General features: G+C 44.2%; 1 protein-coding gene and 1 long non-coding RNA gene across 2 annotated transcripts; both read left to right on the top strand.

The window, feature by feature from the left end:
• The first annotated feature begins 29,841 nt into the window (after positions 1-29,841).
• On the top strand, positions 29,842-54,385 carry LOC123374052. The gene is made up of 3 exons (XM_045023473.1): positions 29,842-29,850; positions 33,771-34,424; positions 53,927-54,385. The coding sequence occupies exons 1-3, from the start codon at positions 29,842-29,844 to the stop codon at positions 53,975-53,977; spliced, it is 714 nt and encodes a 237-aa protein (XP_044879408.1). The 3' UTR covers positions 53,978-54,385.
• LOC123374973 lies at positions 46,164-52,299 on the top strand. Its single transcript, XR_006581273.1, has 3 exons — positions 46,164-46,961; positions 48,037-48,152; positions 51,459-52,299. It is a non-coding gene; the product is annotated as an uncharacterized LOC123374973 (long non-coding RNA).
• Positions 54,386-72,089: the final 17,704 nt, after the last annotated feature.

The following is a 72,089-nucleotide window of genomic DNA, read 5'->3' as shown; positions in this document are numbered from 1 at the left end:
AATGAAAAACACACTGCTTTACCTAAAAAGAAGAGACTAGGTGCTTTTATCCCCATTCTATCCCTGGGGCAGGGTTGTTCAGTAACTTTGGCAAGTCACAGACAACCAGGAGCATAACTACAATGGGAAACCAGCTCTCCTGATTCTCAAGCTCCTCTTCTAAACTCCGCTAGAATTAACTATTGTCCCAGATGTTACTAAATCGGAGGCTGAATGCAGACAGACACAACAGAAGCCAGGTACTTTAGGCTCCCTGTGCTAAGCTCTCAGGATCATAAATTGAAAGAAAGGGCCTCAGTCACTTGAACTAAAGAAGAATCACTCTCCGATCTCCTTAACATTTGGGCTTTTATCCTCTTTCTGGGCTAGAGAGGCCAAGATAATCACAAAAACTTGGGCAGACCAAGCAGGGATGCAAACATACATAAGACCCAATATATTCCCTTGGTAGGAGTTAGCACCTAGTTGTCATGGCGATTGTGGTACAGCTTTCATTATGGCATCACCGGGCTCACACATAGCTATTGGGGCACTGAGCTCAAGTCAGTGCTCAACTTGGCCTCTGGGAGAACTGGTTGGCGCTGAGTGATATTTCAATCACTGTGAGACTTGGCAGACAGGCCTGTGATAGAAGTAAGTGAATTTTTTCAGATGGCCAATGTAACACAGCAGTGTAAGCTATATACTAATTGAGTTGTGGTTTCACAGGGGTCTCAGACTAGTTAGTGAGTTCTTAAAACATTTCTTCTGTCCTTGTCAAGCTACACTATGCCCATGTAACACACAAGGAATAAATACAAGGTTGTAACTCAGCATGTGAGCAATTTTAGCAGAATGTCCACTGGCATGGTGAGTCCAACTATAGTATAGTCAGTCAGAGTTCTCTGCTCACTGATACATTTGGACAATAAAATCCAAAATCCCATTGACTTTAATCAGATTGTGGCTTTCAGAAAATGTCCACATGGTGGGTGTGTGTGGTGGGGCTGTACTACATCTGGAGATTCAGCAGGAATTCTCACTCATTTGGGCTCTGGTGGGTAGATTAGGGATTAAGCAAAACTCCTCACTCACTTCAGGCATTGATTAACTTTAATTTTGGCAATCCTCGACCTTTGAGGTGTCTCACTTTATTCATCCTGAAAACGGGGATAATGGTAAGTATTTAAAAAGTTATGAATTAATTATTCTTTGGCATTTTGAGGTCCTTGAAAGCACAATGTTTTGTTATCTAAGGGCTAATTCCAAACCATTCATTCATTCAAACCATGCATTCATTCAATGGTGACCCTATGGACTCCAGTGAACTTTCAATCACACCCTTACTGTAGAAAATGTTATTAATATCATCTATATTTATTCATATAAACAGAAAGTGATTTCTTTCATAGCTGATAAATATCCTAATATCATCACTGAGTCTCTGTTTAGTCATCTTTAAAACAGAGATAATAGTTACCTACTCCACAGTGTACATTCTGGCTTAATAATTGTTGCCACTTTTAAGAATCTTGGAAGCAAGTTAGTTGCTAGCTGAGTGCAGGCACTCTGACTAGTATCAAAAAAGTCATTCTTGAAAAGTTCGGTCTTTAAGGACATTTATCAATATTTCCTTAAAGACACCAACCCTTTTGTAAGTTCCTGTTGGGCTTTGACTGGACTAGTCTCTAGAGAGGGCCCTATGATCACAAAGGCTTGTGTAGGCAGGGCAAGGCTGTATGTCCATTGCCCTTTTATGGAGATCAGACCTGGTTGGCATGGCACACCCCTCATTATGAAGTCCCCTGGCCCAAGACCAGCCATCAGTGCATTCAGCTCAGGTCAGTGCTCAGCTTTGTATCAGGAAGAGCTGATTAGTGGGTTGCTGAATTGTAACTATTTTAGAAGTTCTGCCCGCTTCCTGGGTTAGGGATTTCAAACATACTCATGAGACACCTAAAGCAGCTCCTAGATGATCCGAGGGCAGCACCCTGTGTATTATCCAGTTCTGTGGTGCATGATGGGTACATCTGGGAAAGGACTGGTCAAAGAGCACATGCTGGAATGCAGCACCTAGGGCTGCATATTATGACGTTTCTTTTCATAAGGGCTCTGGGAGAGTTAACGGCCACAGCGAGGCAGAGGAGTTATTTCACTCTTGGTTGAAAATGCTGGTTTGTCATTTATTTTGTGGGACATTAACTGAATTGAAAAAGCAGCTGGTGTGTGGGGTAAAGAAGCTACATGCCTTTCCAAGGGCTACCAGCCTAATTTTGGACTTCTCCTGAAGGAACTAGCAGAGCAGTCCATTGTCACACTTGCTCACTGGGGCCTTCTGAAGAGAACGATTTCCATATTTCTGTTGTATGAGAGATATGGAAACAGTTTGACTACCAGGCCCAGCTGCACAAATCACATCATTGCTGGATAAATTCCTGTCCTGTGTCATTTATGAGGTGATAATCACCTGGGGGAAAGTCCTTCGAATGTCGATTCTAATCCCTTCCCTAGCTAGTGATCAAAGGCTTGTATGTATTACCAATCACCAGAGCATCTATGGATTTTGCTCCTGCCGAGTATAGTGATAATAAAACAAGATGACAGTCATGATGAGAAACATACCCTTTCCTGAGTAGCTTCCTTGCTGATCAGGTTTGGGTGGAATTTGGCTGATCATCCACTCTACCCCTCCTGCCCCCACCCACATCATTTAAGATTCTCCACTATATGAATCTCCCATCAATTCAACTAACTCCGTTCTTCTTTATCTATTCTCCATGGACCATCAGAAGTAAACACAGCCCTTTCTGATGGTTTGAAGAAATAAACTCAGTACAAAGCAAAGCAGTATCGAGAAAGTACATGAAAGGGAACTCTCTTACAAGATCATCTACAGTGTGGAAAATAGAGAATACACTAATTTAAGTCATTTCCTAACATCTCCAGTGATGGAACCTCAATTCCTATTCTAGGCAATTTACTCCTTTTCTCAGAGATTGCTGTTTAACTCCCTAGAAAATTTGATTAATGTCTAGTGTGAATGTCTCTTTTTATTCAGTTACAACCGGAGTTACATCAGAACATCAGAAGAGGATGGATTACGTCAAATCAATGCTGGATTCTTGGTAAGAAAAGAGTTTTGCATTGCACACATTATATCGTGTGGGCAGTCGGGAAAGATGAGTGTTAAAGTCGCATAGTTAAGCCAACAGTCTCCGAATGGCACAGAGGCTGACAGCTTCCCAGATAACCCTGCAGGCAGCTCTTAGTATAGAACGTATCATGTCTCCTTCTTAATCTGTCTCCTTCTTAATCTCTTGACTGTTGTGTTGCTCAATGTCTGGGTTCCTCTCAGAGATCCCGTTCCTCAATATCCTTTTTCTAGGTACCTGAAAGGTGCATTAAGCCACTATTTTCAATGGGGTTTCCCGTTCAATATTAGAGTCAGCAATGATTTAGCTCCTCTACTCTTCACTGTTTTCCTTCTAGAACTGTCCCTAAATTGCTGTGCTTATTGATACTTTATTATTATCGGGAACTCACTACTAATATTTTGTTGTTTCCATTTTATTTAGGATGAAGGCTCCATCGAGGGCCAGACCCCATCTCCAAAGTAAATTTGCTGCATCCCTCTGGCCCCTCACTGCCTTCTTTATGCCCAGTGAAGGCTCCTTATGTGCCACAAAGGCATATCAAGCCTCATTCAGCAGGTAATTCTGGGATCAGCTTCCTCCTCACCTGAGTATCCAGCACTTCGGGGAGCCGAACTCCCACCATTCGGAAAGGGTGGATGCAGCACTCATTGAAAAACACTTCCACAGGCAGAGATCTCTATCCTGCCTAGACCCCAGTCAAGTCTGGGTTTAAAATACTCTGGGAGGGCTCAGGCCGTCAGCATTGGACTTGCTTTTCAAGTGATGAGGCTCCTCTTCAAAGAGGAGAAAGAAGGGAGTCAGGGACAGAAAATGAAGTACTCGCATCTCTAGGTTGATGACAGTTTCACTGTCTGTGTTTCACTGTAGACTGTAGGGCAGGCTCAAGGTGAGGAAGACAACTACTATGTTGTCAGGGTCTTTATCAAGCCATTTCTACTGTCCAGTCTGGGCAAGGAGCAACAGACAGTTCCTTTAAAGAGCCCAATAATCACTTTTAAGGAGAATATTCCTTAAGATTCAATGCCTCTGAGTAACGTCCTACCTCCTCCCTGATGAGATGGAGTTTTCTCCCTGTGTGACCAAGAGCAACAACAATAGCTCACAGATGTTAAGGTCAGAAGGGATCATCGTGATCTGACCTCATGCACATTGCAGGCCACAGAACCGCAGCAACCCACTCCTGTAATAGACCCCTAATCTCTGACTGAGTTACTAAGGTGTGATGGAACAAAGCACCTGCTGTGATGGCTGAAGGCCATGGAGGGGTTAGGCAGCCATTGGAGAGGAACACCAGTGAGTCTCTCGCCCAATTACGTGATATGAGACTTTTGAGAAACTTAGGAGACGGGTTTCCAAACTAGACTTTGATATTTCTGCTAGTTAATAAAATACAGCTTTCATTTGAAAATGGAAGGAAATTGGATTAACAGGGATCTTACTGGGAGGTGGGATCATGTGGTGGTGTTAACATGGATCATATCATATGGGGAAGCAGGAGATACAGAAGGGAATTGTTCTCCTGATGCTAATATTTCCTTTCCGTTCATTTTATTTTAGGATGAGTGCTCCCTCCTGGGCCTCTTTAAGAAATGACCTTCCTTTTCCTGCCCCCGGTCTGTCAGAGGCACAGATCTATAGCCAGTACAGAGCTTTGCTGGAAGAGAGTGGACCCTCTGCCAGAGAGTGAGCATTAGGATTCTTTGTCTGTGTGCACATGGAGAGGGAGGGCAAGTGGGTAGATGTACCTATACATACAGGGTTTTGAGTGCAGACATGGAATACGGTTGCCACCCTTCTAAAAAATGCACTCACAAGACAAATTCTCTGCAGTTGTTTTAAGAAAGATGGGGTTTTGTCTGACCACCAACAGGCCCCAACCATTCTTCCTCCTCTTAACATCTTCTTGCAATGCAAACAGTCCTTTTCCTCCCTCCCAACCACATCCTGCTACTATCTGTGTAGTGATAGTCCTATTCTCTCCTATCCCTTTCCTTCGCTGAGTGGGAAATGTCTTTTTTTATTATATCATTTGTGCAATGCTTCGATGGCTCAGTCATTGCTATGGCAAACAAGTTAACTGCCAAGGTCTGCAGTTGGATCTGCCCTGTTCCTTACTATCCTGAATAACTAAGAACTGAAAAGGAGAGTTAGGTGGAGGAGTTTGAACAAAAATGGTAGCATCCAAGAAACAACTATGGAATCTTTCAATTAATATCCGCTGGGGAAGATTACAGGATTGTCTGTGAGCTTGTAGCTACAGGCCAGGGAGGGTGGAGGGGAGCTGTGAACACCCTGAATTTGCACAGAGTCAGAGGGTGCCCCTAAAGGGACAATGTGGCAAGTGAGCTCTAGATGACGAGGAGCAGAAATAAAAACATGTCAACTCTTAAATGTGGTGTGGACTTTCCATGACTCACACCCTCTCATGCCTCACTTTAGCCCATTGAACGGTGGGGTTCGGAAAGAAGAATGGAGAGGGCTGGGAACTGGCCAGCAGCACCATGAGAGAATGCAATAATTGCCGTTAATTTTACAGACACCCCAGCTTGGTCCACTCTTAATGTCAAGTCCCTCTGAAGGACAAGCTATTGAGCTCAAACCATGTCCCCCGATCTCCTCAATTCGGTAGCAGCTGTCTTCCCCATCTAATGAATGCCATCTCTCTTTTTTCAGCAACTCTGCGCAGCCAAAGAGCAGCCATATTACTTCCTCTCCTTACAGAGGGTCAGGAGGTAAGTGATTTCTACAGTTCTCTAGGGGAGGATTGAACTGGATGACTCAATGTGCTGTTTGCTGCACCTTCTTGCATTTTTCAGAGGATGTCTTTTTTTTTTTTAGCAGCAGCAGCGTTCAGTTTGCTGAACGATTATGAAACATTTAGTGCTTCTTAAAAACTCCTTGTGCCTCTTTGGAGGCCACATCCTGCATTTCCAGCCACAATAAATTAGAACTATATTTCAGAGAAGACAAAGAGGATGAAATGTTGACTGTGGGACCCACTGCCATTATACTATAGGGGGAGGTGGAAGAGAACTTGCAAACATCCAACCCCACAGCTTGACATGCCCTCCACAGCAGTTCTCTATTCCCATGCTAGGCAGCTACCACCAGTGGCCATTTGCAGACAGACAAGGGAGATCTGTCCGCTTGCAGAAGATGCAACATAATTAGTATCAAACCAGCCTCACTTTTCTCAGCATTGTTTCCTTCCTTACACTGCCAGGATTGGTTTTTGCTCTAAAGAGAAGTGATGCTATACAGCCAAATCACTAAGGGTGTTTGGTACACATGAGATGTAAATAGTATAAGAAAGAGCAAACCATCTTTTGCTGAGTTATTATGGGCAGGGATAACTGAGAAATATGTCCAGTCATTAATGAAGATGAGAATGAGGAATTCAGCACTTCAATCACTAAGGTGATTTCTTTTTCTAACACCACTTTAGAATCAAGGGAGCTGCGTGAGCGCCTGCAGGTCTTCTAGGCGGAGAATTATACCAAGTGAATGTGTCAACATTTGAGAAGGAACCCCTCTCCCAAAACACTTGATCTTTAGCCGACTAATATACTTCTAGGTTGTGGGACATTAACTCTGCTTTCCCTTCTCTTTCAGGCTCCTCATGGAAATCCATGGGTCCAGCCCGCCTTTAAAGTAAGTAGCAATGACTGGTGCCCAAGGGGAGGGAGAGAGGATGTAAAAGATCAAGCAGGATCCTATTTCTTCCTGGGGACCCACAGCCAAGGGACATTCCAACTCTCTCTCAGATCATCTCTTTTCCCAGTTTCCAGCAGGTCATCTTCATGGAATGCTCTCCCCAGTTCATTGAAACACAGGAGAGAGGCTTCCATCGGGGTTTTTATTCCTATCCTTTTCTAAATATTGTCTCAGAGGAGGCTGTTGTACCATAGCTGGTTATAGTTCTACGGGTATCTGTACACCACACAATGCTAATACCACGGGGAATGGGCTTTGTACAAAGAAATCCATTTAAAATAGAAGGAAAAAGCCATTTGTCCCTGATGTCTCATCATAGCAAAGACTCTGAAACTTCCTTCCTTTTCAAGCTATTACTAAGTTCCTGTTTGTTGCTTTTTGTCTTCCCAGCAGTCACCAGATGAGAGACTAAAAACCACCAGTGGCCATGCCGTTTCAAATTCCACCACATGATGTCTGGCAGGTAAACTATACTGCAGTTCTGAGCCTTGCCTGCAAACTCTATACTATACCAGCACAAAGAAACAGCTGCTATCGGGGATCAAAATCCATCTAAATTCTCTCCGTTCAAAACCAGCGCTACTGGACTGCATCAGTCGTGTTAGTCTGTATCCGCAAAAAGAACAGGAGTACTTGTGGCACCTTAGAGACTAACAAATGTACTTGAGCATAACCTTTTGTGGGCTACAGCCCACTTCATCAGATGCATGAGGTGGAAAATACAGTAGGAAGATAGATATAGATATAGATATAGATTCAAAGAGAAGAAAAAACTTTTTGTAGTGGTAATCAAAATGGTCTATTTGCAGCAGTTGACAAGAAGTTGTGAAGACCAGTGTTTGTGTGTGTGTGGAGGGGGGGAGAGAATAAACATGGGGAAATTGTTTTACCTTGTGTAATGACCCATCCACTCCCAGTCTTTATTTAAGCCTTATTTAATGATTTGTGTCCATTTCTTCTTTTCCGTAGAGACTGTCCGGTTTGGCCAATGTACATGGCAGAGGGACACTGCTGGCACGTGATGGCATATATCATATTGGTAGATGTGCAGGTGAACGAGCCTCTGATAGTGTGGCTGATGTGATTAGGTCCTATGATGTTTCCCCTGAGTAGATATGTGGACAGAGAGTTGGCAAGGGGCTTTGTTGCAGGGATAGGTTCCTGGCTTAGTGTTTTTGTCGTGTGGTCTGCGGTTGCTGGTGAGAATTTGCTTCAGGTTCGGGAGCTGACTGTAAGCAAGGACTGGCCTGTCTCCCAAGATCTGTGAGAGTGATGGATCATCCTTCAGGAGAGGTTGTAGATCCTTGATGATGTGCTGGAGAGGTTTTAGTTGAGGGATAAGGGGCGGCTACTGGCGTTCTGTTACTTCCTTTGTTGGGTCTGTCCTGTAGTAGATGACTTCTGGGTACTCGTCTGGCTCTGTTTATCTGTTTCTTCACTTCAGCAGGTGGCTATTGTAGTTATAAGAACACTTGATAGAGATCTTGTAGGTGTTTGTCTCTGTCTGATGGGTTGGAGCAAATGCGATTGTATCGTAGAACTTGGCTGTAGACAATGGATCGTGTGGTGTGGTCTGGATAAAAGCTGGAGGCATGTAGGTAAGTAGAGCAGTCCGTAGGTTTCGGGTATAGGGTGATGCTTATGTGACCATCGCTTATTAACCCTGTAGCGTTCAGGAAGTGGATCTCTTGTGTGGACTGGTCCAGGCTGAGGTTGATGGTGGGGTGGAAATTGTTGAAATCCTGGTGGAATTCCTCAAGGGCTTCTTTTCCATGGGTCCAGATGCTGAAGATGTCTTCAACGTAGCGCAAGTAGAGTAGGGGCGTTAGGGGATGAGAGCTGAGGAAGCGTTGTTCTAAGTCAGCCATAAAAATGTTGGCATACTGTGGGGCCATGCGGATCCCCATAGCAGTGCCGCTGATTGGAAGGTATATGTTGTCCCCAAATGTGAACTAGTTATGGGTGAGGGCAAAGTCACAATGTTTGGCCACCAGGTTTGCCGTAACTTAGAACAAGCGCAAGGAAAGTAGGGGCGTTAGGAGACGAGAGCTGAGGAAGCGTTGTTCTAAGTCACGGCAAACATGGGGGCCGAACTTTGTGGCTTTTTCCTCACCTATAACTATTTCACATTTTGGGACAACATATCCCTTCCAATCAGCGGCACTGCTCTGGGGATCTACAACCTCTCCTGAAGGACGATCCATCACTCTCACAGATCTTGGGAGACAGGGCAGTCCTTGCTTACAGACAGCCCCTCAACCTGAAGCAAATTCTCACCAGCAACCACAGACCACACAACAAAAACACTAACCCAGGAACCTATCGCTGCAACAAAGCCCTTTGCCATCTCTGTCCACATATCTATTCAGGGGACACCATCATTGGACCTAATCACATCGGCCACACTGTCAGAGGTTCATTCACCTGCACATCTACCAATGTGATAAAAGTCATCATGGGCCAGCAATGTCCCTCTGCCATGTACATTGGCCAACCCGGACAGCCTCTACGGAAAAGAAGAAATGGACACAAATCAGACGTCAAGCATTATAACATTCAGAAACCAGTCGGAGAACTCTTCAGTCTCCCTGGTCACTCGATTACAGACCTAAAAGTCGCAATATTACAACAATAAAACTTAAAAACAGACTCCAACCAGAGACTGCTGAATTGGAATTAATTTGCCAAATGGACACCATTACATTAGGCTTAAATAAAAACTGGGAGTGTATGAGTCATTACATAAAGTTTTGATTACCACTACAAAAAGTTTTTCTCTCTCCTGCTGGTAATAGCTCATCTTAAGTGATCACTCTCATTACAGTGTGTATGGTAACACCCATTGTTTCAGGTTCTCTGTCTTTATATATCTATATCTATCTTCCTACTGTATTTCCACTACATGCATGCGATGAAGTGGACTGTAGTCCACGAAAGCTTATGTTCAAATAAATTTGTTAGTCTCTAAGGTACCACCAGTACTCCTGTTCTTTTTGCGAATATAGACTAATATGGCTGCTACTCTGAAACCTGTCATTATGCAAGGCACTGAATTTAGCCGTATGGAGTGGAAATCCATCAACTTCATAAAAACTCGCACAGATACAGACAGACATCATCTTTCTTTCCAAATGCAAACGGATGGACATCATATCAAAAGGACTGAAGGTAAAAAATCCATTACAATCGACATATCACACAGACTATGCTGACAGATTGTGCCACACACTCTCAAAGAAACTGCGGAACCACCTGACCAACATCCTATACAGCAAACAGGGAAAGATTAAGAATGAACTCTCCAAACTGGATACTCTCATCAAAAACCAACCTTCCACACAAACTTCCTCGTGGCTGGACTTTACAAAAACTAGAGAAGCCATTAACAACACACACTTTGCTTCTCTACAGAGGAAAAGGATACTCAACTAGCTAAACACCACAAGGGGCCACAACAGTGGATCCTTAACCCACCCAGCAATATTGTTAATCTTTCCAGCTATTCTCTTAGCCCAGCAGAAGAGTCGGTCCTATCTCGGGGCCTCTCCTTCTGACCCTCCACACATTGTTTCATGTTCTCTGTGTATATATAGATAGATAGATATCTTCCTCCTGTATTTTCCCCTGCATGCATCCCATGAAGTAGGCTGTAGCCCACAAAAGATTATGCTTAAATAAATTTGTTACTCTAAGGTGCCACAAGTTCTCCTGTTCTTTTTGAGGATAACTGCAGTGAAACAATCTCTGCATTACGAATGCTGTAAGATGCTTCTCTCTGCTAGGAGAGAAAACTCGGCTTTGCTAAAACTGTTCTCAGTAACCACACTGCAGTGAGTAGCCTGTCCTCACGGAGCCAACAGTTCACTTCCTTGAGCTCCCCAACATAGGTCATAACCACACTGCACATACTCCTCTCCTCCTTACCCAGCCACCTGTACAGTTTGCCCTCTGTCTATTCCAAGTTCTGGAACGGAAGTAAGTTATCTTGTCAGCAAACACCCCCCCCCCCCACCTTACAGGGTGGCATTGTCTGATGCTCAAACTCATGCTGCAGCATTTTCAGTGCAGGGTGTCCTATCTGATCGAGATATCCGCTGTCAGGGTATAAGTACTTCTTGTCAGAAGGCTTCCAATGCTCCCTGAAGCAGCAGGTGGCTATGAGGAGGGTTTTCCTCACTCTGTTCTCCTGTTTTAAAATGTGAAGGAAACATTCAAGAACAGCAGTGCTGTTACAAGACTCACTCTTCCAGAGACACCTCCTCATGACAGGGCCCAGCACTGCAGCAACTTCAGCCCATCTCCTCCTTCACACTCTGGTTGTCTAGGATGGGGACTCGGCCCTCCAGCCAGGTCACATTCAATTCCATCCCCTTTCTGAGGTAACCAAAGTCCAAACCAAATGATATAGCCCACAAATCAAAAGCAATAAGCAAGATCTTCTACCCCACCTGGGCCCGTCATTAGTTCCACTAGCCACATTAACAGAACATAAGCTCTACCATTCTTGAGCTCAAGTCTCTACAAACGTTTCACCGCCAGCTACCCCTCCCATGTTCCACAGTTTTTCCTGCTCTTTTCATAGACTGCTGAGTCATCAGAGGCCCAGCTCCCCCTGAGTCACTGACCCTCAGGACCTCTTCCCTGGAGTCCTTCCCCTTTTGTCTGCCTTTTCTTGGGCTAGCACCTGCTCCCCCAGCTGTCTGGCTGTGGTCTGGCCTTTTACAGGAACTCCTCACTTAAAGTCATCCTGGTTAACGTTCTTTCAATGTTAAGTTGCTGATCAATTAGGGAACATGCTCCTTTAAAGTTGGGAAATGCTCCCTTCTAATGGCGTTCGGCAGCCGCCTGTTTTGTCCCCTGCTTGCAGAAAGAGCAGCCCGTTGCAGCTAGCTGGGGGAGGCTTGGAACCAGAATGGACCAACAACCCGCCTATCAGCTCCCCACTCCCTTAATTTCCCTGTGCTGAAGCTGCCCAGGAGGCTATCAATTACAGGCTATCAATTGCAAGCAGTTCAGCTGTCCCTCCCGCCACTGCCACGTGCTGCTCCTGCCCTCTCCCTTGGAGCTGCTCCCAGAGACTCCTGCTTGCTGTATGGGGCGAGGGGGGTAAAGAGAGGCAAGTGTCAGGGTGTCTCCCCCTCCTCCCTGCTCCTGCACTCCACTTACCTCACCTTCCATAGAGCAGGGGGGACACATGGCTCTCTCTGCCCTCCCTCCTTTCCCGCTGCCTTGTAGAGTGTTGTGAGAGTTAACCCTTGAGGGCTCAGCCAATTGCTAATTCATCATTTAGCAGGAAGGGAAATATCCAACCCTCTGACTCCTCCACCTCAACCAAGCTTCACAATCATCATCACTGTGTACCAGTAGTAAATTGTTTGTTTAAAACTTATACTGCTGGTGTGCGTCTGTGTGTGTGTGTATATAATGTCTTTTGTCTGGTGAAAAAAACATTTCCCTGGAATTTAACCCCCTCCGTTACATCAATTCTTATGGGGAAATTGCATTTGCTTAACATCGTTTCGCATAAAGTCCTGTTTTCCAGGTTTGGCAACAGTAAAAAAGTTTAATGATTCAGATGCCATGATGAATAAAACTGTATCTAAAATACAGAGGCAAGGGTGGCCACCCTCAAGAAAAAAACTTGAGAAGGTATCCATAGAAACCTTCTCTGACAGTGGGTCTCAGGCAAAAGGTGACCAGCAAGGGAGATAAAGGAAAATGAAGGCATCAGTGTTGTCCCCTATCAAACTAGACAGCAAAAAGCCTTGGCCCTATTGTGGAGATTAGCTTGGAAGAGACCATTGCACTATTAGGTTGCCGAATTCTTCCAAGGGCTAGCTGACTGAGAGGAAGCTGAATTTACATTTTCTTTACCCTTTAAGGAAGAGGTCCCCAAACTGGGGGCCATGCCTCCATAGGGGGCACGGTGGAATGTTTGGGGGGACACAATGGGGCCCAGGCCAGCCCCCACAGGGGGCTGTGAGGGAAAGTCACTCAGCTCCAGCCCGCCCCCAGCCACGACCCCAGCTCCTGGCCCCACATCCGGGCTCTCCCCCAGCACTCGCCCCCAAACGCAGCCTGGGTGTGGCTCCGCATTCAACCCCAATCCTGGCCCCAGACCCTTCCCCAGCTGCAGCCACAGTTTCAGCCTCCTTACCTTTGTCCGCCTCCCTCTTCCCCCGACCCCCCACCTCCCCAGGAGTCGTGTCCTTACTCCCAGCCCCAGGGGGGTGGTGGCCAGAGGTAAAGGGGGGCACGTAAGGAGATAGCATAAGATAACACACTTAATCTCTGCAGGAGAACTCAAGCCTTAAAACAAATTATTATTTTTTATTATAAATTGAACCCTTCTGCCCTTCTGAGTTGGTAGCAACAAGGCCGGGTTCAGTATCCAGGGGTTCCATTTCAATAATGCAGTGAAAAAGGGCTTGAGCCCCCACCCAGTGATCTGGGACAATTATATACCACCCCCCACCCGGGTGCCTCTAGGAGGCAATACTTCCCCTCTCGCAAGCACAGAGTCTGAGCGTAGCAAAATCCTTTTAATAAGGAGGGAAACTATGTGGCATCATGTTGGGGAAACACTACAACAGGATTCAGAACACAAACCGTGAGCAAAAGACCCACCTCCAAGTAAGGTTTGGCAGTGTCCTTTTCCCCTCAGGGTCTTAAGTCCAATCACCCCAATGTCCAACAAGCCAAAAGTCTTTGTCCCTGGTCAGTGCCGCCCCAGAGTTCAAAAGTTCATCTGCAGAGTTTTACCCCCCCAGCCTGGGTGAAAAGGAGGGGTGGGGCACACGAGGTGTTAAGAGGCACCTTACATTGGTCCGAGGCCGACTGCCCCGCCTCTCCATGGAGTTCCGCTGCAGCCTTCACCACGAATGGCTCCGCTCCACCAGCCAATCCGCTCCTCCAGCCGTCCCGTGAGACACTCCAGTCGTCCCCGCAAACCGCTCCGCTCTGCTCACTGTTCCGTGGGCTGCTCCAACCCTCCTGCAAACTGCTCCGCTCTGCCAGCCACTTACCAATATACCTTCAGGCTCCCCCACTAGTTAACACAGCACTCAGTGATCTCAGCTCAGTAATTTTAGCTCTTTTAGCAATTTCAGAATGCAGTAGGGGAGCCCCAGTGCTGGTGCACCATTGTCCCAAAGTGAATTCAGCTATTTATACTTCCTTTAAATGCCTTCTTCATTCTACTCCTTCTCAACGTGCTGGTGAGAACCTGTAAGAAGGCATGAGCTTTGGAAGCTGTTCTCATCCTGTATTGTTTCCACTGCACTACAGCTGTGCAGCTCTGCAGTACGCTGGGAGAAGTTGGACCCTCATTAAAGCACTTTATTCCCTTGGCTGTCCTCTTCTTGAGGTGCTAGTAGTCGTAGTAAAGCACAAAGAAGGAACACAAATACTGCAACAGGAGGTCATTAGCCATCATTTTGCAGAGTAACCATTCTTCAGTTATAAAAATGGCATGAGAAGAACGGGAATGGGGGGCATGCAGAACCTGCGGCCGGGGGCATGCAGAACCTCAGGCCACGGTTCAGCTTCAAAGTGCCTCCCACACATGAGCTCGTTAAACCTCACAACGTACCTCATAAATGCACCCATGAGAACTAAGACAAAGAGTTATTCCCCTGAAGAGGGAAATACCCACACGTGACCGCTTGAGAGTTTCAAGGTGGGAACACGCAGGCTTCAGGTCTCTGAGGCAGAGCACAGGCTCCGCTCTATGTTCTCACTCCACTGCAGGGCAGAGAAAGACTAGTGTAAAAATTCAACTGTGCTTCAAAGAGCAGCACTCTGTTCACAGGAAAGTTGAATAAAGGAAACTGCAAGGCCAACATGCTCTCCAAACGAGCATCACTTTTGCTGCCTCCTTGACAAAAAAGGACTCATTACCATGGTTCCTGAATCAGCCACTTGGAATGTTCACATTAACTCAGTAAAAGCAGCAAAGAATCCTGTGGCACCTTATAGACTAACAGACGTTTTGCAGCATGAGCTTTCGCGGGTGAATACCCACGTCGTCGGATGCAAGTAGTGGAAATTTCCAGGGGCAGGTATATATATGCAAGCAAGAAGCAAGCTAGAGATAACGAGGTTAGTTCAATCAGAGAATGAGGCCCTCTTCTAGCAGTTGAGGTGTGATAACCAAGGGAGGAGAAACTGGTTCTGTAGTTGGCAACCATTCACAGTCTTTGTTTAATCCTGAGCTGATGGTGTCAAATTTGCAGATGAACTGAAGCTCAGCACTTTCTCTTTGAAGTCTGGTCCTGAAGTTTTTTTGCTGCAGGATGGCCACCTTAAGATCTGCTATTGTGTGGCCAGGGAGGTTGAAGTGTTCTCCTACAGGTTTTTGTATATTGCCATTCCTAATATCTGATTTGTGTCCATTTATCCTTTTCCGTAGAGACTGTCCAGTTTGGCCGATGTACATAGCAGAGGGGCATTGCTGGCATATGATGGCGTATATTACATTGGTGGACGTGCAGGTGAATGAACCGGTGATGGTGTGGCTGATCTGGTTAGGTCCTGTGATGGTGTCGCCGGTGTAGATATGTGGGCAGAGTTGGCATCGAGGTTTGTTGCATGGATTGGTTCCTGAGCTAGAGTTACTATGGTGCGGTGTGCAGTTACTGGTGAGAATATGCTTCAGATTGGCAGGTTGTCTGTGGGCGAGGACTGGCCTGCCACTCAAGGCCTGTGAAAGTGTAGGATCATTGTCCAGGATGGGTTGTAGATCCCTGATGATGCGTTGGAGGGGTTTTAGCTGGGGACTGTATGTGATGGCCAGTGGAGTCCTGTTGGTTTCTTTCTTGGGTTTGTCTTGCAGTAGGAGGCTTCTGGGTACATGTCTGGCTCTGTTGATCTGTTTCCTTATTTCCTCGTGCGGGTACAGTAGTTTTGAGAATGCTTGGTGGAGATTTTGTAGGTGTTGGTCTTTGTCTGCGGGGTTAGAGAAGATGCGGTTGTACCTCAGTGCTTGGCTGTAGACAATAGATCTAAGTCCTTCACTCCACTTCACATTAACACCACCCTATACTGAAAATCTACCAACCGCTATGCCTACTTCATGCCCCCAGCATCCTTCCCGGGCACACCACAAGATCCATTGTCTACAGCCTTGGGTGGCAGGCCACAGGATTCTCTGTTTACATTAACTCAGGTTTCCAGGTCAAATTCGAATGTGGATATTTACAAGCTACCTTCCTGAATTTCTGGAAAATTTAAATCTAATGCTTTTGTGCTCTTCTTTCCTACTCCTCTAACTTTCCCATAACATGGGATATTTATTAAGAATCCACAGTGCCACACTTCACACCAAACAGGAAAAACATCTTCTAGGAGGGTGTCAGTAAGAATTTTCCCCTCCCTATTCAACCTACTAAATCATCGTCATGCAGTCTACAAAGACACAGTTCAGTGATGGCTCCTTTATGGACATGATCATCAGGAATGCCCCACCTGGTGGGTAGGTCTATGCATCTTTCTAAAGCAGCTGACCAGACACTTCAAGTCCTGTACAAGAATCCCAGCTGTCTTCCCTGGCTTACTTGGTTTGTCTGCATCTCTCGAATTTTCATTGACACAAAGCCCCATATGGGCCCAGCCAGAGAACCCCATCACATTCCAGTGTCCCTCCCTGAGTGCTGGGAAGTGGAGTGAAGGACTTCCCAGCAGGCTGGTGCCCACCGTTAAGCATGGGGAGAGGTGTGCATTCCAAATCACTGCCACAAGAAGAGGGAGACTGAAAAACCTCCTGTCAGGTCCCCCAGATGGATTCATGAATAGATTGCTCACTGCAGGGGGGCTATCAGATACCCTGTCAGCAAAATCTCCAGCCCCAACAAATCCCAGTGACCAAAACCAATGCAATTCCCTCCCCAAAGAACTTGTCCCCTGCAACTAAAATCCATTTTTATTTCCTCCCTTCCCCCCAAGTTATTTGCACTCCTTTACATGGTTAGGTCCTGGGCTACTTGCTACTCTTCACTGCTTCATCAGCCATCACAGCCTTGTCACCCTCCATCAGCCAGAAGACAGATACTGTTGCAGGGAACATCCTGAGCCCAACCACCTGGCAGGCTCAAATTCTCCATTCCCCATCAGGACTCAGGTGAGAGACAGGCAGCCCTTTGCCTCCACCCTCCCCAGGCTGCTGGGAGGATCCACTTTGCACAGGGCTCAGGCAGTTTCCTTCTCTGGCTCCAGCCCGTGAAGTGCATTCTGGGGTAACGTGAGGTGCTGCTGCCATAAATATGGGGCAGCAACTCTTGCTTCCCGGCACATTCCCTGCAGGAAGAAGAGAATGGAGGTTTTGTATGCTTTAAAGAGACAGACCTCTCCTTCAATACACAGAGGAGAATTTTAAAAAATAGACAAAGGGATTGCCTGGCAGGGGCATCCCACAAGATTTCCCAGTAAACATATGGGACAGTGTGCTCCTGGATTAGTGGTGCACTGCAGCTTTTTACTCACAGTTAGCTATCGGTTCATTGCATTAGGCAGTGTTGTAGCCTCCCAACATCCAGTATTTCACCCAGGTTCCATTAGAAGGCAGATTACAAACAATTTTGTCAATTTAAAAACAAAACCCCCCCACATTTTCAGTTTTTTTCAAGTTGGTAACTAGGATCAATTCTGAAAATTAAGTCTCTAACGTTTGCCTCCTTTGGAAATATTTTGCTAATTGTCTAATGTTGCCTTGTCTCCTTCCCTCGACTCAACACAATCCCCTAATATTACAAAGCTTTGTGTCTGGGTAATCTTGGAAACTGGCTTCTGTGATAGGAAACTGTTCAAGAAATTAACCTCATAAGAAACTCTGCATGTTTCATCTGGTTGAATAAAAGCTTTGTGCTTTCAGAAATCTTACCAGAGCAACTCTCCGATGCAAAAACAACAGAACCCAAACCACCAAAAAAGAAACTCAAACTTCTCCTGGTGGTATTGACTCAGATTGTGAAAATGAGCATGCGCCAGTCCTCACTGCTTTGGATCATTATCGAGCAGAACCCGTCATCAGTATGGATGTATGTCCTCTGGAATGGTGATCAAAGCATGAAGGCACATATGAATCTTTAGCACATCTGGCATGTAACTATCTTGCGACGCAAGCTGCAACAGTGCCATATGCACATTTAACTTTCATGATAAAGAGATTGTACTACAGTACTTGTAGGAGTACTTGTATGAGGTATTGAAAATTACTATTTCTTTTGGGTTTTACCGTGCAAATATTTGTTAGAAAAATATAAAAAATATCAACTGAGCACTGACCACTTTGTATTCTACGTTGTAACTGAAATCAATATATTTTAAACTGCAGAAAACATCCAACAAAATTTCAATGAATGGTATTCTATTATTGTTTAACAGCGCCATTAATCGCAACTAATTTTTAAAATTTCTTGACAGCCCTACTTCCTAAACAAACGAAGGATTCCCAAACTGTTTGGTTTGCATTAGCCCCAAAGGACATAAAAACGTCCTTATTGTAGAGGCTTTGATTATAGAGGCTTTATTATCTAAGCTTTTCATGTGTGTTTCTCTTGGGGCTAATGCAAGCCAAACATATCCTAGCAATTAAACCCATTTCAGCTCCCAGCCCTACACTCTGGAGTAACAAAAGACAATGCCATTGCCTCTCCTAGCAACCACACCCATTTCATCACCAAAACAGACAAAACTAATTCAACTTCCCCTCCCACCAAAAAAAAAAAAAAAATTACTCCTCCAACTCCCCCAAACTCCCCCCAATCACAAAAAGGAAATTCACTCTCCCTCTTGAAGCCCATAGAACCAGCTTTAGCATTTATTTTATTTGGCAGTAACACAAGGAACCTACAGGCCTCTAGCCTACAAGACACTGGCTGCAGCAGTTAGCATAAGGCTTGAAGCCTTCGAAGTCTGGCTCAGATAAATGGCTGAACGGTTGCCCTAAAGTTTGGGGGAACTGGGAACAGAGTTTAAAGGGAGAAGTCGGTCCATAACAACACCAGCGACCCACACGAACATGAGCTAATACCAGCTTTTGGATATCTTAGGATAGAACATCTGCAGAAGTCTGACGAAAACAGTGCCATGGCAACGAATTGATGTCTCTTACAAAAAGCTGAGATCGTTAATAACTAACCTAGAGGAGAAGGGCAACCCAACATGAGCAGAGCGAGGACATTCAAATAAGGAAGAGGCACGAAACTCCCACTGAGTATACATGGGACATAGTGGCACCAGCATAACATATGATCAAAGTTGTAACCCAGCCTGCCTGCAGGAGGAAAGAGAAATCTAGCCCTTGGGAGATACTAGGATGATAGCCACTGGTGATGATAAGGAAGGTGATGGCTAGCATATCAGGTTGTTCTCCAAGGATGGTGTGAGTATATGGATGTTCAGATGTACATTCTGTATCACCTCTATCTACCTTGCTGGGTTAGAGTGTTTGTGACTTTGCTAAATGTATTAACTACTGTAAATGCGGAAGGGTTCCTAAAATGTAAGTGTTGCAACTGTGCACATCAGGGTTCCCAACTAAATAGGAATTTTAATCATACTAGGCCTGATCTTGGGACAAGAACCTGTCAAACCTCAGAGAGAGAACTGGGAATTCTGAAGTAATCAATAGAATTAAGAGAAGATTCATAGATTGGGCCAAACCCCTCTCCCTACTTCTCACCAGTGATCCAAATCAATTTAACTCTGCTCTCAATGCACCCCTAGAGCACAAAATAATTATTTGGCCCTCCCCAAAAGCATCCTAGGAATGAAAAACACACTGCTTTACCTAAAAAGAAGAGACTAGGTGCTTTTATCCCCATTCTATCCCTGGGGCAGGGTTGTTCAGTAACTTTAGCAAGTAACAGACAACCAGGAGCATAACCACAATGGGAAACCAGCTCTCCTGATTCTCAAGCTCCTCTTCCAAACTCCGCTAGAATTAACTATTGTCCCAGATGTTATAAATTACTATTACTAAATCGGAGGCTGAATGCAGACAGACACAACAGAAGCCAGGTATTTTATGCTCCCTGTGCTCTCAGGATCATACATTGAAAAAAAGGGCAACGGTCACTTGAACTAAAGAAGAATCACTCTCAGATCTCCTTAACATTTTGGCTTTTATTCTCTTTCTGGGATAGATAGGGCAAGATAAACACAAAAACTTGGGCAGACCAAGCAGGGATGCACACATACATAAGACCCAATATATTCCCCTGGTAGGAGTTAGTACCTACTTGTCATGGCGATTCTGGGACAGCTTTCAATATGGCATCACATTTTGCATTGCACACATTATATCGTGTGGGCGGTCTGGAAAGATGAGTGTTAAAGTCGCATAGTTAAGCCAACAGTCTCCGACTGCCACAGAGACTGACAGCTTCCCAGATAACCCTGCAGGCAGCTCTTAGTATAGAACGTATCATGTCTCCTTCTTAATCTGTCTCCTTCTTAATCTCTTGACTGTTGTGTTGCTCAATGTCTGGGTTCCTCTCAGAGATCCCGTTCCTCAATATCCTTTTTCTAGGTACCTGAAAGGTGCATTAAGCCACTATTTCCCGTTCAATATTAGAGTCAGCAATGATTTAGCTCCTCTACTCTTCACTGTTTTCCTTCTAGCACTGTCCCTAAATTGCTGTGCTTATTGATACTTTATTATTATCAGGAACTCACTACTAATATTTTGTTGTTTCCATTTTATTTAGGATGAAGGCTCCATAGAGGGCCAGACCCTATCTCCAAAGTAAATTTGCTGCATTCCTCTGGTCCCTCACTGCCTTCTTTATGCCCAGTGAAGGCTCCTTATATGCCACAAAGGCATATCAAGCCTCATTCAGCAGGTAATTCTGGGATCAGCTTCCTCCTCACCTGAGTATCCAGCACTTCGGGGAGCTGAACTCCCACCATTCGGAAAGGGTGGATGCAGCAGTCATTGAAAAACACTTCCACAGGCAGAGATCTCTATCCTGCCTAGACCCCAGTCAAGTCTGGGTTTAAAATACTCTGGGAGGGCTCAGGCCCTCAGCATTGGACTTGCTTTTCAAGTGATGAGGCTCCTCTTCAAAGAGGAGAAAGAAGGGAGTCAGGGACAGAAAATGAAGTACTCGCATCTCTAGGTTGATGACAGTTTCACTGTCTGTGTTTCACTGTAGACTGTAGGGCAGGCTCAAGGTGAGGAAGACAACTACTATGTTGTCAGGGTCTTTATCAAGCCATTTCTACTGTCCAGCCTGGGCAAGGAGCAAGAGACAGTTCCTTTAAAGAGCCCAATAATCACTTTTAAGGAGAATATTCCTTACGATTCAATGCCTCTGAGTAACGTCCTCCCTCCTCCCTGATGAGATGGAGTTTTCTCCCTATGTGACCAAGAGCAACAACCATAGATCACAGACATTAAGGTCAGAAGGGATCATTGTGATCTGACCTCATGCACATTGCAGGCCACAGAACCTCAGCAACCCACTCCTGTAATAGACCCCTAATCTCTGACTGAGTTACTAAGGTGTGATGGAACAAAGCACCTGCTGTGATGGCTGAAGGCCATGGAGGGGTTAGGCAGCCATTGGAGAGGAACACCAGTGAGTTTCTCGCCCAATTACGTGATATGAGACTTTTGAGATACTTAGGAGGCGGGTTTCCAAACTAGACTTTGATATTTCTGCTAGTTAATAAAATACAGCTTTCATTTGAAAATGGAAGGAAATTGGATTAAGAGGGATCTTACTGGGATCATGTGGTGTTGTTAACATGGATCATATCATATGGGGAAGCAGGAGATACAGAAGGGAATTGCTCTCCTGATGCTAATATTTCCTTTCCGTTCATTTTATTTTAGGATGAGTGCTCCCTCCTGGGCCTCTTTAAGAAGTGACCTTCCTTTTCCTGCCCCCGGTGTGTCAGAGGCACAGATCTATAGCCAGTACAGAGCTTTGCTGGAAGAGAGTGGACCCTCTGCCAGAGAGTGAGCATTAAGATTCTTTGCCTGTGTGCACATGGAGTGGGAGGGCAAGTGGGTAGATGTACCTATACATACAAGGTTATGAGTGCAGACATGGAATACGGTTGCCACCCTTCTAAAAAATGCACTCACAAGACAAATTCTCTGCAGTTGTTTTAAGAAAGATGGGGTTTTGTCTGACCACCAACAGGCCCCAACCATTCTTCCTCCTCTTAACATCTTCTTGCAATGCAAACAGTCCTTTTCCTCCCTCCCAACCACATCCTGCTACTATCTGTGTAGTGATAGTCCTATTCTCTCCTATCCCTTTGCTTCGCTGAGTGGGAAATGTCTTTTTTTATTATATCATTTGTGCAATGCTTCGATGGCTCAGTCATTGCTATGGCAAACAAGTTAACTGCCAAGGTCTGCAGTTGGATCTGCCCTGTTCCTTACTATCCTGAATAACTAAGAACTGAAAAGGAGAGTTAGGTGGAGGAGTTTGAACAAAAATGGTAGCATCCAAGAAACAACTATGGAATCTTTCAATTAATATCCGCTGGGGAAGATTACAGGATTGTCTGTGAGCTTGTAGCTACAGGCCAGGGAGGGTGGAATGGAGCTGTGAACACCCTGAATTTGCACAGAGTCAGAAGATGCCCCTAAAGGGACAATGTGTCCAGTGAGCTCTAGATGACGAGTAGCAGAAATAAAAACATTTCAACTCTTAAATGTGGTGTGGACTTTCCATGACTCACACCCTCTCATGCCTCACTTTAGCCCATTGAATGGTGGTGTTCGGAAAGAAGAATGGAGAGGGCTGGGAACTGGCCAGCAGCACCATGGGAGAATGCAATAATTGCCATTAATTTTACAGACACCCCAGCTTGGTCCACTCTTAATGTCAAGTCCCTCTGAAGGACAAGCTATTGAGCTGAAACCCTGTCCCTCGATCTCCTCAATTCGGTAGCAGCTGTCTTCCCCATCTAATGAATGCCTTCTCTCTTTTTTGAAGCAACTCTGCGCACCCAAGTAGCAGCCATATTACTTCCTCTCCTTACAGAGGGTCAGGAGGTAAGTGATTTCTTCAGTTCTGTAGGGGAGGATTGAACTGGATGACTCAATGTGCTGTTTGCTGCACCTTTTTCAGAGGATATCTTTTTTTAACAGCAGCAGCATTCAGTTTGCTGAACGATTATGAAACATTTAGTGCTTCTTAAAACCTCCTTGTGCCTCTTTGGAGGCCACATCCTTTATTTCCAGCCACACTAGAACTATATTTCAGAGAAGACTAAGAGGATGAAGTGGAAGGGAACTTGCAATCATCCAAACCCACAGCTTGACATGCCCTCCACAGCAGTTCTCTATTCCCATGCTAGGCAGCTACCACCAGCGGCCATTTGGAGACAGACAAGGGAGATCTGTCTGCTTGCAGGAGATGCAACAGAATTAGTATCAAACCAGCCTCACTTTTCTCATCATTGTTTCCTTCCTTACACTGCCTGGATTGGTTTTTGCTCTAAAGAGAAGTGATGCTATACAACCAAATCACTAAGGGTGTTTGGTACACATGAGATATAAATAGTATAAGAAAGAGCAAACCGTCTTTTGCTGAGTTATTACGGGCATGGATAACTGAGAAATACGTATAGCCATTAATGAAGATGAGAATGAGGAATTCAGCACTTCAATCACTAAGGTGATTTCTTTTTCTAACACTTTAGAATCAAGGGAACTGTGTGAGCGCCTGCAGGTCTTCTAGGCGGAGAAGTATACCAAGTGAATGTGTCAACATTTGAGAAGGAACCCCTCTCCCAAAACACTTGATCTTTAGCCGACTAATATACTTCTAGGTTGTGGGACATTAACTCTGCTTTCCCTTCTCTTTCAGGCTCCTCATGGAAATCCATGAGTCCAGGCTGCTTTGAAATCCATGGGTCCAGTTCATTGGAACACAGGAGAGAGACTTCCATTGGGGTTTTTATTCCTATCCTTTTCTAAATATTGTCTCAGAGGAGGCTGTTGTACCATAGCTGGTTATAGTTCTATGGGTATCTATACACCACACTATGCTAATACCATGGGAAATGGGCTTCATACATTGAAATCCATTTACAATAGAAAGAAAAAGTCATTTGTCTCTGATGTCTCATCATAGCAAAGATTCTGATATTTCCTTCTTTTTAAAGCTATTACTAAGTTCCTGTTTGTTGGTTTTTAGCTTCCCAGCAGTCACCAGATGAGAGAGCTAAACACTACCATGGATGCTACCGATGGCCGTGCCATTTCAAATTCTACCACATGATAGCTGGCAGGTCTACGATGCTCCGTATTTCACCAACAGAGGGAGAGAGTCATAATACTGACACACAAGTCAGACAATAGTAAAATATACTGCAGTTCTGAGCCAATACAACGCTCCTTCCCTGCAAACTCTGTACTATACCAGCACAAAGAAACAGATGCTATCGGGGATCAAAATCCATCTAAATTCTCTCAGATCAAAACCAGCACTACTGGACTGCATCAGGACTCCTTAAGCCAAACCTGGATCTTCTCCATTGGGTACCAGAGAAGCCTTGTAAAAGATCTAAAAGCAGAACCAACCATTCATTGCAGAGGGCTGCACTTCGAATGCCATGGTTGAGAACAAATGGGACATTGTTTTTTTATCTGTATACAAAAACAACTGGAAGAACTTTAAACTTTGAATCCCATATTATCTAATACTTCCTTATACATACTCTCCAAACAGGGGATGACCATGTGCAATCAACATCATTGGAATGGCCTGGGTGAAACCTAGTGCTTTGTACCAAACACAAGATCTGAAACTTACATGGTAAAAAGTTATCAGTTTTTGTCTCTGGAATTACAGAGTGCCGTGACACTGTACTTTCACCTCTGAAATGTTCCTGACGTATCATTTAAGTGACAAATTAGTGCTAAAGGATTAGTCCCATGTGGAGCAGTGTGCAGAATTCTGGGGCTTTAGGGACTCACTGCATTGGTTCTTCTGACAGGGTTTGTGAAAATGATGCTCCCAGGCTTTATTTGGAGAAATGAGCTGACAGTCAGTATAACTGTAGGTTTCAGATTAGCAGTCGTGTTAGCACCTTAGAGACTAACACATTTATTTGAGCATAAGCTTTCGTGAGCTACAGCCCACTTCATCGGATGCATGCAGTGGAAAATACAGTAGGAAGATATATATATATATATATAAAATTATACATACACAGAGAACAAACAATTATTTGTAGTGATAATCAAAATGGTCCAACTGCAGCAGTTGACAAGAAATTGTGAGGAACAGTGGTGGGGGGGAGGGAATAAACATCGGGAAATAGTGCTGCTCCTGCCCTCTGTCTTGGAGCTGCTCCCAGAGACTCCTGCTTGCTGTATGGGGTGAGGGGAGTAAAGGGGGGCAAATGTCAGGGTGTCTCCCCATCTTCCATAGAGCATGGGGGGACATAGCTCTGTCTGCCCTCCCTCCTTTCCTGCTGCCTTGTAGAGTGTTGTGAGAGTTAACTCTTGAGGGCTCAGCCAATTGCTAGTTCATCATTTAGCAGAAAGGGAAATATCCAACCCTCTGACTCCTCCACCTCAACCAAACTTCACAATCATCATCACTGTGTACCAGTAGTAAATTGTTTGTTTAAAACTTATACCGCGCGCGCATGTGTGTGTGTGTGTGTGTGTATATATATATATATATATATATATATATATATATATATATATATATATATATACATATATATATAATGTCTTTTGTCTGGTGAAAAACCATTTCCCTGGAACCTAACCCCGTCTGCTACATTAATTCTTATGGGGAAATTGGATTCGCTTAACATCGTTTCGCTTAAAGTCGTGTTTTTCAGGAACATAACTACAACATTAAGTGAGGAGTTCCTGTACTTCTCTTCAGCAGCCCTCTCTCTTCAAGGAGAGCAACAGAAGACACTCTCCCCCTGGCAGCTCTCATGTCCATTGAGTCCACTCCTGCAGCATTTTTTTTAAGGAACACCTGTCCACTTCTCAGTTGCATCTGATTAGTAAACTGGCTGGCAGTCCCCAGGCCTCTGGCCCTTAAAGGGGCAGGTCACCCTTTTACAAGGCCCTAGCTGGAAAAGTCCCAGGGTTGGATTTGTAAAGGTATTTAGGTGCAAAGTAGACTTTTCAATTGCACGTAGGTATCTATCTCCCATTGATTTCAATTGGTTTTAGGCACCTAGGTACTTTTGAAAACCCCACTAGGTGACTAAATTTGACCCTCAGTTCCTCCAAAGGCAAGTCTAGAATATAAAAATGTGTGTAACAATAATGGGGAATCCACATCATAGTAAGGGATGGGGAACCATTTTGAAAAAAGTCATCCCTCCCAAACAACCCAAGCGTTTTCAAAAACACTGAAACACTTGCCTAATATTTTTGCCTCCACTAGTTTGAGAATTACAGGAAGTGTTCCTAAAAATACAAAGTGCACAAGAGACTTTCTCAAGATATTGCTGCCAAAGCTTTTACAAGAAAAACTCTTATACTATTTCCAGACAATTGGTCAGATCCCGGAAGATCCGAGTTTGGAAAAACATTCAGGAAAAGCAAAAGGATTCAGAGGGTAAATACCTTTGCTCTCAGTCCAGAATGGGTTTTCCCTTAACCAGACTGGCACCATAAGTAAGCAGCCACAGGATGGGGGCAGTGCTCAGGTGCCCGAAACCCATCTCGCCTTACGCTTCTCAGCTGGAGCTGAGTATTAGGGCCATTATTTACAAATTAGTTCCAGAAAGAATCATCTCTCTTAATTTCTTACTCTTCAGTAGCACTGCTATTTCATTTAGTGTAACAGCTGATAGAAGTATCTCCTATATGGAAAATCTGTCAATTGATATTGATCGTGTACGTTTGATATCTGGACAATAATTGAAATATTACACTCATATAAAACCTATGCTTTTGTTAAGTATCTATGTGACATTGGCTTTAACACAAAATTGACTTTCATTCTTTCTTTGTATAAGGCCGATGTCCTTGATGTGTGGATGTATGTAACTTTCCGTAGAAATGATACTTCTTCCGCTCTTGCCCTGCTGTAGGTGTCATCATTTAATTATGAGCAGTGCACCTAGCCTTCAGTGTTATCAAAGTCATTCCGCTTTGTAAATAAATGATTTCATGTTCGTTATACAGGGGAAAGGAAGAAATTCTTTTGAGGATAGATGCTTTTTGCAGGAGCTATTTTCTTTGTAATCTGTTTGATGACTTACATGCTTTAAATGTAAAGTATGTACATGTGTTTTCAGGATGGGAGGGCTATACTAACAATCCATAGCCTGCCTCCTAGAGAATGCTGCTCTATTCTAGGTATAAAGACTCAAGTACTTGTACACATAGGAGCCAAATCTTCAAAGGTATTTAGGTACCTAACTCCCTCTGATTCAAGGTGAGTTAGGTGCTTAAATACCTTTGAGGATCTGGCCCTAGGTGTTTAAGCCATGGCAGTCATAACAGTAGCTCCCTCCTCAGAGGAACTATTCATGTGAGTGAAGACCCAAGAACTATAAATTTCATTTACTTCAAGAGTGAGTGTTCCCTCTAACAAAGGATCCAGAGACATTAAAAATGGAGTTCTAGCTATGTGTTTTCCTTCAGTGCCACAGAAGGGCAAAAGCACAATGGAGTGCCACAGTTCTGCTCTGCAAAGGCTCGGGAAGCTGGAAGGCTGCACAGGGAACACACTGCAGGGCTTCCTCTGCACACTGCAGAGCTCACCTTCTTAGCAGTTGTGTATGGACATAGGAGGGTCTTCTGGAAAAGTGGCCAAAGAGTCTGACTTTCCTGGACTTATTGGACACAAATGCTTATAACTTGTGCCCCCACATATTGGCATCAATAGGAAACCTATGCACAGAGGGTTTGAAAGATCTGTGTGTTAGCGTCTCACAAAACAGTAGCCATGCATTTCACGCCACCTGGCTGATGTCGTAAATTGACTACACAAAATGTTTGATGCTAAATCTAGCCAAAGCTTGAAGTCCTCTTTATAGGCCAGGACCCTCCATCATCTCCCTTTTCCCCTTGAGATAAATTCTTGCTATATTATCCATTTCATGAAACAGAAGAAGCTGGGGGTCACCTTCTTATCCTTCACTTCTCATATCAGTTCTGTTCTTAGATCTTAGAAGTAACTCTGCTCCAAGAACTTTGGTCTGTGCACTTGATAATTCTCTCACAATGGAAATCTTCTCACCAGCCCTCCACTTTATCACAAAAGGTCTGCAGCCAATTCCAGACAGCTCTTCTTCTTTAATTTGTTGTTGTGTGTGCTGGTCTCATTTCTCTCTTGCTCTTTGTACAGTTGTGCTGCTGGCTTCAGAAATACAATAAAAGCTGCCAATTCTGTGGTGGTTGCTTATTGTGACAGTGACTTCAGGCTGGATGAGAACAGGGATTTCCATTTGGCTCAGTTCAGCCAAATCCCTTGAGACAGTTCTATGCATAGTGGATTTATTGCAGTTGAAATCATTCAAAACCAGGAGATTAAAGCTTTTCATTTTCTCTTCACACCAGCATTTTGGCCTCGTTTCTATTTTGAAAATAAACTTTTGAGATAGGTTTAAGTCCTCTTCTCTCTCTCTTTAACCCATAGAATGCTATTATTTTTCTTCCCACAAACCAAATCCAAGTATAGGAGAACTTATATGTAGGTACTGAGGGGAGATTTACTCTGCTTTTCACTGCTTTCCATATAATGACAACCAAATCCTGAACTCCTTACCCATACATGCTTCTCCTTGAAATCATGAGTAAAAAGTATGACCAAAGAGAAGCTCAGGATCTGAATAGAAGAGTTATTGCAGATCAGGACTGATGATCACTGGTATAGCTGCATGATAGCAGCTTTCAAAGCACTGGCTCCCTGAACTCTGCCTGGCTCCAGTCAGTGCTGTTTGATCCTCACTTTCAGGAGCACCAATGAACTTCCCTGACAAATTAAGATGTGGGTACTTTTGCTTCTATCTCAGAGGAGGGGAGGAACTTTGAAAGAGTTATAGTGAAATTACATGAGCCAGCTGTTATCCCCACACAGCTTTCAAAACTGTTATGAAGAGATGGTGTAAAGGCTCCATTAGTCACAACAGCCAAACTGCTAGCTTAGACGGCAAAGACCTTGTCAAAGGTCATCACTTGAGTATTTATTTTGAAAGCTGCAGGAAACCATCTTAATCCCACCAGCAATCTTTCCCAGGAAGCAACCAATGCACTGCAGTTTATTAAATGCATGTGTACAACATACAGAAACTGTATGGCTTATTTTACATTGCATCTTTGCTACAAAGCACAGTGGTTGTTAATATACATTCAGATAGGTTCTCTGCAACACAACTCAAAAATACGGCCATAACTACACAGCAAGGAGGCACTGGCCCAGGACAGAACAACATGTTGTGTGTTAGGACACGTTTCCTCTGCTGAATTACTTAATACCATTCTGCATTAAGTAAAGAAACCTCAACTCTGCTGCTGAAAGAAAGACCTACTATGACACTGGAGACCCAGATGCCAGCTCTTGCCCAGGCTGCAGGCATTAGCTAAGAGCTGATAGTCTCATAGCTGGAGGCCAGACCAGGTAACCCTGGTCGGGGCTCTAAGGGTATGTTGATTTGTTCCGGTGTTAGTGTAGGGAGTGTCCTGAGTAGATGGTGCAGTTTCTTAGTGTATTCCTCAGTGGGATCTGAGGGAAGTGGCCTGTAGAATTTGGTATTGGAGAATTGTCTGGTGGCCTCCTTTTGGTAGTCAGACCTGTTCATGATGACAACAGCACCTCCTTTATCAGTCTCTTTGACTGTGGATGGAATTGCGTTCTGCACGACTTAGGTTATGAGGCAGGCGATGTTGTTTTTCCACAATTTCTGCCTGTGTACGTCGGTGGAAGCATTCTATGTATAGATCCAGACTGTCATTTCGACCCTCAGGAGGAGTCCATGTGGAGTTCTTCTTCTTGTGCTGTTGGTGGGAGGGTAACTGTGTATCAGTGGGCTATGGGTGGAGATGGCGAAAGTAGGCTTCCAGATCGCCGCAGAACTGTATCATGTTAGTGGGGGTGGCAGGGCAGAAAGATAGTCCCCGAGATAGGACAGACTTTTCTTCTGGGTTGAGTGTGTGGTTGGATAGATTGACGATATTGCTGGGTGGGTGAGCGGTACCACGGTTGTGGCTCCATGTGGCAGGTAGGAGTTTAGACAACTTACAGTCTTTTTTCCATCTACTCAGGACATGCCCTACACTAACACCGGAACAAATCAACATACCCTTAGAGCCCCGACCAGGGTTATTCTATCTACTACCCAAGATATACAAACCCAGAAATCCTGGATGCCCCATCATCTCGGGCATTGGCACTCTCACTGAAGGACTGTCTGGATATGTGGACTCTCTACTCAGACCCTATGCCACCAGCACTCCCAGCTATCTCCGGGACACCACTGATTTCCTGAGGAAACGACAATGCATTGGTGACCTTCCAGAAAACATCATCCTAGCCACCATGGATGTAGAGGCTCTCTACACAAACATCCCACACACTGATGGACTACAAGCTGTCAGGAACAGTATCCCTGATGATGCCACAGCACAACTGGTTGTTGAGCTCTGTGCCTTTATCCTCACACACAACTATTTCAAATTTGATGACAATATATACCTCCAGAGCAGTGGCACCGCTATGGGCACCCACATGGCCCCACAATATGCCAAAATTTTTATGACTGACCTGGAACAATGCTTCCTCAGCTCTCGTCCACTCACACCCCTTCTCTACCTACGCTACATTGATGACATCTTCATCATCTGGACCCATGGGAAAGAGACCCTGGAAAAATTCCACCACGATTTCAACAGCTTCCACCCCACCATCAACCTCAGCCTGGACCAATCTACATGGGAGGTCCACTTCCTAGACACCACGCTGCAAATAAGCGATGGTCACGTCAACACCACCCTATACTGAAAACCTACTGACCACTATGCCTACCTTCATGCCTCCAGCTTCCATCCCAGGCACACCACATGATCCATTGTCTACAGCCAAGCATTGAGGTACAACTACATCTGCTCTAACCCCTCAGACAGAGACCAATACCTACAAAATCTCCACTAAGCATTCTCAAAACTACAATACCCGCATGAGGAAATAAGGAAACAGATCAACAGAGCCAGATGTGTACCCAGAAGCCTCCTACTGCAAGACAAACCCAAGAAAGAAACCAACAGGACTCCACTGGCCATCACATACAGTCCCCAGCTAAAACCCCTCCAACGCATCATCAGGGATCTACAACCCATCCTGGACAATGATCCCACACTTTCACAGGCCGTGGGTGGCAGGCCAGTCCTCGCCCACAGACAACCTGCCAACCTGAAGCATATTCTCACCAGTAACTGCACACTGCACCATAGTAATTCTAGCTCAGGAACCAATCCATGCAACAAACTTTGATGCCAACTCTGCCCACATATCTGCACCAGTGACACCATCAGAGGACCTAACCAGATCAGCCACACCATCACCGGTACATTCACCTGCACGTCCACCAATGTAATATACGCCATCATATGCCAGCAATGCCCCTCTGCTATGTACATCGGCCAAACTGGACAGTCTCTACGGAAAAGGATAAATGGACACAAATCAGATATTAGGAATGGCAATATACAAAAACCTGTAGGAGAACACTTCAACCTCTCTGGATGTACCATAGCAGATCTTAAGGTGGCCATCCTGCAGCAAAAAAAACTTCAGGACCAGACTTCAAAGAGAAACTGCTGAGCTTCAGTTCATCTGCAAATTTGACACCATCAGCTCAGGATTAAACAAAGACTGTGAATGGCTTGCCAACTACAAAACCAGTTTCTCCTCCTTTGGTTTTCACACCTCAGCTGCTAGAAGAGGGCCTCATCCTCCCTGATTGAACTAACCTCGTTATCTCTAGCTTGCTTCTTGCTTGCATATATATACCTGCCCCTGGAAATTTCTACTACATGCATCCGACGAAGAGGGTATTCACCCATGAAAGCTCATGCTCCAAAACGTCTGTTAGTCTGTAAGGTGCCACAAGACTCTTTGCTGCTTTTCCAAAACAGATGGTTGAACAGTAATTTATGTGTGAGATTTAGCTGATCAGGTACTTGAGCACAAATGTCCAAAATGGTCAGAATGATTAAAAAACAAAACAAAAAAACAACCACCACCCCACTTTCTTAAGGAACTGTACAGTTACTAAATTGTATTTGAACATTTTGAATAGTCTTCAATAGCAAAGAGGTATCCTTAATAAGTGTATAGAAAACAGTTAGGTTTTTAACCACGTGCAGTTCGCCTGTCAGAATCTGGTCTTTCTGATATTGATACTTAGGAGTTCCACCACACCCTGCAATGTTAGTGCCACTGCATACTTACCAGCCATAAAAAAAGAACATATTGGCTGTTCCTACACCAAATAAGGATTACTATTAATTTCCCTTGCATTTGGCTGATACCAGCTCTGGACTACTCCTGTGGGAAATTGTTTCATTATAGTTCATCCTATGACACATACATGTTGATGAATACTCGGGTTGTGTAAATTAGGCTGGATGAGATAGCTTTGTTCCATCAGTTCTGTATAATTTAGATTAAAAAATACCTAGAAGAAATTGTTTCACAATCTACCAAGAGGGTTTAAGTGTATCTTTTTGTAGTACAATTTAAACAGGAAAGAACTGGAAAGTGGATGAAAAAGTCGTGTGTGATTTTAAACAGACCAGGGGGAAGAAAACAGAAAAATTACAATATAACATCTTTTAAATCTAACAGCTGTTTTTGTGTTTAACATAAAACAGATGCTCTGCATAAATCCAAATTATGAATGATTGCAATTTGTACAAAATGTGCAGTAATAATATGTTATGATAAAGCAAGACCCAGGGAATCTCAAATATTTTTGAGCACACTGTCTCCCAGGACGAACACACACAAACACAAACACTCTCACATCCTCTGCCATTTACATGCACACATGTTTATTCATAGCAAATAGAAACATAATCTTGCCACTACAGCATAGCATCTGGAGACAGGAGGTCACGGTCTTATGTCTGGCTCTTCCACAGACTTCCTGTGTTATCTAAGAGAAATTACTTAATCTTTCTGCATTGCAGTTTCCTAACCTGTAAAATGGGAATCATATCGTCATAAGTAATAAATTGATGTTTCAATGCACTTTAAGATGGTTGTGAGAGAGATTCTATGGAAGTGCAAAATCATCTTATTTATCAAATAAACAAATACAGTTACACCCTGGTGCTCTCTCTAAAGCACTTTTGTATTATTCATCCTAATTCAAGTACAAACTGCTTGGCTTTTACTTTTGTAAAACTGCTTGGCTTTTTTGTTTGTTTGTTTGTTTGTTTTATATTTGCTCTTCAAAATGAAATATATTTGCAATGCTTATATGGAAATATTTTCAAGCTTGCTTTTAGTGGTCTTGAAAAGCATGGCTTTTTGACCAAGATGTTCTTTTGGGTTCTTTTTTTTTTATTTTGATTTACATTTTCTGGAGTTTGTTTGTTCAACAAAAAGCCAGAAACCTCAAACTTTTTGCAGGAAATTATTAAAAACACCCCCTTTTTAAACCATTTCCTTCCCCCTCCCCAGTGCATTCACCTTTCCCGACCAGCTCTAGTTCTGGACCGATTCTCTGAGGTTCTGAGCACTGACACTGGGCGTGTGCAGCCCACATGTAAGCCGGGTCCAGACTTGCCTTTCAGCCTGGGAGCTCATCTTACCACCTATTGGAAGTGGGGGAGAGATAATTAGATCATCCGCTCCCGGTAGAGCTGCGAGAAGACGAAGACAAGCCATCGTTCCCATAGGGATGGGCATTTAATTTGGGCGTGGGAGGAAAATCCCAGCGAGCGAGCGTGGGAGTGTCTGAGCCCAGGCTAGCAGCGCAGAGGAGACGCACACTCATGTTCCGGCTTCCTTCACAAAGACAGAGAGCGCCGCAGGGCGCAGCTTCGCCGGAGTTACAGACAGGCAGAGCCAGCACAGACCGCAGGAACCAGCTGGCACGTACCTCTGCTGCACACGGGAAACTTCCTTCACCAGAAAGGTGAAGCAAGCCCGTGGCTGCAGCTGCGCGCGGCTCCTGACAGCAGGGAAGGGATCTCGGGGACTGAGCACAGAAGCTGCCCCCGGGCACGCACAGACAAAGCGAGCCAGAGCCGCCTCCTGCCCCTGCCCAGCAAAGCTCCCTCGCTGCCTGCCCGGAGCCTGCCTGAGAAATCAGAAGAGGAGGAACAGCAACAAGTGCGCTCCGGTCCTGTCCCAGCCCTGCGCCCCGGTCCCATCTCCTGTGCGCCCCGGTCCCGTGCCAGCCTCTGTGCGCCCAGTTCCAGCCCCTGTGCGCCCCTTCTCCTCTCCCGCTCCACCCTTTGAGCCCCACTGCCCTGCCTGCCTGTATCTGCGTGCGCTCCTGTCAAGTCTCAGGGCGCTTGTGCTCCTTACAGCGCTGGGGAGCTGGAAAGTTTCCCGTCCCAGTCCGAGCCCTACAACAGGGATTATCCAAGCCAGAAGAACTTCCTCCTTTTGTTCGGTAAGTATTTTAATCTCCCTCTCCCCCAGCCTTTCGTCCTTTCTGGGAATGTTATTGGGAGTCCCAGCGCGGTTCCCACCCTACCAGCGCAGGCTGCTTCTGTCCCAGAGCCGAGGGAGCCAGGGAACACTGGGAGAGGTGGACGGAAATGTAAACCAGAGAGCGCTTAGGTGACAGGACTTCGGGGCACACTGAACAGTGACAAACAGTGCCTTGGCCATCTTGAGATCAGTAGGCAGCAAGCCCTTGGTGGGGCAGGGATCGGGTCCCTGCAGGGCTGGGAGGGATGTGGACATGTGAGAATGGGATTAATAATGCTGAAATGGAACTACAGCAAGGATTGCAGTTTAAATAGAATCCCAGAGCTAATGTGCCCACTGAAGATAGCTGACACATGCCTAACAGTCTAGAAGCAGTGGGAGTGAGCTCTAATCTTTACACACATACCCCTCACCTGTCTTTTCCTAACATCTGGTCACTGGTTGGAAGGGCTTGATTTGGAAAGTATTTTCCCAATCCTGCTCACTGAAAGCAAATGGCAGAAGTTGTCTGTTGGGTATCAGGAACTCTTCCCAGCTAACACAGGTGAGCATACTTTGAGAGAGCGTGCACCATCCCGAATAAGCTCTTGGTTTGTATTAGGAATTGTGTTTTTGGTGTTAGTAGTTGCACAGTATAGAAAATGTTATTTAAAGTTTACAACTAGACAGAGTGGAGCGCTAATGCCAAGGCATTGGAGGTTTATACCATCACCAGATAAGCATGTCTCAAAGAATCAGGGAGTAGAAAGAAAGTGTTCTAACTTTGGTTTGCTGATTTGTTTGTTCCCTGAAATATGTTAATGAAAAATGTAGGCTTTCATTTGTAATTCAGCACAGAGGAAATCAAGCTAATTATTTTATGAACAAACATAATTAAGCTGTACAAATCAAAAGTCATGCACAAACTGTAATCAGCAACATAATTGTGGCAAATGCTATTGCTTTGTTCAACAAATCTAAGCACAAAATATTCTGACACATAAGTGTTTGAGTAGAACAGAAGGTCCTCAAGTCATGTTTAATATTGTATTATCAATTACTCTTTGGGTCTCAACAGAAGGTGACAAGTTATTGTAAATATTATGGTCAGTACTTTCGAAAGGATGTATGTGTCAATGTTGTAAACAACATCATGGATAATGATATTCTAGAGATGCCTTTTAGTGGCACTGTAATTAATAATGATTGCTGTAGTTTTCCAAAAGTATCTGATTTCACTCTGCAGAAGCAAGGACTTTTAGCTAAAATCCTGCCCTTCACTCAGAGCTAGTAGGGACTACATGTTTCCAGTCTAACCTCCTCAAACAACATTGCCCTGTGGTTTATGGCTAAACTGACAGTGTTAAATCCATGTTACTTTTAAATAAATGAATCTGTTTTGATATTGCAAGAATTAGATACACATTCTTCAGCCACTGGATGATTTTACATATCATACTGTAAGCATTATAATGCATTGGGCTAGATTACACTGCTCTACAGGCAAAATGCTTCTGAAATAAATGTGGTCTAACTTTACTAATTCTGGGTCACTGAGAACGAAAATGATGCTTAAAATTGTTGATTGGCTCTAGTTTTCAAGATATGCTATTGGGTCAGTATATACGACCCTTGACTTGGGAATGGCGGAGGATAAGTGAGTTATAAAGGGAAGGGATCTCAATTTAAACCAGAAATGACTAAAATAGATCTTTGACTGGATCTATGAATAAATCTATGACTGGGTTTGGACAGTACTTGCTTTTTAGGCAAAACAATGAATGATGCAATCTGAAGCTGGTATTGCGTCATACATGATATTAATTGCATCATGTTATTCCTAGAAGTCATGGATGATGCAATCATAACGAAGCTTACATCACTCTGCTGAACAAATTGCCCTATATCAGCTCTAGAAATCATACAGTGTTGTGCTCTCTTATTTGTCAGTGTTTGATTTTGCAAAGGGACACATTTCTGTTTAGCCAAAGTGAGCAGAGATGCCTCGTACTTGTGTGAACAGTGCAGATAACTTCTGCTATGTTTGTGGTGAAGTGACTTTTGCATCACAAAAGCGCAGTATAACCACTATGGTTAAGAAAGCCTATCACCTTTATTTTGGCGGCAAAATTGGAGATCAGGACAAGAGGTGGGCCCCATACATATGCTGCAACACTTGTGCAACAAATCTTCGCTAGTGGTTGAACAGGAAAAGGAAATCCATGCCTTTTGCAGTGCCAATGATTTGGAGAGAGCCAACAGATCATACCAGCAATTGTTACTTCTGCATGGTGCCTCCAGTTGGGAAAGGTGTGTCAAAGAAGAAAAAGTGGACTGTGCATTATCCAAACATTCCATCAGCTATACTCCCAGTACCCCACGGAGAAGGACTGCCGGTTCCTGATGCACCAGAATCATTCTCACTTGAGTCAGACGAGGAAGAGGAAGAGGATGAAACTTCTGATCCTGAACCATCAATGTCACAGGACCCACATTTTCTCCCATCCTCCTCCTCTGAACCACACCTCATAACACAAGGTGAACTGAATGACCTTGTTAGGGATTTGGAACTACCCAAGAGTAAGGCAGAGCTGTTGGGCTCCAGACTACAGCAGTGGAATCTCCTGGCAGGTGATGTTAGGGTTTCCATGTTCCGTGACCGTCAGAAGGATCTTGTCCTATTCTTCTTCATGGAAGGTGATCTTGTAGCCTGCAACAACATCAATGGTGTGATGGCAGCCCTCAACATCGTTCACGATCCAGATGAGTGGAGACTGTTCATTGATTCATCGAAGACAAGTCTTAAAGCTGTTTTACTGCATAATGGCAATGTTTTGCCATCAATTCCAGTTGGTCATGCAGTCCATATGAAGGAAACCTATGACAACATGAAACAACTTTTGAGATGCAACAACAACTACAGTGGCAGCTTTGTGGCGATTTGAAGGTTGTTGCTCTCTTGCTTGGTCTGCAGACTGGATACACAAAGTACTGCTGTTTTCTCTGCGAATGGGATAGACGTGCAAGAGATTCCCACTACATCAAGAAAGATTGGCCACTCCGACAGTCATTGGAGCCTGGGAGGAAAAGTGTTCAGCATCCACCACTTGTTGATTTTGTTACCACCCTTACACATCAAGCTGGGTCTGATGAAGAACTTTGTCAAGGCCATTGACAAAACACAAGCAGCTTTCAAGTACCTCCGTGGAAAATTTCCAAGGTTAAGTGAAGCTAAGATAAAGGAAGGTGTCTTTGTTCGGCCTCACATTCGTGAACTTCTTCGAGATGATGCATTTGACCATGCACTGTGTGGCAAGGAAAAGACGGCATGGAAAGCCTTCCAGTTAGTGGCAATAAATTTTCTCAGAAACAACAAGGCAGACAACTACAGGTTGTTGGTGGAAAACTTCCTCAAGGCATACAAAAACCTTGGTTGCAACATGTCACTAAAGATACATTTTTTGCACTCTCATCTAGATTTTTTTTCCACCGAACTGCGGAGCAGTGAGCGACGAGCACAGCGAGCGATTTCACCAGGACATTGCAGCAATGGAGAAACGCTATCAGGGTAAATGGAGCCCATCAATGCTTGCAGACTATTGCTGGACAGTGACAAAAGATGCTCCATTTAATGAATACAAGAGACAAGCCAAGAAGCGCCGAGTAGACACTGAATAGGACTAAACTATGTACATAATCGTTTTTTGCCTTTTGTTTCATAATAAATTTTAGTTAGATAACCCTTTTGCTGATTTTTAAAGTGTTACATAAACAGGACAGGTGAAATATTATCATGTAAAGCAACCATAAACACATGAAAAGACCTAGGTTTACAATTTATGATTAAAACTCTACTATCTACACAATATACATAGACATAAAATGTAAAAACTTAAATATCTTAGAAACAGTAGCCAATCAGTTGTTTTATTTGTCATATTTGAATTCAGCACATCAAAATACATAATAAATACCACATTTTATCTCTGAAGCAGACATCTTCTCAAAAATTGTAGACCAGTGACAAAACCTTACTCACTTGTGCAATCCTCATTCATGCCATACTCCCGTTGGAATCAGTTAGACTTCCCATGTGAGCAAACAAGAATTTGCAGGGTTGGGCCATTGATTTACACCCAATACTTGTATACCTGCAGGTTTGAAGATGTGCAAATACCCATGTTTCTGCCCAGGGTCTGTTGTGAGTCTACACTGATAGTATCTGTCTGTACAATTACCCAAACTGCATGTGTTGACATTTGCGTTTGCAAAAAAATTGCCCTTAAAGACTTGGAGATATAAATGTACAGTCTGGGTGGAGGCCCTTTGATAACGCAAGTCTTTATCCATAGTACAATGGAAGGAGTTTTAGCTTTAACTGAGAATTCCTTTGTTTATGGAGTTTTGTCAGACTTTTAAAGCTAGAGAAATGTAGTTTTTATAGTTTAAAACCAATAGGTTCAAGTGCTGAGGTTTGTCCAAGTTGTGCTTAGTACATCATGGAACACAGCATGGTTTTTCGTTCTCTCTCTTCTCCCTCAAGCCGGGGGCCTGATGATCACTAGGGTCCTGGCCACTCTAGCAATTGTTTTACTTTGAGATAAGTGATTGGTAATTAACTTGAGCTATCTGACACTTTTCTAAAGGCTGGTCTTGATACTGCCCAAAGATTTCTAACAGATACTAGCCTGAATCAAACATTTGGGAAATATGCACATTAGCCTTTACAAAAGTATGAATGACCTCAAGTTAATTACTTAAGACTATGTCTACACTACATACCACTGCCATTAGCATATAGGGTATGTGTAGCTACATGCTACAGTGAAAAGCCTTCTGCACCCACACTGTGAAAGGCTTTGGCTTAGGACAGACAGCAGGGAAGAGCTTCAGCAGTTCCCCAGTGCTGGAGCCTATCACTGTGTCTGGCTGGGAAAGGCGCTGACAGGGGCAGGCAGCTGGGAAAGGCTTTTCCAGCTGCCTCCCCTCTGCCAGAGCCTTTCCCTGCGGTGGGGAAAGTCTCCAGCAGCAGGAAGGCACCAGGACACTACACTGCTAAAAACAGCAGCGTAGGCGGAGGCACAGATTTGGCAGGTGGAGACTCGTGAAGGGTGTGTACTCGGGCACATGCCCTACTGCTGCAGGTGTGTCTGTGCTCATCTCGCCTAAGCCATGCCTCACCGACTACACTGCTCTTTATACCCAGGCTAGTTTATACCCAGGCTACCTGACTACACGCTGCCGAAAGGAGCACAAAGTGCAGCTGTAAAGGTTACAAATCCTTGTGTAGATAAACCTTAGGGTCCAAGGTGTATTTTAAAATACGTTAGCTAACACATTTGAACTAACTTGATTTAAACTCTAGTGTAGACAGAACAAACTGGATTTGAACATGTCCTATTTGGTCAAGGTGAACTTTGGGCTCTCCCGAGACTGCGCTTCACTGTAAAGTAGAGCAGCCTCTGCTGTATTTTTCACCAGCTGCCAATATCCCTCAAGGGCCATTCCAGCAATCAGGGATTGGGGGGCCATAGACACCACACTCCTTTCACTTGGCCATGCCTCACACACACTAGCTATAGAAGTCACTATTGTAGCTCCAGACCAGTGGCTCTCAAGCGTTCCAGACAACTGTGCCCCTTGCAGGAGTCTGATTTGTCTCGCCTACACCCAAGTTTCACCTCACTGAAGAACTACTTGTTTACAAAATCAGATGGTAAAATACAGAAGTGTCACAACACAGTATTACTTAAAAATTGCTTTTCTCTTTTTACCATATAATTATAAAAGACATCACTTGGAATAGAAATATTGCACTTACATTTCTGTGTATAGTGTATAGAGCAGTATAAACAAATCATTGTCTGTATTGTCGGAAAATAACTAGAATTGTTGTGTCCCTTTTTAAGTAAAAATCTTTAAGCTGTGGATAGCTTTGGATCCAGAAGCAAGCCAGAAAGCATCTGTATTAATGCAAATTATCTAACTGATAAGGTAGAAGCCACTGAAACCTGGGCTGCCTATGAAACAAATACAAGAAAATATGGGGTAATTCCTCTGTTTTGACTGAAATCAACAAAGGTATTTTCATATTTTAAGCAATGACTGACTGCTCAGAAGGGGTTGACCTCTGTTTTTTGTCTTTCAGATAATCATAGAAAACTGATGCCAGCTGAACAGCATTTAATGTACCATGCATTTACTGGCACAATAGGAATTATGTTTTGTGTTCTATGTCCTGTCTTGTGGTGTTTGTCTCGTGGCCAGAATTATTGTGTTTAATATTTTCATAGGATAGTCTAGTTTAAAATCAAACAGAAGGGTTAAATAAAAAAAAAGCAGATACAAGTTTTATTCAACTTGGAATACAAAGTGTTTGGATAAATCAGGAAAATGTGATATACTAAAGTCTAATACATTTGCTTAAGTAAGAGAAAGAAACTTCATTGGCCAAATCTTTTAATTAAAAATTGTTATTAAAATGTGCATATCAACAGTCTTTGAAAGCAAGCACATGAAAAGTTAACCCACTCCCCATATTGTACATGGGATCCTTCTGGCTACCTCAGATTTCTAGCCATGGGGCTGGGGATGGTGGAAAGCTATTGGACACCAGAGGTTGTACTGAGTGGACTCCTCAAAGTGGGTGTGCTTGTCCTGGCTTGTTGCTCCAAAGCTCTGTAATAAAGTTATTTTACTGGAAGGGGCACAATTAACTTTACCAGAATTTTGATTGCCTTTTACTTTTAACTCCTGCTTTCAAACACTGAAAGAAAACATCACTACTTATAGTGGCCTCTTAGAGCCTAATAGAGTTTTAATTACATAGTACTGTATACATTTCTTTAGCTAATTCAACTAAATTGTTCATAGCCAAATAATTGCAATCAAATAATTTCTTGCCTGGATTTATTTACAAACTTTTCAAAGACACCAAGAACTTTCCTCTTTAGCATTTTTACAAAGTTCAACTGCTGTTACCTCCAGCACTTACGGAGTTAACTTCTCACTCTTTCCTTAAACCACTTACTTGCTTGTCTCCCAACAGCCACTTTTATCAACTCAAATCACCATTTCAAGTATTGTCCTGGGTATTTGAAATCCCCATGCTTATACTTCCTTCTCCTTCCTTCCACTATGCCCTCAAAATTTTCCAACCTGTTTTCCAATCGCTCTATCTGTTGCCTGCCCGCCTGGGCTCGATCCTGCTTTTCTCGCTGAACCGTCCCTTCCATGGGCACTGGCTTTGTTCCACTACCAGTTTAGCTAGGCGGATGGGCTTCTCAACTAACCCCTACCCTTCCTGGTCTCTTCCCTTAAACATTCTTACTCACAAGGCTACCCGAGTTCTCCCTCGTGAGGCTTGCCACCTGGGCAAAAACGCATGGCCCATTGGCGTTTAACTATTCCATTTTCTCTTGTGGCAAACACACTGCTGTTAGGGCACATGCTGAGCACAAATGGTTACATTTTAACAAGTCCCTGAAGGACCGGTATTTGCTTAGCCAGTGCTTCCTTTTCTACCTGGAAGTCCTGTCTCAAGGCCTGCAACTTGCCCTGGGTGTAGGTTTGAGTTGCTGCCTGGTTCATGATCTGTGCTCTTAATTGCTCAATTTTAGTTATCAAGTACACATCTCTTCCCTTTTCTCCAACTACTCTATTGCCCAGTCCTGCTACGACTGGGGGCAGATCCACCTGCCACCCTTCCCGGTCGATCAGGGTGGAGAGAGGAATGCTAAACCCCTCTCCAGTTCTCAGACTTACTGCGGCTGAGTGGGCACACCTTTAATCATGCAATCCTCAACATATAACACCAACAGTACCAAGCAAAGCAAACATAAAAACAACAAGGGCACAACAAATAGATGGTGTAAATTCTGCAGGGCTCCCCACTTCTCAATTGCCCACCAAACTGTGACAAATTTCTGTTACCAATCTATCCCTTGTGTCAGGTGATCAGGCTGACACTGCAGGATCGTTGAGGGAAGATAAAGAAAACACACCATATAAATGAATTTTAAAACTTTATTAATAAAATAATAAAACAACAACAGAGAACATTGGGAATGCTCCCACATCACTGAGGAAAAACATTAATGCCCCAAGCCCTAAGCCATTTTCATACTCACACACGTACGTCCAGACTGGCCATGTCTGTGTATAACGTTCAGAGAAGGGGGAGAGGTGGATGGGAGATTATCCTGTTTACAGCTTGTCCAGTCCGCTCTTGGCAGTGCTGTTCTTTTACACCCTGGGATCTCCTGCGGCATCTCTTTCAGAGATTGCAGTCCAGGTAGGCTGCCTGTGGCTTCTTCAGTGTCACCAAGCCACACCGGCTCCAGGGTCGCAAAGGCACACTGCTGGATCTCACTGGACAGTTAAGCTTTGCAAATGTAATCTCAGTTCTGTAACTTGTATTGCCTTTCGTTTGCCTCTGTCTATATTTTTTCACAGCCAGTTGGGGCCGAAAGCAGTTTTAGATGGACTTTCACGCGTGTAAAGATTCCAATTGTCTGAATACCTGCAGGTTTTAGGACCATAATGTACATACATGAAATAAGATGGGGTACCCTTTGGGGGTGAGGTGGAATGCTTAGACTGTCCCCCACCCATTTTCCACTCACACACACAGGGAGGGTGCCCTATCCTCGCTAGCGGCACATAAACTAAGGGTCTCTCCCTACAGAGTACTCACACAGGAGAGGCTAACGAGGATGGCCACGACCCTCCTACATCTCCCTTCAGCAAAGAGTGTCGGCTAGTCTCAGGGAGACAGGCACCACTTACTCTGATTGCGTCCAGTGAGATGATCAGACTGTCAGTAGCCCACACGGAAAGGAAAGGGGAGGGAAGATGGGTTCACATGCTCCTAGACCCAGGTAGCTTCCTCGCTGGACGATGACAGGCCGAGTCAGCCACCATGGGTCGGATCTTCTACAGATCCTCTAGTTACCGGGCTTTCATTAGAGTAGTTCTGGTCACGAGCCAAACGACTTCGCAGAATATTCTGGGCGTCTTCCGGTAACAGCCATTCACACTGGTGTACACACACACACACACACACCAAGGCCTCTATTTCTAAATACCATGATGCATCTATACCTTACGTCCAGACTTGATACACATGAGGTGGTAACAACGCCTCTTGAGGCAGTAAAAACCCCTCAGCACCAGTGCACATCTAATGCATTTCCCTTATGCATTAACCTTATTGGGGGCGGCCAAACTAACATTTCCCCAGTACCGCATACAACTACCTTGGGGGTGGCCAAACTAACAGTTCCCCAGTACCGCATACAACTACCTTGGGGGCGGCCAAACTAACATTTCCCCAGTACCGCATACAACTACCTTGGAGGCGGCCAAACTAACAGTTCCCCAGTACCGCATACAACTACCTTGGGGGCGGCCAAACTAACAGTTCTCCAGTACCGCATACAACTACATTAGGGGTGGCAAAACTAAGTCCCCAGTATCACTTCAAACTAACCTTGTTGGGGGTGGCGAAACAGTTCCCCAGTACCGCTCTGCATCTGATCTTGCTGCACAGTCAATAAGTTCAGATGGCGTAAGCCCAACAGGGACAGAAGGCCCCACGGACAGTCCTCCTCCGATACCCCAATAGAGATTTCAAAAGGTCTCGTACCTCTCTTGTGGCGCCATGGGGTTAGAAGGGAAACGATCTGTAGCAGCTGCCTGTGTCTCAGTAGGCATTGCCATCCCGGACGAGCCCCCAAATTGTCAGAGAATAATAGACTTCTCACTTATTTGTTTGGGTACAGCAAAGTCAGATACTTTATTCTGTTTAGCAGCTACAGCAGGGAGAGAGTGCACTAGGACATAGGGTCTCCCCTTCCTAGACAGGTCTCTCAACAGGTAAACAATTACAGCAAGCATTTATACTTTTGTTACAGACAATAAAAAGCAACAGCTGCATTCTGTTTATACATAGGTCATCCTGATATCTTGTTTTTCTCACTTAAGAGACTCCAGTCTACATTTCGTATTATTTACACATTATCTACACAAGGTCGAAACAACTTCTCACACAGTTCTTTTCCACTCACCTCACACAATCCTCGCTTCTACAAATCTTGCATTATTAGGGTTACAGCTAGCCTGACTCTTGCTAACAGAGACTGTCTTGCATTAAGATCCCCTACAAATCCCTGTCAGTTCTTTCTCTACTTCCACAGTATGAAATTGTAGTTTGTCTTTTTCCTTGCTTGACAATTGATTTCCTAGGGGTAGTTTAGTGTATATGTGGCTAAGATCAGCGACAACATTCCTTGTGTTGTTCACAGCCAAAAGCTTTACCACTTGGACAATGAATGATTATATAATAAAAGAGACACACTGTAAAAAGCTGATAGTTGTGTTCCGTGGACAATCTCATTGACAGCTCTGAAGAATTTGTATAACATAGAAATCTCCCTTGTTTCAACTATCACCAGAGAAAAGAAAATACACTAAAGCCCCACTCAGAACAGTTCTAGCATAATTTCTTAAATGTAACTTTTAAGATTTGTACAGTGAATTTGGTTTTGTTTGTTTTCATGGCATGGAGCGAGCATTTTTTCACATGTTAAATAATCCATCAGAGCACAAGCAACACACATAGGATTTTAATTAATTTTAATTGGCATTGAACAGGATTTAGGAGATTCATATGAGCGCTGTACAGTAAGGGATCAGTTCTTCAAACTATAGAGTGCCTGCTGTGCAGTGTAGTGCCCTTGGCTCCTGATTAAACTAATCAGCTTTGAGCGCAGTCTCCAGCTTGCAGGGTCTATACTTGGCCAAATAGTATTTGCCAAACCAAAATTTTGCCATATTTAGGCCATTTTAGGTTCACGATACAGAAATTGTTCCCAATGTCTTTTCTATTATTATTTAATTTATATTATGGTACCACCTAGGGAACCCAAATGGGATTACATCCACGTTATTCTAGAACTGCACATATCATGAGACAATCCCAGCACTGTAGGCTGTAAATGTAGTCACTGTTCACAAGTATTACCAGCTTGCTTGGACAAATAATTGTCAGACAATGGTTGGTTTGTGATCTATTCATAAACTATTCACTATAACTATGTGCCATTGATTATTCACAATTACTGGTGTGTGATTGGTCACATGGTATTATTTTTGCTCTTTTGATTGGTCAGTGAAGTGATAACCAAGAAGGAGAATGAAGAGCAAACATCACACTTTTTTGGTAAAACTTTGAGAAGCTTTCTGGGTACTCACATATAATTCCAAGGTCATCTCTACATGTTATACATAATGAATACTATGACCCACTGAATTCAATGAGTTATTTATCTGTATATAAATATGAATTTGTAATTATTTATAGAGATCTAATTGTTCCCAAACAATCCTGTAAAATTGTTACATCATATTAATTATTTCATTAATCAAAATGTATCGGCTATACTCACTATCTCAATAAACATGCTGATTAAAGATGGGACAGAAATGGTTTTCCCATCCCATGAGAGCTTTTGAGATTTCACAAAAAAATTCCCATCCTGAATCCAGGTGAAAGAAAAATGAAATGTTGGAAGTTTTCATGAAACAATAATCTCCCCCCCACACACAAAAAATGGATTGGGCCAATCAAAACCTTTTGTTTTGATCATTTTGAAAGGTTTCACTTTAATGTCAACTTTTTTTAGCCTTTTTTTCTTTCAAAACAAAAAGTCATTTTGAACCTAAAACCAAAACTTTTCATTTTGAAAATGTCAAAACAGGCCATTTTGATATTTTCAAAACTTTTTCTTTCACAATTTTTCAAATTGGGAGAGTTAGCAAAATTGAACCTGTCCCATGAATAGTATCAGTTTTGTGAAATCAGTATTTTACAACAAAAAAAAGTTTTATTGGAAAATTTGGAATGAGCTCTACTGTTAATGCTTCTAAAGCATAACAATTCTAGTAAAAGAACTCTCATTCATTATAGAAGGCCCCAACCTTCTTATGACCCTAAATAACACTGTCTATGAATCTTCTTGTCTAAACTGTCAGTGGTAATCCCCATGTCTATCATTAAATAAGTGTGTGTTTCAGTATTCCAAGAATTAGTTGTGCATTGTTCAGCCAGATGGATGCACATTTTTTTCTTCCTCCACCTCCACACATACCATTCAAGTGCTGAGAGTGGTTTGGAATGCTCTGTTGGTTCAAAACACCTAGTTATTTTTCCTTCCATTTGTGATATGTGGAAAGACTCATTTATTTTGTATATAGTAACTGAGGCTGGTCGGAAAATGGTTTCAATTTGTAAAAGCAGCTGCGATGTTTCATGAGATTTGTAGTTCAGGTTCCTCATGCTTCCTTTCTCCTTTATATACCAGGCTGCCTGATCATCTCCCACGAGGCACCACATTTTGGTGTGGAGAGTCTTGGTGTGGAGAGGCAGTGCATTGTGGGAGTAACATGTCCATGATGCATCAGAGGAGATGAAGTTGGGCTGAGGAGTCAGGCACACAAAGGAGAATGGAGACATAAGGTAACCAAATGTCCTCTCCCATGAGGCACCACAGCAGCATTTTTCAATCAAAATATTTAGATTTACAGCCTAAAACCATAATCCTTTCTGACTCCTGCATGCGACCGGTTGAAGCTGTAAAGGAGATTTGATTACAATCACTGTCATAATGCAGAATTGCAAGTGTTATGAGCATGGTGAATGGAGAATGTAGGCTATCGATTCTGTTCTACCCTCGCCAATGAAGGAAGGGGATGATCAGGGAGATTCATAAATTTGCAGACTCACAGATTCTAAGGCCAGAAGGAACCACTGCAACCACCTAGCCCGATGCTGGATTAAAGCATATTTTTTAGAAAGCTCCCTTATCTGGTTTTAATGATGATGGTGAATACACAACCTCTCCTGGAAATTTGGTCCAATGTTTCATTGCTATCACTACTAGGCAATTGCATTTATTTCAAAGTTGAATTTGTCTAACTTCAGTTTCCAGCTGTTGGATCTTGTTTTGCCTTTATCAACAAGGTTGAAAAGTCCCCCACTATCCTATCTTTTCCATGTGTAAGTATCTATACACAGGGATCAAATCACCTCTCAGCCTTTTCTTGGATAAGGTGATAAGTTGAGCTCTTTAAGTCTTACATCATAAAACTTGTTTTCTAGCCTCTGGATCACTGGTGTGGCCATTCTTTGCCTTCTCTCCAGTATTCCCTCATCCTTCTTGAAGTTTGTGAACACCAGAACTGGACACAGTATTCTAGTAGTGGTCGTATCCATGCTGTGTAAAGAGACAAGATTACCTTCCCTGCTTCTACTTAGTATTCCCCTTTTTATACAAGCAAGGATTGCATTAGTCCTTTTAGCCACAGCACTGCACCGAGAGCTTATATTGAGGACATATTAACTATAATTAATTAATTTAATTATATTCTTATATACTCAAGTTGATAAAGTGAAAATGAAACTACTTTGATCTTATTCAAATGAAAATATTTTGATAAGGTTGAATCAAAATGTTTCTATTTTTCTAGTTTTGCAATACATTTCAAATTTTCTATTTTTTTATTTATTATTATTCCAATTCAAAATCTTTCAGGTTCTGACCAACTCTACACTGGAGGTGGGTTCTTTTCAGTGGCAGGTAACATGATTCCAGAATACTGTTTGGTAAGGCCCTGTGGAATACCTCAGGATGAAAGTTAAAACATAAATGTAAGTTGTTACTAATACTTGATCATATTTTCCCCAACACATCGGTAGTCATGAGCCAGTGATCCACATTTTTACATTTTAGTTTGATATCATATATTCTTTACCTGCCTTTCACAGGCTTGTTGGGAGCTTTAATTCATTAATGTTTATGAAATACTTGGAAAACTGCATATTAAAGGCTGTACTGTTCTAATGAGACCTGCTAATGATGATGGAGGATTCCAACTGTCACACTTCAGCAACAATGATAGGTAAAAGCATCAGGATTGTGTACAGGTCATAAAAGAGACAAATTTAAATCAAGGAAGAAAGTTAATTATTGTTCCATTACCTGAACAATAGCATTAACTTGAATATACTGCTAGAAGAACTGCAGCCATAAGGTTTAAAAATGAAAAGTTTTCTACTAAAGTAGGTAGGTTTACAGACAAGGTCTATATTTTTCATTTAAATTCTCTAGGTTCAGAATATCTGCAGTATATTTTACAGTGGCACAATACAAAACAAATGTTCCTTCTCCAATGGATCAGTTGATTTTTGAAATCTGTTTAGGATTAATGCTTAATGTTAATATAACTAGTTGGCATAACTGATATGCCAGACCCAGAAAAGTGCACAATATCATGTTTTAATGATAACATTTTGAAAATTATAACATTGGGGAAATGCTGCATGCACTAGGTTAGTAAATTTACCAAACTCGCCCTACACACTAGCTGCAGAAATAGCCAAAACCTCACATTCAGCTATGATCAGACTCATTAAAGTCAAGAGTCTCAAAGAGCTATGGCTTTACTGCACAAAATGTGGGGGGGTTACGTCAAGATAGCAGACTCAATGTAAAATTTTAAAGGACATAAACCCGGGGTAGATTTACACCTCAATATGGCTAGTACTTAGAACCCCCTCCAGGGTTTGTATCAGATAACTACACTGAAGTAAAAATTACCTGTGCCTTGTCTGCACTCTGATTTACATTGAGGGTATGACTCACAAGGATAAAAAACCTGTGGCTGGTTCGGGTCAGCTCAGGTGGCTTGTGCTCTGAGGCTGAAAAATTGCCGTGTAGACATCTGGGCTTGGGCTGGAGTCCCAGTTGTGGGACTCTCCACCCTCACAGTGACCCAGAGCTCAGACTCAAGCCCGAGCCCAAACAGCTACACAGCAATTTTTAGCCCTACACTCAAGTCAGCTGACCTGAGCCAGCAGCAGCCATGCCACTGGGCTTTTATCCCTATGTAGATGTACCCTGCGAGAGCTTTCTTAAGTTAGCTATCTCCATGTAAAAACACACTTATCTTTTTGCAGGGAAGGTAGACCCTCAGTTTTCTACTCCTGAATTATTATTCCACATAATTTAACACTGGAAGCAAATACGTATGGGCCAAATTCTCTGCTGCTTTATCTCCAGTAAAGTTACCCATCCACAGAGAATTTGGCCCAGTAAATCGAAGGGAAATCATTATTGTAATATCCTTTGTTTTACTGACATTCTTATAAATATAGAAAAACAACAAGGAGTCCGGTGGCTCCTTAAAGACTAACAGATGTATTTGGGCATAAGCTTTCATGGGTAAAAAACCCACTTCTTCAGATACATGGAGTGAAAATTACAGATATAGGCATAAATATATAATGGCACATTCAGAGAAGGGAGTTCTCTTACAAGTGGAGAACCAATGTTGAAAGCCAATTCAATCAGGGTGGATGTGGTCCATCCCCAATAATTGATAAGGAGGTGTCAGTACCAAGAGAGGGAAAATTGCTTTTGTAGTGAGACAACCACTCCCAGTCCCTAGTCAAGCCCAATTTGATGGTATTAAGTTTGCAAATGAATTGTACCTCTGCAGTTTCTCTTTGAAGTCTGTTTCTGAAGATTTTTTGTTGAAGAATGGCTACTTTAAATCTGTTCTTGAGTGTCCAGGGAGATTGAATTGTTCTCCTACTGGCTTTTGTATGTTACCATTCCTGATATGTGATTTGTGTCCATTTATCCTTTTACATAGAGACTGTCTGGTCTGGCCAATGTACATGGCAGAAGGGCATTGCTGGCACATGATGGCATATATCACATTAGTAGATGTGCAGGTGAATGAGCCCCTGATGGTGTGGCTGGTGTGGTTAGGTCCTATGATGGTGTCGCTAGAACCCAACCACATAGGATTGGCCCTGATTCTGAAAATCCTCTTGTAAAGAACTCTCAGTGACAACTAATTATATTGAAATTCTGTAAGAACCATGCTGGTCCAATATTTTTATTTCATTTTATCAATTCCAACGACTCCTTAGAAGATTTCTACTATTTCTTCTAATCTGTGTGAAGTTAGAATACTGAGTTTTACCCATCTCTGGATTAAGGTTATTCCAGATTTTACAATAATAGGTGTTTTTGAATTATGATCTCTAGTTAAAATGAAACTCCCTCTGTTTGTGGACAGCCTAGTTCTAACAGAAACTGTTTATGACCAGGAAGAATTCAAACTCACATGCGTTGGAAACGGGGATGTGACTTGATAGTTAAAAGTACCAGGATTTCTTTCTTTTCATGCCTTTGTTCTTTTATTTGTAATTCTCCACTGTTAACATATGGAAATCACTTAGGGACAGGTTTAAATCAGTGCTGACACCCCAATATTTTTCCATTACTTGAACAAAAAGATTAATTTAAATGTACTGCTGGTAGACCTGTATTTATAACGTTTAAAGAAAGACATTTTATACAGAAACAAGGCTCTTATGATCCAGGAAAAATAACAGTGCTGGGCAAAGAAAGATTTCAAGATATTCTGTTTGTAAAGGTGGATTCAGTGTTTTGTTTTTTTAATAAAGGCTGATGCATCCAATTATGATGGATGACAATGGCTGCTCAGTTTTAAGAATGATGCAATAGTGCAGAAAACCCTCTCATTTATAAGATAAAGTTAAAGAAATTAACTAGCCACATTGCTTATAGATTTATATATTAAACTGCAACTGAGATTTCATCCATTTATATCAATTGTTCTAATATTTGGTTGTGACAGTGCTTCTCTTCTGAAGATTTCAACACTTCACATGGTGGTGAGACATTTCCTCATTCTCCAGTCATGGTTATAAATATGATGAGCTGGAAATCGGTTTCCCATAAATTAAAGCTCTCTAATCTTCAAAGCATTGGAGCACTTTCTGCAACACTAAGATTTATTCCTGAGAGGATCTCATCCTGTTAGAGCAGTTTCCATTCCTCAGCCACCTAGGGATGGTGTAGAGCTGTCACTTGCTCAGTAAGCACAGGCCATTCAACGTTTTTTTTTCTTTTTGAAACAGACAGCAAAATCCTGGCTAAGCTCACCAAGAGTGTGCCAGGATAGAGGAAAGGTGGAGCAGTCATCGAGCCATTGACTCAAACCCCCTTGAGGCCATGGGGTTGTGTGGAGGTATATCAGCCAGCCCCTTCCTAAAATTCAAGAGTCTATCCTCCTTCACTCCTGAACAGGGGAAGAGGGACAAAGAGGCTCCCTAGACCCTCCCAGCGCCATCATGCAATGCATTGCATGGATTTTACACACTAGCAAGAGTCATTCAGCAGTAACACTCTAAAGAAGGACTGCTCATGCACACTGTAGGACAAGTATGCACGATTTTCTGTATTGGATAGGGCCTGGGTGGCCAACCTGAGCCTGAGAAAGGGCCAGAATTTACCAATGTGCATTGCCAAAGAGTCACAGTAATATATAATGATTATATATGTATATCTATATGTTTGTGTGTGTGTGTGTGTCTGTGTGTGTGTGTATGGGACTTCTGGCAATCTTTGCTTTCAACAATTCCCTTGAAGTCTGGCTGTCTTAAGTGGCTGTCTCTCAGAACAGATCGGTGCTTGGATTTCACATGTTTGATTGTCGAGACAAACTTACAAAGATAGGTCAAGTCAAACATTGAGATTAATTTTAGAGCTGCACCTCTGATGTTGGGGTATTTATCCTTTAATACAGGTTTTCAGAAAGTAAGGGTCTCCCTGTGTCTTCTGACCAGATTTCAAACAAGCTTCTGTACTCCTCCCCAATGAGGGCAGTAGTGCTGAAATTGACATTGCTGGTTCGAATTAGGGTTAGTGTGGACACAATTCAATGTTATTGGCCTCCGGGAGCTATCACACAGTGAACCATTGTGACCGCTCTGGACAGCAATCAGAACTTGGATGCACTGGTCAGGTAGACAGGAAAAGCCCCAGGAACTTATGAATTTCATTTCCTGTTTGCCCAGCCAGGAGCGCTGATCAGCAGAGGTGACCATGCAGTCCGAGAATCAAAAAAGAGCTCCAGCATGGATTGTATGGGAGATACTTGATCTGATCGCTGTATGGGAAGAGGATTCCATGCTATCAGAACTACATTCCAAAAGACGGAATGCTAAAACATTTGAAAAAGTGTCCAAGGGCATGATGGAGAGAGGACACAATAGGGACTCACTACAGTGTCATGTGAAAGTTAAGGAGCTCAGACAAGTGTACCAGAAAACCAAAGAAGCAAATGGATGGTCTGGTGCAGAGCCGCAGATGTGCTGCTTCTACACTGAGCTGCATGCAATTCTGGGGGGGGGCCACCCACCCCGACTGTGGATTCCGAGGAGGGGGTACTCTCAGCCATGCCTGAGGATTTTGCAGATGGGGAAGATGATGACGAGGAGGATGATGGACTTGCGGAGAGCACACAGCACACTGTTCTCCCTAACAGCCAGATCTTTTTCTCAGCCTGACTGAAGTAGCCTCCCAACCCTCCCAAGGTGGTATCCCAGACCATGAAGCCATAGAAAGCACCTCTGATGAGTGTACCTTTGTAAATATAAAACATGGTTTAAAAGCAAACGTTTTTTAATGATTAATCTGCCCTGAGGACTTGGGATGCATTCGCAGCCAGTACAGCTACTGGAAAAGTCTGTTAATATGTCTGGGGATGTAGCAGAAATACTCCAGGGACATCTCCATGAAGCTCTCCTGGAGGTACCCCAAAAGCCTTTGCAGAAGGTTTCTGGGCAGGGCAACCTTATTCCGTCCTCCATGGTAGGACACTTTACCACACCATGCTAGTAGCAAGTAATCTGGTATCATTGCATGACAAAGCCTAGCTGCGTATGGTCCCGGTGTATGCTGGCATTCAAGCAACATCCATTCTTTATCTCGCTGTGTTATCCTCAGGAGAGTGATATCGTTCATGGTAACCTGGTTGAAATACAGGAATTTAATTAAGGGGACAGAGGTGGCCGTTCCTATGTGGCTGTTTGCCTATGGCTGAAAAGAAATCCTTCCCTGCAGTTAGCCAAGCGGTGGGGGGTGGGGGGCATTGGTGTTGAGTTGTTTGCATTTAGCTAGCAGGGATCTTCCCTGATACCAGCCCCGCGATGGGGGCAGGGGTAAAGTGATCATCCCAGAGAATTGGAACGGGGGGTGGGGGGTTAGTTTGGTTTCTGGGCTGCACATTAACACGAAAACTGCAGGACTCAACTGGCTTTGCTTGGTGTTGGAAAGGAGAGTGCTGCTTTTATGAGGATTGCAGAAGCCAAAAGACAATGGCTTACCATGGACACATGGAAGCCGAATTCTGTTGCCTGTGTCTGTGATCTCTAACACCAAAGCCGCAGGCACTCAATATTAAGATGCAAAATGTGGCCTTGTACTGAAATCACATGTGCTATGTAATGTGAATAGTGTTGTTCACCGTGAAAGGGTACACACATTGTTCTGTAAAATGTATCTTTTTAAATACTTCTCTCTCTTTTTTCCCTCCCTCCTGCAGCTGCAAATTTTTCAAGCCTCCTTTCTCCATCCCGAAGGCTATCTCAGATAAGGCGGCAAAAAAAACGCATGAGAGATGAAATGTTCTCTGAGATCTGCAGTGAAAGAGCTCATTTGAAAGAAGAGAAGGACACAGTATCAAAGTACAGGAAAGCGGCCAACAAATGTGAGGACAGGAGGGATGAACGCGAGGACAGGAGGGATGCTTGAGATGAGAGGGGGTGGCAGGAAGATCAGAGGAGACAGGATGCAACACTGCAGCTCCTGTGGGATCAAACGGACATGCTCCGGAGTCTGGTGGAACTTCAGTAATGGCAGCAGAATCACAGAGTGCCGCTACAGCCCCTGTATAACCACCCTCCCCCCTCCCGATGTTCCATGGCCTCCTCACCCAGACGCCCAAGAATGCAGGGTTGGGGGAGGCTCTGTGCACCCTGCCACTCCACCCCAGTGGACAGCCCAAGCAAAAGGCTGTCATTCAACAAGTTTTGAAGTGGCCTTTTCCTTCCTTCCCTCCTCCCCTCCTCCCACACCCCACCCAGGCTACCTTGTCTGTTCTCTCCCTATTTTTATAATCAATTAATAAATAATATATGGTTTTAAAATGATAGTGACTTTATCTCCTTTGAAAGCAAGCTGTGATCGAATTGGGGGAGGGTGGTTGGTTTACAGGGAATGAGTCAATCAAGGGGGCAGGCTTTCATCAAGGAGAAACAAACAGAACTCTCACACCGTAGCCTGGCCAGTCATGAAACTGGTTTTCAAAGCTTCTCTGATGTGCAGCACTTCCTGGTGTGCTCTTCTAACTGCCCTGGTGTCTGGCTGTGTGTAATCAGTGGCCAGGCAATTTGCCTCAACCTCCAACCCTGCCATAAACGTCTCCCCCTTACTCTCACAGAGATTGTGGCACACACAGCAAGCAGCAATAACAATGGGAATATTGGTTTGGCTGAGGTCTGAGTGAGTCAGTAAAGTGCGCCACCAACCCTTTAAACCTCCAAATACACATTCTACCACCATTCTGCACTTGTTCAGCCTATAGTTGAACAGCTCCTGACTACTGTCCAGGCTGCCTGTGTATGGCTTCATGAGCCATGGCATTAAGGGGTAGGCTGGGTCCCCAAGGATAACTATAGGCATTTCAACATATCCAACAGTTATTTTCTGGTCTGGAAAGTAAATCCCTTGCTGCAGCCTTTTAAACAGATTAGTGTTCCTGAAGATGCGAGCGTCATGAACCCTTCCCAGCCATCCCACATTGATGTTGGTGAAACGTCCCTTGTGATCCACCAGTGCTTGCAGCATCATTGAAAAGTACCCCTGCGGTTTATGTACTGGCTGCCCTGGTGCTCCGGTGCCAAGATGGGGATATCCATCCATCGCCCCACCACAGTTAGGGAACCCCATTGCAGCAAAGCAATCTAATATGACCTGCACATGTCCCAGAGACACTACCTTTGGTAGCAGCAGCTCAGTGGTTGCTTTGGCTACTTGCATCACAGCAGCCCCCACAGTAGATTTGCCCACTCCAAATTGATTCCTGACTGACTGGTAGCTGTCTGGCGTTGCAAGTTTCCACATGGCTATCACCATTCGCTTCTCAACTGTGAGGGCTGCTCTCATTTTGGTGTCCTTGTGCTTCAGGGCAGGGGAAAGCAAGTCACAAAGTTCCATGAAAGTGGCCCTACGCATACGAAAGTTTCGCAGCCACTGAGAATCGTCCCAAACCTGCAACACTATGCGGTCCCACCAGTCTGTGCTTGTTTCCCGGGCCCAGAATCAGTGTTCCATGGCATGAACCTGCCCCATTAACACCATGATCTCCAAAGCGCCGGGGCCCGCGGTTTGAAAGAATTCTGTGTCCATGTCCATGTCCTCATCACTCTCGTTGCCGCACTGCCGTAGCCGCCTCCTCCTCGCCTGATTTTGCAGGTTCTGGTTCAGCATAAACTGCACAATAATGTGCAAGGTGTTTACAATGTTCATGGCTGCTGCGTTGAGCTGAGCGGGCTCCATGCTTGCCATGGTATGGCATCCGCACAGGTAACCAGGAAAAAAGGCGTGAAACAGTTGTCTGCTGTTGCTTTCACAGAGGGAGGGAGGGAGGAGGAGGGGGCCTGATGACATGTACCCAGAACCACCCACAACAATGTTTTTGCCCCATCAGGCACTGGGATGTCAACCCAGAATTCCAATGGGTGGGGGAGACTGCGGGAACTATGGGATAGCTACCCACAGTGCAACACTCTGGAAGTCGACGCTAGCCTCGGTACTATGGATGCACACCACTGAATTAATATGCTTAGTGTGGCCACATGCATTCGACTTTATACAATCTATTTCCAAAAATCGATTTCTGTAAAATCGGAGTAATCCCAGAGTGTAGACAAACCCTCAGTTCAAATAGATTTAATAACCCTCCAAAGCCAGGATCCCAGCCTGACAGAGTTAGTGAAAAAGGGAAAGCACCAGGAGTGGAAGGTGTGGCAGAATGAATCAAAATTAATTCTAGTAACTAAGAAAGGGGAACCAGAAGCAGTGTGTGTGGTTCCTGCAGCATTAAGAACAGAAATGATTTTCCTAGCTCATGATGGGGGACACCCAGGACAACAATCACCAGACAATTCTGATTACCACTTGTTAATCCCTTTACTAAATGGATTGAGGCGATCCCTACTCAAAATAACACAGTTCAAACTACAGCTCAGGTGCTCACTGAACAAGTAATAACCAGATGGAGCAACCTCAGGGATATTGATTCAGATCAAGGGCCTCACTTTATTGGGGAAATCACAAAAGCAATCTGCCAAGTGTTTGGAATTAAACAAAGGCTACATATAGCTGGACACTCCCAAAGTTCAGGCCAAGTGGAGCGAACTAATTGTACTCTAAAAACAGCTCTCAGAAAACTAGTAAACCAGCAAGGGAAAGATTGAGACCAAAGACTTCCATTTATCCTGATGGCTATCAGGGGATCCATAGCATTGCATGGAGTAATTTCATTCAAGGCAATGACTTGCAGAGATATGTGTTTTCCCAGAAGAAGTGATGGGTGGATGGAACGCCACCTGACAACCTACAACCCCACATCCTCACGGATCAATGGATGCAGCAGCTGTTAAAAGTTGTTGCTGACACCCATCGGCAGGTTGCAATAGCCTTGGGAACTAACATTCAGAAAATGGACAAAAGAATGGGTCCAGTCCTAAATCCCTAAGAATGGCAGGTAGGAGACATGGTTATGTTTCAACAAGTAAGGGAAAAAGCACATAATCTCAGTCCTCTTTGGGCAGGACCTGTTAGAATCTGTAACAAGTCTCGTCCCACTGTTTATCAACTAGAAATTCAGTCAGGAAAGAAAAATATACTGAAGTGGTTTCACTCCTCACAGCTAAAACGATGGAAGGGAAACCATCCCAGTCAGTTTTAGACAAGATGGATGCCTATTTTTGGTTCCTGGAGAAGGAGAGCATAATTATTCACGAATGGGAATCTGAAGTAGAAACAAATAGTGACCTGACAACTAATCACTCGGAGTCAGAAGAGGAGGAGTTAAGTTCAGAGCTGGAGGAAATAAAGGATGCTCAAGTGATCCCAGATGAAAATATAAATGTAACCCAACTAATTGTTGAGATTAAAACAACAGAAAGTTAAGTAGGTGCAATAAACTACCCTAGTAGTCATGGGAAATGCTCGGTGCCCAGCGTCGGGCCCAGCATCAGGCCTACATACTCCCAGATTGGGAGAAACATGATTCAGACATCAGTGAGTCTGAATAAATTCTAGCTTTAAAAGGTTTTACCACTCCCTCCCTCTTGAAGGGGGGAGGGGAGACAGTCTATGTGTGTTTTGTGTTGCAGAGTCCTATGTCAGCAGATGGCCAACAGCCCTCCCTGCGATGTGGTCCAGGCTGTGTATGTTGCTATCTAGAGTCTTGTATTTGTGGGTCTATGCTTCTGATGTTGGTGCACCAAAAGCCGTCGTGATAGAGACATGGGAGAACCACGCATGGAAGACACGAGTGTGACGTAAACAATACCCTTGACATTGCTCCAAATCCCACATATGTCTCAGGAGAAGGTCTCCACCTCCTAGGACCTACAGATGGATACAACCCCACTTCCGTGAAGTTAAAAAGTTTGAACAAAATAAACGTCACTGTCTGAATGAGTGGGGAATCAACATGTATAATAGTTTGGACTGTAAATGGTACTCCACTTTGGCAGCTAAAGAATCCCAGAATGATTGATAGAAACATCACTATCCTCATGCATACCGTAATATCCCCTCGGTGGCTTGGGAGAGCAGATTTATTGGTGGGAGGAATTGGAGGATACTACCGAGTTATATTCGGCTGTCACTGGGTGGGAACGAACAGGCTGCATCATAATTGTAGCCAATCTAGATGTGCGCCACTATGGACTGGCCTGCCTGAGGAAACAGCCCCTGGAGACAAAACAGTCTGATTTAAATTAGAATATGCTGCTCACTTCACTGGGAAGCAGACACATTTGGAAAAAATGGAATTGCAAATAGTCACACCAGGAGGGGAATGGAACATCCTCCTGAACCAGTGGCCGCTCAAAGAGGAGCTCCTCTCTCCACAATGTGGAGAGCCGCATCAGTTGATCTGGTGTGCTAGTGAAAAAATCATCAACATGTGGGTTAGCATGACAAGAAAATGGCTTCTGTGAGGGCCTCATGATATAAAAAATTGCAATGTTTGGGTTCTGGGCCCACCAGTCACCAATTTAATCGGTCCCTATGTTGTCCGAACCAATGTCAAAAAGCAATTTGGTAACTGACCCTACTCACTCCCTCAAAAAGGTCATTCTAGACCTTAGCTTTTGTTCTGCCCTTATTTGATGGTTGGAAATATTGGCTAGAAACACAATATTCCCAAACCAAAACATTCTAGCAGGGGACATGGGCGGGTAAAGAGAAACTTATGGGGAGCAATTGGAATGGGAGGAGCAGTCCTTAACAGAGTTAATGAGGAGGTGCTTGCAAATAAGATGAATGAAGTAGGAGCTCACATAAAATTGGCTACACCTATTATAGTATCATTCCATCAATTAAGTTCTCTGCAATACCAAGTAACAGATATCTTAGAGGAATGGGGAAAAACCCAAGAGGAAGACCATTGCCGCCTCTTGCAGACTGTTGGCACTCTGCAAGCTAACACTTCTTTAGCTATGTCATGTATGCAAATACAAGTATGGAGGATTGATGTAGTAAAAGACATGATTCACGATTGTATGAATGGGGTGCTTCCAGCAGAAATCAGAAGCGTCATTTGGAAAAATTCCACCCAAACAGAGAGAGTTGCAGGCCTGGGGGAAATGGTAAATTTCACCTATAATCAAGAGTCAGAGGAAATCACAGTCTTTGTTTTGCTAATGTCCCAAGCAGAAATGAAGTGGGTTTCTCCCATTGTGGCTTTAGGTCTCAATATTAAACAGACCGTAATGGAACCTATCAATAACAGAGTGTGGGTGGTGAAAGATGATCAAAAATGGAACACAGTAGAATTGGGAGGCTGTTTGGAATTGGATATGAATGTAACAAACATGCCCATACATCCTGAGGTTGGAGTTTGGAAATAACTGAAGGGAAATGCCATTACGCTATTAACCCATTTGTAAGTAACAATTCTGTGCCTGTGTATTTAGGAAAAATACCTATCTCATAGAGCTGGAAGGAACCCTGAAAGAGCATTAAGTCCAGCCCCCTGCTTTCACTAGTAGGACGAAGTACTAATTTTGCCCCAGATCCCTGGGTGGCCCTCTCAAGAATCAAAAACTCACAACCCTGGGTTTAAGCAGACCAATGCTCAAAACACTGAGCTATCATTGTGTACATCTTAGAAGTTGGTGTCCTATGCTTCTTGTTAATTTTGTGCATAAAGTAAATCAATCTTTATGAGGATAAATGTTTCTGTCAAATTAGAGCAATTAGGGGAAGTGATTTTGAAGTTCATGTACCCGAATTTAAATATAGTCAGTTAAAAGTGTCATATGCTTTGTATTCTGTTGTAGAACCTGTGTCCCCTGGAATGAATTTAACTCCTTTACAAACATTGCTTGATTTACGCAACCAACTATATACTGCAAAACAGGAAGGGCACAGAGTCATTGTTAATGTCATAAACATACAGCTAAGGGAAGCATATAATCCCTCCTAAGTAGCTGTACTGAATTGCTTTACCTGTAAGGGGTTAATCAGTTTAATTAACCTAGTTGGCACCTGACCAGAAGGATCAATAGGGCAGGGCCGGCTTTAGGAAGTGTGGGGCCCGATTCGAACAGTTTCAATGGGGCCCCGGCAAGGATGACTAAAAAAAAAAAAAGTAAAAAAAACACTTGGGGCTTGTACTCACCGGGCGGCACTCTGAGTCTTCGGCGGCGGGTCCTTCATTTGCTCTTCTCTCTTCCCCAGAAACATCTTTAACTGCCACTCTGAGCTTATTATTCTGTGCTTTACTCACAATTGCCATTACACACACCTCCATATATATTACATTGAAAAACTGCATTAAGGTTGCAGAGTCAAGCACTTTTACGTTAGGAAAGATCAGAATTAAATTTTTCCATGCAACCTTAATTTGGGCCCTTTGCATAGATGTGTTATGAGGCAGTCTGTCTTTGTCCCTGTAAACGTCCGCTGTTGGGGTTTGCCCCTCTCTGGGGCGGCTGGGAGCTGGGCCACCTCATTACATGGGTCCAGTGCACCGGCAAATTAGCCTGGTGGGGTAGGGAACAGTCAGGAGCTCAGGCCCTCAGTAAGGGCCTAGCAAACAGTCTCGTATTGGAAGCCCAGGCCCTAGGTCAGGGTGGGGCAACGAACCACAGTTCAGGGCTCAGACCCTCAGGCAGGGGCTGAGCAAAGCAGTTCAGTAGTTTAAGCCCAGGCTCCTGGGCCTGAGCGTCAGGGCGAGGGAGAGACTGCCACCCGTGAGTAGGGTGGCAGGGGGGATGCAGGCCCGCCCACTCCTCTGCGTCCAAGCCCGGGGCCCTAACAGTGGCAGGCAGCCTGCTGCTGTGTCAGTGGGGATCCTGGCTGCAACACACTGACATTGGCTCTGGGTGTGCTGCAGCCAGACTAGGGTCGGCTGCCCCCGGGCTACTTCCGACCTCCCCCTCTACTGGTACCTGTGTCTCAGCAGTGTCTTCCACAGCGTCCCATACCATGGGCTCCTTGGGATACCGAGTGAGGGGTAAACTGGGCAGCTCCTCGGCGTCCTTTTGTACCGGTCGGCTTAGGGGCTTTTCCAGCGTCTGGTCGGCGTCCAGTCTCCGCAGGTATGGCCAGTCCTCGGGTCGGTCGCAGGCGGCAGGAGTCTCCCCAGCGGGAGCTAGGGCATCAGTGTCTGGCCTCTCTGGCGGCCAGGCAGCTTCTGAGCCTTGGGACTGGGCTTTTATACTTCCTGCCCTGCGCCTTGACCTCTGAGGGGCGGGTGCAGGCTCCAGTGACTCCGCCCACTTTGGCGTCCGTAAGGGCTCGTCCCTCTCTGGGGTGGCTGGGAGCCAGGCCGCCTCACTACAGTCCCCCTTTGAGCCAATCGTGTGTCCCTCCATATGTGTGTGTCTATATCGCTAGCTCTGCACACTCTGGCTCCTGCAATCCCCTCTGCTCCTATTGTCCACCCATTCCTTGCCCTCTGCATTCCAATCAGGCTGCTCCTTCTTCTCCTCCAGGCTGCCTGGGCAACAGCAGCACTGAGCGGACAAGAGACTGTCTCCCTGCTCTCAATCCCTGTACCTTGTGCCACAGCAATTTGTAGCACTTTGGAGGAGCAATTGCACGGAAAGTCTTGCTCAGTCCCCTGCAGCCATATGCTGAAGCATGCTCAGTGCAGATGGAATTTTCGGGGAATTTAGCTGCCAGACTCTAACAAGTCTCTACTGAGTATGTGCAAACTGATTTGTCAGATGTTTATAACTTTACCATATTTGGGCAGACTTTCATAAGGATGGCAAAAGGTGTATTCCTGGCACCAGGGCAACATTCCTGCCAAATTTCAAGTCCCTTCACGAAAGCATGGCAGTGCTAGAGCAGGGGTCGGCAACCTTTCAGAAGTGGTGTGCCGAGTCTTCATTTATTCACTCTGATTTAAGGTTTTGCATACATGTAATACATTTTAACATTTTTAGAAGATCTCTTTCTTTAAGTCTATAATATATAACTAAAGTAAAGTAAATAAGGTTTTTTAAATGTTTAAGAAGTTTCATTTAAAATTAAATTAAAATGCAGAGTCCCCCGGACCGGTGGCCAGGACATGAGCAGTGTGAGTGCCATTGAAAACCAGCTAGTGTGCCGCCTTTGGCACGCGTGCCATAGGTTGACTACCCCTGCCCTATGTACTTGCAAAGTAGATCTCGTGTACTTGCTGAATGGAAGAGGATCTGATTTAAATAAAGAAAGTATCTTCTTTCTAGATAGAATGGTTAGACTGAGGCCTTCTGAGGGAATGAACACTGATCTGGGCAACAGCCTGATGCTGGATTCCACATCCTAAAAGGACAGAAATAGAGAACTAAATTTTCAGCCAAAGTTGAAAAATCCCATCCCATACCCTGTATAGATCTGAAATCTAATCTGCCCTTCACAGCTATAGGAATCCACTCTCCTTCCCTCAGACTCCTAATAAATTCTATCATGTTTTAGAGGAGAAAATGCAAAGCCTCTCTGCCCAAGGAGGGCAGAAGTAACAAGTAAAAGATTGCAGTAGGCAGCAGTAAACTCCAGAACTAAGGAACTCTGTGTAAACATTGCATAGATATTAATAAGTCAGCGCTAGCAGGCTCACTCACAATGGACAAGTCCCATGAAATTAGAATTGTTGGAACCGGCCATAGGTTGGATAATGCCCTGAGTGAGTCAAAGTTTGGTACTTCCTTGGAATGGCTGTAGGCTGTAGTTCTGAAGTTTCATTTTCAGCAGCCAAAGCCCTGTACAAATTGGCAAATAGCAAACCCGTTTCTAATGTACACTCAGGGAAGAATGGCTGAGACTCTGAATACTCACTGCGGGGAACATGATGGTCAGTTGTGATTTAGGAAAGCCCCAGTCTCGAATGTGAGGTTGGTCTGGGGTAAAATAAGGGTCTTCAGCTGCCAGTGACGGTGCAATAGCTGTGATGGTGGAGAGCTCAGCCGTAAAGAAAGAGAGAGTTGAATTGTTAGCTGCTGCAGAGCTAACCCCTTTATCAGCTCTGCCAGTCTGTATTTCACTCATATCTGTATCAATCCTCCTCCTTTCTCTAACAAAATGTGTATTGCTTGCAGGGGCGGCTCTAGAAAGTAGGCTGCCCCAAGCAGCGCGGTGCGCTGCGCCGCCCTTTCCTGGTCCCGCGGCGGGTCCCCTCTCCCCGCGGCTCCGGTTGAGCTCCCGCAGGCATGCCTGCGGCAGGTCCACTGGAGCCCGGGACAAGCGGAGCTGCCGCAGGCATGACTGCGGCGGGTGCTGTGGTCCCGCGGCTCTGGTGGACCTGCCGCAGGCATGCCTGCGGGAGCTCAACCGGAGCCGCGGGAAGAGGGGACCCGCCGCAGTCATGCCTGCGGCAGGTCCGCTCGTCCCGGGCTCCGGTGGACCTCCCGCAGGCATGCCTGCGGCAGGTCCACCGGAGCCAAATGCCGCCCCCCCGGGAAAGGGCCGCCCCACGCGCCTGCTTGGCGCGCTGGGGTCTAGAGCCGGCCCTGATTGCTTGAAAGGAGGCTATACAAGCATCTTTCATCTGGGTAAGGGGGAAGAAGCAGCAGGCAAAGAACTAAAGGAAGGGGAATAATGGGCTTTACATGTTTCACCTGTCCCTTGTCCAGAGAGATTGTAGGGTCTCCAAGTAGAGACCTTGCCTTTGGTCTTCTCTGTAAAGCACCGTTGGAACTATATAAATAAGGAAAGAGCGGGGCAGTTTGCTCTAATTATGGATGTTAAGAGGTGGAGTCATGGCCGGGGCTATTTAGTAGTCAGACAGTGCACAAGCTGAGAGAGCGAATGTGGAGCTTTCTTACAATGCCTGGAATGAGAGAACTGCCTTGCATTTTCAGGAAGCTGGCAGCACTATTCCTCACATGCATTTATACCCTTACAGACCCTCTCCGACACACAAGCTACACATAAGCTAGAATTCAGAAGAACTTGACCACTCACTGAAGGGAGGGAGGAAGGGATTGGAATTACATGACCAGCCCAAACTTCATGGGCCAATGACTGAATGTGAGCGTCTGAGCTCTCTGCTAATGTACAGAATGTCCTAAAATAAGAGAAATAAACACAAAATATTATTAGCAGCTGAAGAATGTCCCTACTTGTCCCGAATCTGCCATACTGGTCCCTGGTTCATGATCAGTTAAATTCACCCATGCCAGTACAATCTGTTTAAACCCCCTTTGCCTGCCTCCAGCTTATAATAAAATCCATAGTTCAAAAACTTTCAGTCTTTGTTCTGGCAGTACAAACAAGGCCAAAATGCGGGTGTGGAGAGAAAATAAAAAGCTTTAATCTCCTGGCTTTGAATGATTGTAACTGCAATAAATCCACTATGCACAGAACTGTCTCAAAGGATTTGGCTGAACCCAGCCAAATGGAAATCCCTGTTCTCGTCCAGCCTGAAGTCACTGTCACAGTGAGCAACCACCACAGAATTGGCAGCTTTTATTGTATTTCTGAAGCCAGCAGCACAACTGAACAAAGAGCAGGAGGGAAATGAGACCAGCACACATGACAACAAATTAAAGAAGAAGAGCTGTCTGGAATTGGCTGCAGACCTTTTGTAATAAAATGGAGGGCTGGTGAAAAGATTCCCATTGTGAGAGATTCTTGGAGCAGAGTTCCTTCTAACATCTAAGGACAGAATTGATATGAGAAGTGAAGGATAAGTATGGGACCCCTAGATTCTTCTGTTTCATGAAATGGATAATATAGCAAGAATTTATCTCAAGGAGAAAAAGTAGACGATGGAGGGTCCTGACCTATAAAGAGGACTTCAAGCTTTGGCAAGATTTAGCATCAAACATTTTGTGTAGTCAATTTACAACATCAGCCAGGTGGCGTGAAATGCCTGGCCACTGTCCTGTGAGACGCTAACACACTATTCCTCTGTGCACAGGTTTCCTATTGATGCCGATATGTGGGGGCACCAGTTATGAGCATTTGTGTCCAATAAGTCCAGGAAGGTCAGACTCTTTGGCCACTTTTCCAGAAGCCCCTCCTATGTCCATACACAACTGCTAAGAAGGTGAGCTCTGCAGTGTGCAGGGGGAGCTCTGCAGTGTGCTCCTTGTGCAGCCTCCCAGCTTCCCGAACCTTTGCAGAGCAGAACTGTGGCAGCTCCATTGTGCTTTTGCCCTTCTGTGGCACTGAAGGAAAACACATAGCTAGAACTCCATTTTTAATGTCTCTGGATCCTTTGTTAGACGGAACAGTCACTCTTGAAGTAAATTATATTTATAGTTCTTGGGTCTTCACCTGTCAACCCTCACTCACATGAATAGTTCCTCTGAGGAGGGAGCTACTTTTATGACTGCCATGGCTTAAACACCTAGGGCCAGATCCTCAAAGGTATTTAAAAACCTAACTCACCTTGAATCAGTGGGAGTTAGGTACCTAAATACCTTTGAAGGTTTGGCTCCTATGTGTACAAGTACTTGAGTCTTTACACCTAGAATAGAGCAGCATTCTGCAACTCTCTAGGAGGCAGGCTATGGATTGTTAGTATAGTCCTCCCATCCTGAAAACACATGTACATACTTTAAATTTAAAGCATGTAAGTCATCAAACAGACTACAAAGAAAATAGCTCCTGCAAAAAGCATCTATCCTCAAAAGAATTTCTTCCTTTCCCCTGTATAATAAACATGAAATCATTTATTTACAAAGCGGAATGACTTTAATAACACTGAAGGCTAGGTGCCCTGCTCAGAATTAAATGATGACACCTACAGCAGGGCAAGAGTGGAAGAAGTATCATTTCTACGGAAAGTTACATACATCCACACATCAAGGACATCGGCCTTATACAAAGAGAACGAAAGTCAATTTTGTGTTTAAAGCCAATGTCACATAGACAATTAACAAAAACATAGGCTTTATATGAGTCTACTATTTCAATTATTGTCCAAATAGCAAACGTACACAATCAATATCCATTGATCTTCCATATAGGAGATACTTCTATCAGCTGTTACACTAAATGAAATAGCAGTGCTACTGAACAGTAAGAAATTAACAGAGATGACTCTTTCTGGAACTAATTTGTAAATAATGGCCCTAATACTCAGATCCAGCTGAGAAGCGTGAGGCAGATGGGTTTCAGGCACCTCTGCACTGCCCCCATCCTGTGGCTGCTGTGCTACAGGGATCACTGGGATATTCCAGCCATGTCCCCTTTCTCTTAATCACTCCCCCATCCACTGGCCACAAGGAAGGAGTGGCATAGGAGCCAGCATGGCATGAGGATACCACCCAAGAATCTCCCTGCAGTGGAGTTACCCTCCAGTTGTCATCAAAGTGCTAACAGAGTTCCCACAGATCAGGTATGTTGTATCTTTTCCTAGTGCAGGGGAGAGTCTGGTCTCACATGCGTCAAGAACCAGTCTAAATCTCTAGTATTGAATAAAGGAACATGAAAAGGTGTTCACTCTACCTACCAATTTGTTCTAAATGGTGCCACTCTGGCCATGGGATTCATTTCCAGAGTCACACTCCTTTTGAGAGACTGGGGAATAAAAGAGCAACAATTAAGCGACAAGGATGAAAAATCCCACCTGATTACATCCTTGTAACTGGAAGAGGGGGGAAAAAGGTCTTACTTATGGTGCCAGTGTGGTTAATGGAGAACCCATTCTGGACCAAGAGCAAAGGTATTTACCCTTTTATATTATAATGAGTATGTCTGAGAAATATTCCTCTAAGTGCAGCCCAGGGTTCACTTGGTACAGTAAGGTTCTACCAGTCCTTTAGACTGGTCAGTCCCTTTAAACTAGAGGCTAAGCACATACAAAATCTAATTGCAGAGTGGAGGCTAAAAGGGTTCTATGAATCCTTTCATTTCATGCTAAAAATTATGCTTTTCCAAACACGGAACTTCCAGGAACTGACCAATTGTCTTGAAATAGTATAACAGTTTTTCTTGTAAAAGCTTTGGCAGCAATATCTTCAGAAAGTCTCTTGTGCACTTTGCATTTTTAGGAACACTTCCTGTAATTCTCAAACTAGTAGAGGCAAAATATTAGGCAAATATTTGAGTGTTTTTAAAGAAGCTTGGGTAGTTTGAGAGAGAAGACTTTTTTCAAAATGGTTCCCCATCCCTTACTATGATGTGGATTCCCCATAACTGTTACCCATATTTTTATATTCTAGACCTGCCTTTGGAGGAGTTGAGACCCAAATTTTTAAAGTTATTAAGTCACCTAGTGGGGTTTTCAAAAGTACCTAGGTGCCTAAAACCAATTGAAATCAATGGGAGATAGATACCTACATGCTTTTAAAAAGTCTACTTTGCACCTAAATACCTTTACAAATCCAGCCCTGGGACTCTTCCAGCTAGGGCCTTGTAAAAGGATGGCCTGCCCCTTTCAGGGCCAGAGGTCTGGGGACTGCCAGCCAGTTTACTAATCAGATGCAACTGACAAGTGGACTTAAAAATTGCTGCAGGAGTGGACTCAATGGACATGACAGCTGCCAGGGGGAGAGTGTCTTCTGTTGCTCTCCTTGAAGAGAGAGGGCTGCTGAAGAGAAGTACAGGAACTCCTCACTTAATGTTGTAGTTATGTTCCTGAAAAACACGACTTTAAGCGAAATGATGTTAAGCGAATCCAATTTCCCCATAAGAATTAATGTAACGGATGGGGTTAGGTTCCAGGGAAATGGTTTTTCACCAGACAAAAGACATTATATAAGCACGCACACCAGCAGTATAAGTTTTAAACAAACAATTTAATACTGTTATACAGTGATGATGATTGTGAAGCTTGGTTGAGGTGGAGGAGTCAGAGGGTTGGATATTTCCCTTACTGCTAAATGATGAACTAGCAATTGGCTGAGCCCTCAAGGGTTAACTCTCACAACACTCTACAAGGCAGCCGGAAAGGAGGGAGGGCAGTCAGAGCTATGTCCCCCTCCACACCCCGCTCTATGGAAGGTGGGGTAAGTGGAGTGCAGGACCAGGGGGTAGGGGGAGACACCCTGACATTTGCCCCCCTTTACTCCCCTCGCCCCATACAGGAAGCAGGAGTCTCTGGGAGCAGCTCCAAGGCAGAGGGTAGGAGCAGCACGCGGCAGTTGGGGGAGGGACAGCTGAACTGCCTGCAATTGATAGCCCGCTGGGCAGCTTCAGCACAGGGAACTTAGAGGAGTGGGGAGCTGATATGGGGTTGGTCGATCCATCCTGGTTCCAAGCCCCCACCAGCTAGCTGCAACGGGCTGCTCTTCCTGCAAGCAGGGGACAAAACAGGCAGCTGCTGAACGCTGCTGTTGGAAGGGAGCATTTCCCAACTTTAAACGAGCATGTTCCCTAATTGATTAGCAACTTAACATTGAAACAACGTTAACCAGGATGACTTTAAGTGAGGAGTTCCTTTAAAAGGCCAGACCACAGCCAGACAGATGGGGGAGCAGGCTCTAGCCCAAGAAAAGGCAGACAAAAGGGGAAGGACTCCAGGGAAGAGGCCCTGAGGGTCAGTGACTCAGGGGGAGCTGGGCCTCTAATGACTCAGCAGTCTATGAAAAGAGCGGGAAAAACTGTGGAACATGGGAGGGGTAGCTGGCGGTGAAACGTTTGTAGAGACTTGAGCTCAAGAATGGTAGAGCTTATGTTCTGTTAATGTGGCTAGTGGAACTAATGACGGGCCCAGGTGGGGTAGAAGATCTTGCTTATTGCTTTTGATTTGTGGACTATATCATTTGGTTTGGACTTTGGTTACCTCAGAAAGGGGATGGAATTGAATGTGACCTGGCTGGAGGGCCGAGTCCCCATCCTAGACAACCAGAGTGTGAAGGAGGAGATGGGCCCTGTCATGAGGAGGTGTCTCTGGAAGAGTGAGTCTTGTAACAGCACTGCTGTTCTTGAATGTTTCCTTCACATTTTAAAACAGGAGAACAGAGTGAGGAAAACCCTCCTCATAGCCACCTGCTGCTTCAGGGAGCATTGGAAGCCTTCTGACAAGAAGTACTTATACCCTGACAGCGGATATCTCGATCAGATACGACACCCTGCACTGAAAATGCTGCAGCATGAGTTTGAGCATCAGACAATGCCACCCTGTAAGGTGGGGGGGTGGTGTTTGCTGACAAGATAACTTACTTCCGTTCCAGAACTTGGAATAGACAGAGGGCAAACTATACAGGTGGCTGGGTAAGGAGGAGAGGAGTATGTGCAGTGTGGTTATGACCTATGTTGGGGAGCTCAAGGAAGTGAACTGTTGGCTCCGTGAGGACAGGCTACTCACTGCAGTGTGGTTACTGAGAACAGTTTTAGCAAAGCCGAGTTTTCTCTCCTAGCAGAGAGAAGCATCTTACAGCATTCGTAATGCAGAGATTGTTTCACTGCAGTTATCCTCAAAAAGAACAGGAGAACTTGTGGCACCTTAGAGTAACAAATTTATTTAAGCATAATCTTTTGTGGGCTACAGCCTACTTCATGGGATGCATGCAGGGGAAAATACAGGAGGAAGATATCTATCTATCTATATATACACAGAGAACATGAAACAATGCGTGGAGGGTCAGAAGGAGAGGCCCCGAGATAGGACAGACTCTTCTGCTGGGCTAAGAGAATAGCTGGAAAGATTAACAATATTGCTGGGTGGGTTAAGGATCCACTGTTGTGGCCCCTTGTGGTGTTTAGCTAGTTGAGTATCCTTTTCCTCTGTAGAGAAGCAAAGTGTGTGTTGTTAATGGCTTCTCTAGTTTTTGTAAAGTCCAGCCACGAGGAAGTTTGTGTGGAAGGTTGGTTTTTGATGAGAGTATCCAGTTTGGAGAGTTCATTCTTAATCTTTCCCTGTTTGCTGCATAGGATGTTGGTCAGGTGGTTCCGCAGTTTCTTTGAGAGTGTGTGGCACAATCTGTCAGCATAGTCTGTGTGATATGTCGATTGTAATGGATTTTTTACCTTCAGTCCTTTTGATATGATGTCCATCCGTTTGCATTTGGAAAGAAAGATGATGTCTGTCTGTATCTGTGCGAGTTTTTATGAAGTTGATGGATTTCCACTCCATACGGCTAAATTCAGTGCCTTGCATAATGACAGGTTTCAGAGTAGCAGCCATATTAGTCTATATTCGCAAAAAGAACAGGAGTACTGGTGGTACCTTAGAGACTAACAAATTTATTTGAACATAAGCTTTCGTGGACTACAGTCCACTTCATCGCATGCATGTAGTGGAAATACAGTAGGAAGATAGATATAGATATATAAAGACAGAGAACCTGAAACAATGGGTGTTACCATACACACTGTAATGAGAGTGATCACTTAAGATGAGCTATTACCAGCAGGAGAGAGAAAAACTTTTTGTAGTGGTAATCAAAACTTTATGTAATGACTCATACACTCCCAGTTTTTATTTAAGCCTAATGTAATGGTGTCCATTTGGCAAATTAATTCCAATTCAGCAGTCTCTGGTTGGAGTCTGTTTTTAAGTTTTATTGTTGTAATATTGCGACTTTTAGGTCTGTAATCGAGTGACCAGGGAGACTGAAGAGTTCTCCGACTGGTTTCTGAATGTTATAATGCTTGACGTCTGATTTGTGTCCATTTCTTCTTTTCCGTAGAGGCTGTCCGGGTTGGCCAATGTACATGGCAGAGGGACATTGCTGGCCCATGATGACATTTATCACATTGGTAGATGTGCAGGTGAATGAACCTCTGACAGTGTGGCCGATGTGATTAGGTCCAATGATGATGTCCCCTGAATAGATATGTGGACAGAGATGGCAAAGGGCTTTGTTGCAGGGATAGGTTCCTGGGTTAGTGTTTTTGTTGTGTGGTCTGTGGTTGCTGGTGAGAATTTGCTTCAGGTTGAGAGGCTGTCTGTAAGCAAGGACTGTCCTGTCTCCCAAGATCTGTGAGAGTGATGGATCGTCCTTCAGGAGAGGTTGTAGATCCCCAGAGCAGTGCTGCTGATTGGAAGGGATATGTTGTCCCAAAATGTGAAATAGTTATAGGTGAGGAAAAAGCCACAAAGTTCGGCCCCCATGTTTGCCGTGACTTAGAACAACGCTTCCTCAGCTCTCGTCTCCTAACGCCCCTACTTTCCTTGCGCTTGTTCTAAGTTACGGCAAACCTGGTGGCCAAACATTGTGACTTTGCCCTCACCCATAACTAGTTCACATTTGGGGACAACATATACCTTCCAATCAGCGGCACTGCTATGGGGATCCGCATGGCCCCACAGTATGCCAACATTTTTATGGCTGACTTAGAACAACGCTTCCTCAGCTCTCGTCCCCTAACGCCCCTGCTCTACTTCCGCTACGTTGAAGACATCTTCATCATCTGGACCCATGGAAAAGAAGCCCTTGAGGAATTCCACCAGGATTTCAACAATTTCCACCCCACCATCAACCTCAGCCTGGACCAGTCCACACAAGAGATCCACTTCCTGGACGCTACAGGGTTAATAAGCGATGGTCACATAAGCACCACCCTATACCCGAAACCTACGGACTGCTCTACTTACCTACATGCCTCCAGCTTTTATCCAGACCACACCACACGATCCATTGTCTACAGCCAAGTTCTACGATACAATCGCATTTGCTCCAACCCATCAGACAGAGACAAACACCTACAAGATCTCTATCAAGTGTTCTTATAACTACAATAGCCACCTGCTGAAGTGAAGAAACAGATAAACAGAGCCAGACGAGTACCCAGAAGTCATCTACTACAGGACAGACCCAACAAAGGAAGTAACAGAACGCCAGTAGCCGCCCCTTATCCCTCAACTAAAACCTCTCCAGCACATCATCAAGGATCTACAACCTCTCCTGAAGGATGATCCATCACTCTCACAGATCTTGGGAGACAGGCCAGTCCTTGCTTACAGTCAGCTCCCCAACCTGAAGCAAATTCTCACCAGCAACCGCAGACCACACGACAAAAACACTAAGCCAGGAACCTATCCCTGCAACAAAGCCCCTTGCCAACTCTCTGTCCACATA

Source organism: Mauremys mutica, chromosome 7 (genome assembly GCF_020497125.1).
Source record: "Mauremys mutica isolate MM-2020 ecotype Southern chromosome 7, ASM2049712v1, whole genome shotgun sequence".
Classification (NCBI taxonomy): Eukaryota; Metazoa; Chordata; order Testudines; family Geoemydidae; genus Mauremys; species Mauremys mutica.
The sequence above is the reverse complement of the archived record's forward strand: the minus strand, read 5'-3'. Positions and strand labels throughout refer to the sequence as shown.

What these genes read in the sequence shown, in the direction of transcription:
- LOC123374052 (XM_045023473.1), top strand. An exon ending in GAACTTCCTCCTTTTGTTCG is followed by an intron (nt 34,425 to 53,926) that starts GTAAGTATTTTA and finishes TCCCTCCTGCAG; the next exon opens with CTGCAAATTTTTCAAGCCTC.